This window comes from Carlito syrichta, unplaced genomic scaffold, assembly GCF_000164805.1.
Source record: "Carlito syrichta isolate Samal-C Ts95f unplaced genomic scaffold, Tarsius_syrichta-2.0.1 Scaffold304596, whole genome shotgun sequence".
Lineage (NCBI taxonomy): Eukaryota > Metazoa > Chordata > Mammalia > Primates > Tarsiidae > Carlito > Carlito syrichta.
Genome location: NW_007248692.1, coordinates 1 through 70,755, shown reverse-complemented (window position 1 = coordinate 70,755; position 70,755 = coordinate 1). Strand labels below are relative to the sequence as shown.

Below are 70,755 nucleotides of genomic sequence, written 5' to 3'. Positions count from 1 at the left end.
CGCCCAGCTGATTTTTTGATTTATTGTAGAGATGAGGTCTCGCCTGCCCAGGCGGATCTCAAACCCGCGGGCTCAGGCAATCTACTCACCTCAGCTTCCCAAAGGCGCGGGATTACAGGCAGAGCCACCAAGCCCAGCTGAAACTAATTTTTTAAAAGTTTTTTTCCTCTTCTGCTTTTCTATCTGTAACCATGCTTCCACCAAATAGAATTACTGAATTTTCTGAAACCTACAGGGTGCTATCTTAATTCCCTATCTTTGCTTATACCAGTTTCTCAACCTTGGCACTGCTGGCACTTTGGGCTGCAGAGTTCTTTTTGTGGGGTTAGCATCTCTGGCCTCTATCCACTAGATGCCAGTAGCACCTGCTCCCAGTTTTAACAACCAAAAATGTGTTCAGACATTGCCAAATGCCCCTGAGGATAAGGGGTCAAAATCACCACTGATTGAAAACTACTATTTATAAACATGTTGCCGTAGTGAAAGAATGCAAACTTTGGCATCAAATGCATGTGAGCTTGAACTTTGGTTCTCTGGGGGTGGACATTTGCATTTTGGGGCCACTCAGCATCCACATTCCCTTTCTGAAAGTATCCCATTTTCTTTTGGTGGGAACAACTTTTTTTGGTCCCATTGTATGTAGACTTGACAAGACTCTAAGCATTGGAGTTCCACTCCTCTTCAGTGTGGATCTGAGCTCAGTCAATCCCATACTTTCTCCTAGCACTTATACCATCTCCAGCAGAGTGATGTCAGGAATGGCAAAAAAAAGGATGCGGTGGCTCAAGTCTGTAATCCCAGCAGTTTGCAAGCCTGAGGTGAGGGGCTTGCCTGAGCCCACAGGTTTGAGAACAGCCTGGGCCACTTGGTGAGACCTCATCTCTATAATGAATCAGAAAAATTAGCCAGGCATTGTACCGCACGCCTGTAGTTCCAGCTACTTGGAAGGCTGAGGTGGAAGGATCACTGGAGTCCAGTGGGTCGACACTGGAGTGGCCTTGAGTGTGCCACTGCACTCCAGCCTGGGCGATGGAGTGAGGATCCAACTCAAAAAAAAAGAAAAAAATGTTGGATGGGATAGTTGAATAGGTTGGATGGTTGAGTCATTCCAGTTGCCCTTACATCTGTCCTAATGCCAGTTTCTTTTCTGATTTGGGTTTTTAGATTCCCATTCTCTCTGTATACCAATATCTCTGCCATAAATGACCTTTTTGGCTAAATATGTCAGAGTTGTTTTCTGTTGTTTACCTTCAAAGACACTGTTATTGACTAGCTTTGTGTTTTGAACCTGTCTCGACATATCTCCAAACCTATGTTTCTCTTCTGCAAATTGAAAATAAAAGCTATTTATCTTTCAGATTTGCAAAAGATGTGCTCCCCTTACCTATCCTTCATTAGACTAGGTTTTATGCTAAGTCCTGGAGTTGAACGAGATACCACCTCTGTCCTCATGGGACTCCCTTTCTTCGTCTGACAAGATAAACAGCTGGACCCAGACATCAAAACAGAGGGGGAAAAATGATACTTTGTCAAAACAGTACCAGCAGGAGGTCAAATATCGTTGGTTGAAATTGGCCTTTTGTCCTCAGCAAGCCTCCAAACCACTTCATTTTGTGGTTACTCCTGCTAATGGCCTCCCTCCCTTCTTTTCAGCACAGAATGTGGTGCTGAGAGGGGAGGGAAGGTTTCGGTCAAGGAGCTTTATGCGTTCGTGATTCTCCACTCCCAGCCTAGCCAAAGCTGCTGAAGGGTCTGAGATTCTGCGGTAACTGCTCTGTTAGCTGCAGGAGCAAATAAAATAATCCAGGGTCAGCGTTTTGTTTCTCATCTGACAAACAAGGTCAGGTACTTCTTTGCATAATCCAGTTCCAATAGTTGTGTAACACTAAGAGACAAAGAGGGGAAGGTTTTCCAGAACGGCTGGTGGTTAGGCACAAGGTAGGTTTAAGTGTTCAGTTTTTATTGTAGGACAGGAATGCTCCCCTCATCCTAGGCTTCCCTTCTGCAGAGTGGGGAAAAAGAATCCGTGGTGAAAGGCACTTTTGTACTTCTTGGCTTCATGCACTCAAGTGCCAGGTGCAGAACTTGGTTCCCAGAGGAATCAGAATGTCATTACTGTAGTGGCCAAAAGTTCAATCTGAGAGACCACCAAGAGCCAATTCCGATGAAAGTTCAAGAGGGTCTTTATTTGCAAGCTCAAGCCTGGACCTCTGTCGACAACTGACGCAGCGGAGTATACTCAGAGGCCCTGACTTCCTTAAGCAGGTGCCTTTTATGCTTTTACACAAAGGGAGGAGGAGTTTGGGGGGGGACTTTCCAGTCTTGTTACCATTTAATTGGGTAGTAACCTCTGGGGGTCAGCTTAATCGTGGAGGATTGGCTAGCTTGACTCGGGCTGACCTTGACCCACTAGCTGGGGAAGTTGCAGAGACATTTGGAAACTTTAGGTGATTTTCCCCTGGCACCTGATTGGTTTTTGCTAAGGGGAAAGTGGGTCAAGGGAAGGGGTTGAAGCTTGAACTGGAGCTTTGCAGTTTTTCCCATAACTGAAACTTTCAACAGCTACAGGTTATGTTTTAAAGCAGAAAACTAAAATGGCTGTGCTATTGTCCACAAGCCGATTATATATTTATTGGGTTATAGCATGCTCTTAACCTAAGTTTATGGTATACTCTATTACGGTTCTCTCGTTACCATCAAGGTTTATGACCATTAGTCCTGATTCTTACTGCTTATCAATGCCGCCACAAACTCTGAACACTGAAGCAGATGAAAGAGAAAGCTGTACAAGCAGGTGGCAGACATGGGTGCTCCAGAGATCAGGGCAGCAGTTTGAGGCTCAGGCTGCAAGGACTGTGAAGACTCCTCTGTCTCTTCCCTAGCAATCCTCTGCCAAGTGAGCCCTTTACATGGAAGATAGCCTGTGTCCCCAAACTCCTCTCAATGTACCTTTTGTTTTGAACTCTCCAGGGGTAAATTTTTCAGTCTTTTCTTTATAACAAATAATAGTTAATGTCATTCCAGCGAATGAAACAAGAGGATAATATTTATTAAAGAGCACTGGGTGAGCTGAAATTCTAGGCCCCAGGACAAAACTACTTACCCCTGCTGGGCCGCACCTTCTTTAGTAAGTTGCCAAGCACTAAATATTCTGTTTCCTGTGGATGACTTCCTTTTTTGAAGTGTTTGATGAAATACCGAAAGCTTTCTTCTGGGCAGAGAAAAGTGCGACCTCAGTTACAGATCCCAGATCTTCTGTTGGATATCTATACCCGAATGCTCCAAAACACTGCCAAAATTAACATGCCCCAAGATGATGTCATAACCTTCATCCATACATTTCTCATTTTCATGTTCTCCCTCTCTTGGTGACTGGCACCATATCTGCCTAATTGCCTGTCCAGATACCTGGGAATCATCTTAACCCCTCCCTTTCCTATACACCCCACCCGTTGTAACATTTCACAGATCCACAAAGCCCACATACCTCTCAAAACTGTAACTCAAATGAAAAAGATGAAAAAGATACCTGCACACACATGTTTACTGTGGCATTATTTACAACAGCAAAAACATGGAACCAACCACACTGCCCATCAAAAGAGAATTTTTAAATTGTAGTACATATACATGATGAAATATTACATAGCCATAAGAAAGGGCAAAATTATGAACTTTGCAGCAATTTGGATGGACTTAGAGGCTATAATACTGAGTGATCTATCATAGAAACAAAGAACTGAGTATCACATATTCCCACTCATAAGTGGACCTTGAACAACAATTGTAATACTATAAGAAAGGGATTGGCAGTAGTGGGCAACTGCCAGGGGAGGCGGGGCACACCTCATCAACAAGGTACCTGCATAATGAACATTTGTATACCTAACCCTGAATTATACCTCACATATTAATAAAAAAAGAAAAGCTGTCATCTGCTTCTTATCCCTACAGTCACTCCCTTATTTCGGGACTGTATTGTCCTGGGACTTCTAGTGAAAGGAGAAAGAACTTAGACCTCAAATAATACAAATATACCCAAAGTTACTTTCCATAATACCTCATCTCCAAATCCTAGTCTCTTCCCCAAGGTGAATTCCCCAACGTGAATACTGACTATTGTTAGGAGTTTGATGTCTAGCTTTCTATAATGTTTCTGTGCATTTTCAGATATACCAATTATATACAAAGATATATAATTTATTCACATAAATATTCTATATAAAATACTCTGCATTTAAAAATCTTACCCAACAAATGCCTTGAAGGAATTTCCATGTCAGCCTAATTGTACACCTATTTTTTAATCTGTATAAATTCTAGCATAGCGAACATCTGTTCTTTGGCTAGTGCCTTGAATTTCCCTCAGGAAATCACCTCCCCCACTATTCAGCCACCTTATCTCTTCCCTTCAGAAGTGGGACTATGGTCCATTTTAGGCCAATCTGTGTCACAAGAATGATCCAGGGGTGGACATGTGCCCCAATCTGGGCTAATGAAAATCATTGCTGAGACTTTTGCTGGTTGCTAAACTGAAGGTTTCCCAGGTCTTGTGCTGACATCATGGCTACAACCTGCAATCTGGAGCACTGTGGGAGACATTTCCATTACTTGCAACAGTCTTCTTCAGTGAGTACCCCAGGACTTGGTTTTATCCTGTAATCGGATTCTGTGTCTTCCATATTTTAAGGAATCTTTATAATTTCCAGCTCAGAGAGAACACTACCTTTGGCTTTCCCAGTCTGTTTTAGAATTTTTAAAAATAACTCTGTCACTTCTCTTGGTATCTTGCACATTGCCTTTAATTATCTATTTACTTGTCTGTCTCTGGACTGGACTCTTTACAGACAGACAATAACTAATTATCTGTCTGTCTGGTATTTGGTTGTCATTCATAAATGTTTACTGCATTACTAACTAAATAAAAAGTTGACCTTGCATTCACCTCCCTGGATGGGTTCAGGGGATTCTAATGCTTTTTAAAGCACAAAGTTTTAGCCGGGCTCGGTGGCTCAGCCTGTAGTCCTGAGCCTTTGGGAGGCTGAGGTGAGTGGATTGACTGAGCCCGCGGGTTTGAGACCCACCTGGGCAGCAAGACCTCATCTCTACAATAAATCAAAAAATCAGCCGGGCGTGGTAGCGCATGCCTGTAGTTCCGGCTACTTGGAAGGCTGAGGCGGAAGGATGGCCGGAGCCCAGCAGGTCAAGGCTGCGGTGGCCAGGAGTGGCCACTGCACTCCAGTCTGGGCGACAGAGTGAGACTCAAAAATAAAAATAAATAAAAATTAAAAATAAAAAAATAAAGTACAAAGTTTTTTACTCTCTTGTGGTGGATTAAACTATTGTTTAGCAAATATTTACTCTCCTAAGAGAATTCCGCAAGGTAAGTATATTACTACTCCCTTGACTTTTAACCTTAGCCATGGGACTTTCCTGGGCCAATGGGACGTTAATGGACAAAATGTGAGTGGAGACTGGTCTATGCCTGGGTGGTAAGGTTTGCCATCTCACATGCCTGTTTTTTTCAGTGAGAAGAACCTGCCTCAGGTAGATGCTGTTTCAAAGACGATGAGAGACACATTGAGTAGATCTAGATCCAGTTACCAGCTTGAAACCTAGATAAGCTGAGCTCCAGTTTATCTGCCCCTGGGTGAGTGAGAAGATACTTATTGTCCGACACTGAAACTTGGGGAGGGGATGTGGCATTGTGATGTGGTATTATAAGAGCAATATCAACTGAAACACACCAGGGTACTTGTTATGAATGAGGTTTATGAGCCCCACCCAGGACCAAATAACTGATAATCCCTAGGATGTTTTTAGATATTTGTATTTCAGCAAGTTCTTCAGGAGTTTCTTATGTTCACTGCTGGGCTACAGATAACATTTGTTATCATGATATTTTTGGTGACATAGAGCAATAGGCTAGGTTAGCACCCAGAGAGCTACTATAAACAGACAAACAAATAACAAAGAAACAAGAATGTTCAGAGAGATTTGGGCTGTGAAGGATCCAGGAAACAAGGTTTTCTCACAACATCATTTATTGAGAAGAGTGAGAACTGAGAAATATAAAAGCATCTTGAGGTGATTTATAAATGTACTACTGCTAGAAACTTGCCTTTTCATGCAGGTACCCAGTTAATACAATTTGCTTAAATTTGAATAAGCTAAATTATTTGGCCTTTAGAATACCAATGGAAATACAATATTAATTAAATGTGTATTTATTAAGCACTTCTAAATACTAGGAATTCTGGAGAATGCTGGAAAAATCTAATGTGTCTAAGACAGTGTTTGTCTTAGTTTGTTTTCTGCTGCTATAATAGAATATCACAGACTGAGTAATTTATAAATGATGAAAGTTTATTTGGTTCATGATTCTAGAGACTGGGAAGTCCAAGAACATAGCATCACCATCTGGGGCAGGCCATCCCATGGTGGAAGTGTGGAAGGGCAAGAGAGCACATGAGACAGAAAAGTTAGAACCAAACTTACCCCTTTATCACAAGCCCACTCCTATAATAATTAAGCCAATTCTGTGATAACAACATTAATTCATTCATAAGGGCAGAGCCCTAATGACCTAATAACTCCTTAAAAGTTCCACCCCCAATATTGTTACATTGGCAGTTAAGTTTTAGCAAAAGTTTTGAAGGGGTCATTCAAACCATGGCCATGTCATTACCCAAAGAACTTCCAGTCTAGTTAGTCATGTTCCCTCTATGTGCATGGGGTTTTCAGTGTTTCTAAGAAAATGGATGATGCTGTCTTTGCTTCTCAAATGATTGCAAGGGATGACATTATCATAACTTTTCTGATCATTTGTTTTCTTTGAAACCCAGCTTGATTTTTGTCTCATGGAGGTCATTCTATAAAGCAGATGGCAAGACAAAGTCATTTATATCTTCAACTCTGAATTCACCTTAGCACTATTGTGCCAGCATCCTTCTTTACTGTTTTACATCCTGCCAGATTTCACCACTCAGCTCCCATGCAGGAGGCCAAGGCTCCTGAACTCACGTTCTGCAGTTCCATTCAATGTGCTAGCTCTACCTGGGCAGAAGCACAGAAAATGAACAAAAAACAATGTCATGGAGCACTATTATAACCACTCTTTCAGATCGTGAAATTCATGCCTCAAGAAAGCATTTTCAGTAGCAGACAAAAGACAATTCAGTATTAGACAAATAAGAGATTGCAATTTGTAAGGAGTCTTACTCTGTGATAAATATGCTTTGGGAACAAGTATTGATTTGTTGTTTGTTCATCTGAAGTTTATCTGCTAACCTTGGAGAATGAGTTACTGAAGGAATTTTGGTCACTGACAAGAGAGAGCACATGATGCACTTGCTTTTTTCCTAACAGTATAACATCAGGTACTTTGAAAACTGCTCAGTAACTTTTTTCACATTACTCTTCCAAACCAAGGCTTTGTCCTGTGGGGATTAGCTTCAAAAAAAAGCTAAATTCATATCATAGTAATATCATCCTTGTCATCTTGTATGAACAATTTTTAATGGCATCAAATGTTGCAAAATGCAAGCATTTGTGGAAAAGAATTGTGACTTTAATATGTTATTTTCTATCTAGGATACCGTAAAAATATTTAACAATTATTAAATACAGGAACAGAAACAGAAAGTTTATGAACTGAGCATCTTTGTAATTCTAGTGCCCTGATAAGTTGGTACCACTGGCAGATCTTAGAGTGTTATTTTTTATCACTGTGAAGCTCTATCACTGAGCATTCAAGAACTGCCAACAATAACCCAAATGTCATGACTTAAGGAAGCTTGCATCATTGCTTTTGGATGATGGTCTGGAGTTGGAATCATCGTGGCCATTTCTTTTCTTTTCTTTTTGAGTTGGAGTCTCGCTCTGTCACCCAGGTTGGAGTGCAGTGGCATGCTCATGGCCACCATAGCATCGGCCTGCTGGGCTCAGGTGATCCTTCTGCCTCAGCCTTCCAAGTAACTAGAACCACAGGTGCGCACCACCATGTCCGGCTAATTTTTTATTTATTGTGGAGACGAGGTCTTGCCAAGTTGTCCAAGCTGGTCTTGAACCCCTGGGCTCAGGCGATCCTCTTGCCTCTGCCTCCCAAAGTGCTGGCATTACAGGAATGAATCACCATGCAAGGCCATGGTTTCTGAGGCAGGTGCTATTGGTTCCAATTATGTTAATTTTATGTATCAACTGAGTTAAGGGATGCTGGTAAAACATTGTTACTGTATGTGTCTGTGAGAGTGTTTCTGGGCGAGATAAGCATTTGAGTTGGTGAACTGCATAAAGCAGATGGCCCTCTCATATGTGGTTAGACACTCAATCTGTTGAGGGCCTGAATAGGACACAATGGCTGAGGAAAAAGTGAATTTACTCTCTTTGCTTGAGCTGACACATCCATCTTCTTCTGCCCTCAGACACTGGGGATCCTGGTTCTCAGGATTTCAGATTTAGACTAGAATTTTTACCATCAGCCCCATGATTCTCAGGTCTTTGGACTTGGGTTGAATTACACCACTGGCTTTCCTGGTTCTTCAGCATGCAGATGACAGGTTATAGGGCTTCTTGGCCTCCATAACCACATGAGCCAATTCCTATAATAAATTTGGGTTCTGTTTTTCTGGAAAACCTTGACTAATACTGATTTGGGAACTGAGAGTGGCTCTAAAGGGGCAAAATTTAAAGAATGAGTTTTCTGCCAAGGGAGGGTGGGGTCGGGATTGGCAGTAGTGGGAAACTGCCAGGAGAGGGGGGTACACCTCATCAACAGGGGTACCTGCATAATGAATATTTGTGTACCTAACCCTGAATTGTACCCCACACTTTTAAAATTAAAAAAAATTTTAAAAAAAGAATGAGTTTTCTGAATTTGTTCTGGGGTTTCTAGGATTTGTTCTTATAATCCAAGTAGATTGCAAGATGCTAATGACTCTATTTCCAGCAGTAAAGAGAGCACTGGTAGCCCACAGCATAAACCATTTATAAAGATATGAAAAAATATCTACAATCATACTCCTAATCAACAACCTGTAAGGAACAAGGAGCTCAGTGATTCTGAATATGACACTTCACAATTTTTGAAAAATAAAGGAATATAATGATACTGATTAGTTGCTCCAAAGTCACTGGACATAAAGGTGAAAGAAAAGGATGAGCTCAGGAATTCAAATTCCCAGCTCTAGTGCTGCCTAAGTGACCTTAGAATTTTTATGTGTACTCTGAAAGACAGCCTTATCTCTTCAGTCACAGGGCTGAAATTGCTGAAAATCAAACACAGAACCTTATCCTGCAATTGGCTGAATTACAACAGAAGCTGAATTCCCAGCCTTGCAAGGTGTCTTCTATTACTATTAAAGTGAAGGCATTGATTGGGAAAGAACAAAATCCTATAAGTTGGGATGGGGAAGTGGGGAACATCGAGCCCCTAAATTCTGATAAGTCTGCTTTGTCGGTAGAAGAGGTCACCTCAACCCTTGTAGAAGTGGCCTCCTCAGGCCCAATGATAATGGCCTCCTTACTCATAGAGATATGAACTTTTCCACCTCTATCTGACAGGTTTAACCCTGTATTGCCTAAGGAGACTGTAATGACCTCTCCTAATACAGTTGCTATGCCAGACAATGCTGATTCGCCTCAGGACTGACCCACCACCCCTCCCTCTTTACTTCTGGACCTCTACTTACACCCAAGTCCCAGCAGGCCCATAAAGGTGAGGTATAAAGTGTGACCTGTGAGGAAGTGTGCTATACTCTGAAAGAGCTACTTGAGTTTTCTAATTTATACAAGCAGAAGTGCAGTGAACATGTGTGGGGATGGACATTAAGGGTGTGGAATAATAATTGAAGTAACATAAAGTTGGATTAGTCTAAATTTATTGATATGAGCTCATGAAGCTGAGATGCTGCATTTAATGTTGCAGTACCAGAAAGTTAGAATGGGCTGTAACAGTTTGCTTGCTTGGTTGACTGAAACATGGATCAAAAGATGACCTACTGTGAGCAAATTGGAAATGCCCAAATTCCCTTGGCTTAATGTAGAGGAAAAGATGTAAAAGCTTAGGAGGATTGGGATATTAGAGCAGATTTGTCACTTAAGAGCTACTCACCCACACTGATAGGGTTCAGAAGACGTAGCTTTCACCAATCCTTTGAGAAGTTTGTGAGGGTGGCCCCAGCATCCTTGAAGAGCTCTATGATCTCTTTTCTCTTTAGGCCAGACCTTGCAGTGGGAATTCAACCACTCAATTAAAAAACCTCAACACAATGAGAGGAATTAGATTTTGGGGTGGCATGGGCCAAGTGGCTACACTCAACTGTTAAAGGCAAGGCAGACATAGTTATCGTAATGCACAGGAGAGACAAAGCAGCAATCACAGACCTGTGCTATTAGTTGGTTAATCATGGTGTTCCTAGAGGTGAAATAGATAGGAAAACTACTAAGTCCTTACTTAATCTGTATAAATAGAAGAATTCTGAGTCACGTGAACTAAAGGCTCACTCAAATTTTAAAAACAGAAAGTCACAACCCCTTTACCAATTCCTGGACTTGTGCTAGTTTATAGACCCAGAACTCCTTGAGTGAAAGGGAGGCTGAGTCTCCTTAAAGAAGGACCCCAGTACACTTTTGAAAATTTATATCATATCAATTCTATAGCTTTATGCCACCGTTCTCTTAATGTTTTACCCAGTCTTTCCTAAAGGAGTATATGGCTTTTTACCAGGGTAACTGCATTGAGGAAAAAGAAATAATCAGATCTTTTGGGGACTACCGGACACTTGTTCTGAACTGACACTGATTCTAGGAGACCCAAAATGTCACTGTGGCCCTCCAGTAAGATTAGTGGCTTATGGAAGTCAGAAGATCAATGAAATTTTACTTCAGGCCCATCTCACAGTGTGTCCAGTAGGTCCCGGACCAATCCTGTAGTTATTTCTTCAATTTTAGAATGCTTAATTGAAAGAGATATATTTATCAGCTTACAGAATCCTACTATTGGTTCCCTAACCTGTGGAGTGAGGTTTATTATGGTGGGAAAGCTCAACTGAAAGCCATTAGGACTGCTTCCATCCAGGAAAATAGTAAATCAAAAGCAATGCCACATCCCTGGAGGGACTGCAGAGATTAGTGCCACGACTCAGGACTCAAAAAAGGCAGGGGCAATGATTCCCATCACACTCCCACTTAAACTCTCCTGTTTGGCTTGGGCAGAAGAGATGGATCTTCAAAAATGAAAGTGGGCTATTGTAAGCTTAACTGAGCGGTGATTCCAATATTCCAGTCACAGCTGCTATGCCCCATGTGGTTTCATTGCTTGAGCAAATTAACACTTCTTCTGGTGTCTGGCATGCAACTATTGAGACCTATTGATCTGGAAATGCCTTTTTTTCCATCCCTGTCCATAAGGTTCATCAGAAGTTTCATCAGTTTGTTTTCAGTTGGCAAGTTCAGCAATATACCTTCATTTCTTACCTCAGGAGTGCATCAATTCTATAGCTCTATGCAACAGTTCAGTTCGCAAGGATCTTGATTGCCTTTTCCTCACCCAAGTTATTACACTGGTTCATTACATTGATGACATTAGGCTGATTGGATCTAGTGAGTGAGAAATAGCAACTACTCTAGACTTATTGGTAAGACATTTGTGTGTCAGAGGGTGGGAAATGGATCTTACTGAACTTCAGGGGACTTTTCTCCCTCAGTGAAATTTCTGGGGGTCCAGCCAGAGGTGTGGAGCATGTCAAGATATCCCTTCTAAGGTGAAGGGTATCCTTCTAAGGCATCCGGCCCCTCCCACAACCAAGAAAGAGGCACCTAGTGGATATCTTTGGGTTTTAGAAGCAACATGTGGCTGGGCTCGGTGGCTCAGCCTATAATCCCAGCACTTTGGGAGGCTGAGGCGAGAGGATTGCCTGAGCCCACAGGTTCGAGACCAGCCCGGGCAATTTGGCGAGACCTCATCTCTACAATAAATCAAAAAATTAGCCGGGCGTGGTAGCGTGTGCCTGTAATCCCAGCTACTTGGAAGGCTGAGGTGGAAGGATTGCTTGAGCCCAGCAGGTCAAGGGTGTGGTGGCCATGAGTGTGTCACTGCATTCCAGCCTGGGCAACAAAGTGAGACTCCAACTCAAAACAAAACAAAACAAAAAAATAAGTCCTGCTTTCTTAAAAAAAAAAAAAAAAGAAGCAACATGTTCCTCATGTGGGTATGTTACTCTAGCTCATTTACTGAGTGACATCAAAAGCTGCTAGCTTTGAATGGCCCAGAACAAGAGAAGACTCAGCAACAAGTCCAGGCTGCTGTGCCAGCTACTCTGCCACTTGAACCATCATCACATGCAGATCCCATGGTGCTTGAAGTGTCAGTGTTAGATATCCCTGTCCTATCCATATGGAGCCTTTGGCAGGCTCCTATAAATGAATCACAGCAGAGGCGCTAAGGGTTTTGGAGTAAGACTGTAAGCTATTGTCAGATTATAGACGTTTCTCTCCTGTATCTGGCTTCTTTCTTCCCCCCCCTGCAAGGAGCAGCCTCTGGCCAAAGCTGGTGGTGTCTGAAAGATACACATATTCCCAAGAATTAGTCCGGATGCAGGTGGCCCCTCCCACAACCAAGAAAGAGGCACCTAGTGGACATCTTTGGGTCTTAGAAGCAACATGTGGTCGGGCTCGGTGGCTCAGCTTATAATCCCAGCACTTTGGGAGGCCGAGGCGAGAGGATTGCCTGAGCCACGGGTTTGAGACCAGCCCGGGCAATTTGGTGAGACCTCATCTCTACAATAAATCAAAAATCAGCCGGGCGTGGTAGCGCGTGCCTGTAGTACCGGCTTCTTGGAAGGCTGAGGCGGAAGGATCGCCAGAGCCCAGCAGGTTGAGGCTGCGGTGGCCGGGAGCGTGCCACTGCACTCCAGTCTGGGCAGCAGAGTGAGACTCCAATTCAAAAAAAAAAAAAAAGAAAGAAAGAAATCATGAGGTGCAGGTGATCAAGCAATGTAGGCATTGCTCTTAATCATTGTAAACACTGTATAGCAATTTGAATAATTAACTTGCTTGATTATGAAACTGCTTTCTGTGCTGTTCCAAGGTGTGGATTTTTCACTGATGAGCCACCATTAGTACTGTAAGTTCTAGTAAACCAATGTCTTTCCCTGATGAAACTCCAGGTGACTTCTTTGGACTAGGTAAACATTACACCTAAGCCCTCTCAGATGTGGGGCTACTGCATTACAAAGGCTCTGCCATCATCCACAGATAACTACTTTCCTTTGGTGTAACCACCTTTGGCCTGTTACTGGACCTTAGAAGTGGCTGAGTGTATAACCATGGGCCACCAAGTTACTATTCAACCAGAGCTGCCTATCACAAACTGGGTGTTACCTGACTCATCAAGCCACAAAGTCAGGCTTTCACAGCAACACTCCATGTTTAAATGGCAGGCTATATATGTATGTGATTGACCTCAAGTAGACCTGAGAGCACAAGGGAGCTATATGAAGAAATGGCCTAAATACCTATGATTACCCTTCCTGCTATACTGCCTTCTCTTTCCTAGCCTTCACCTATGGTCTCACGGGGAATAATCTATGAGCAGTTGACAGAGGAAGTGATGACTCAGCCTTGTTACTCCCTAACTGGTTTCTTATGTTAGCAGCTCAGCAAAATCAATAACGATGCAGCTATTGGCGTAAAGAAAGAGGTTAATGTCACAAAGCAGCTGAACAAGGGCAGGAAATATTTTTCAGTTTTGGGGGCTGAGCCCTCAACCTATGAGATATGACCTTCTCTCCAGGCAGATAGTTGTTGGAGTTAAATTGTAGGACACCCAGTTGGTGTCCACTGCAGAATTGATTGCCTGCTTGGTGGTGGGAAGAATGCCTTCCCTCCCTGCATTTGACCACAGAAGCCTTAAAATATAGCAGAGTTGTAAGCAGAAACTCACCCTTCATGTCAAAGTCAGTTATTAACCACTGGATAATTCATCTGTAATTGCAGGTTGGAAGAGGATGTGAGTCTAATGTTGTGCTAGTGCATTTAGGTAATAACAGAGCAATAGCAGACTTTCAGAGATGAATATAATAATAATAATAATAATAACCGCTGTTTATTACTCATCACAGGCACGATGCTAGACATTTTATTCAAAGACTTTTCACGACATAACTATGATCACCCAGTTACCAGAGCACAGACCCCATTCAAGTGTGAGTCTTCCAAGGCTTTGCTCTTTACAGCCACAAAATCAGTTAAAAGATGATGGCAAACTAGTACTGTGGCTGAAGTGCCTCCGTCTGAGTGAAAGATCAGTCTTTTCCTTTTCAAAACAATTAAGGTAATCATCATTTCCATCTCAAGTTTTTTCCTTATTCCAAGCACTTTAAGTCATTTTCTTTTGTGTTTCAATTTAATATACCACCTGTTCACTTGAAGAAATGCTTTTAGCTCAGCTACTAAAAGCAAGACTGTATTAATTCAACATTAGCACTTTTTGAAGTCAAGTATAATCTAGAAGTGGCAGACAGTGAAATCTTCAGATATAATTACCTCTAGCTTCTTCCTGGAACTCATTTGCCTAGAATATTTACACACCTCAGCAGGTTTCCTTCTCCCCACAGCTGGAGTGCTAGGTTTTAGGCTTGTACTCCAGCTTCCTTTGAGATACGGAGGGCTCCTGGAAATGTATTTACTAACTGGTAGCATGTCTCAGAGAAAGGCGTATATGTGTATCCTGTCTTAAGAACAACAGCAAGGTGTCTTGGTAATGAAGTTTCACAGGCAGGGAGATGGCAGGGCCTTGTGTATTTGACTACCTTCTCCCCCATCACAAATGCTGCCTGGAGATTCATAAACTTTTTCCTCTAATGGAGGCAATGTCCTTCCTATTAAATATGTGTCCCTTCACACGCGCTCTGGAGGTCTCTCTTTGACGTTCTCTCCCTTCTTCTCTCTCCTGTCAGTACATTCTCTTTTTTCAGTACACATATTGCTCCTATAATTCCTCTTGAAACACATACATCCCCCTCCCTTGCTTCCAAATCAGCAACTTTCTGACTTCATTTCTCCTCTTCACAGCAAAGCTTGTTGGAAGAGTTATTTGTACTTGGTGTCTTTACTTCTTTACTTCTCCTTACTCTTTCTGTCAGGCTTCTACTCTCACTTGTCCACTGAAACTGCTCCTGCTAAATCGCTAATGACCTATACCTGTGTCAGTAACCCTACAAATGACAGACGCTTTTCTGTCCTTGTCACATTTGGCCTCTTAGTCTCATTTCATACTAAACACTTTCCTGCCTTCTCAGAACTTTCCTTCTCTTCACTTTTTATTTTTGTTGTTGTTGTAGAGACAGATCCTGGCTATATTGCTCAGGCTGGTCTCAAACTCCTAGACATAAACAATCCTTCCACCTTGGCTTCCCAAATGCTGGGATTACAGGCTTGAGCCACTGCACCCAGGCCTTTTTCTTACTTCTATGTAGCATTGTGCTAGTAAACCAGGTCAAGGTAGGGGTAGAGAGAGAGACCTGATTTTTGACATTTTCCAGTTTTCAAAGTGTAAATACTTCCATCATGGCCATCATCAAGTTCCCAGTGGTTTAGCAACGGCTTGCATGCCACTGCAGCCGTAACTGGAAACTTTCACCATTACCAGTGAAAGTCAGGGTGGTGGTCCTGTTGCTTGCTGCACAGAAAGCCAATCACTGAGACAATGAGTATGGCCAAGGAAAAAGGCTTTTAATTGGGGGATATCAGTCAAGGGGAACAGGAAGTCAGTCTCAAATCCAGCTCCCCAAACAATTGAAATTGGGGGTTTATGTAGTGGAAGAAGGAATGGAAAACAACAATTAGAGAGAGTTAATGAAACAATCATATTGGGTGAGGGATCTGGCGTCTCATTGACTGGATGAGGTTCAGTCCTTTGCCTGAAGGTCAGTCTCCTGAGGAAGGAACTCAGACAAGGCAAATGTAAGTCTTAAGTTTTAAGACTGGGAGGGTCAATTTCTATGTTTATTTCAAAAACCCCATAAATGTTCGTTTTTATGGGGAAATTGGGCCAGTATCATCACCTCTTGCCACACCTACCTCTTCTTGTTTTTTTTTTTATTGGTCTTTTCTTCTTTAGCAAAACTCTAAGTGTTGATGTTCTTTGGGACTTGGATCTGAACCCACCTTTTCCCTTTCTTTCTTCATAGGTGATCTCAATTATTCACATAACTTTCATTTCTTTTTTAAAAATTTAAATTGTATTTATTTTTACAATAGGCAGTAACTTTAAAAGTTAAAACCATTTAACAATACTTTGAGATCTGGGCATGGTGGCTTATGCCTATAATCCCAGCACTTTGGGAGACTGAGGCAGAAAGATTGCTTGAGCCTAACAGTGTGAGACTAGCCTGAGTAACACAGCAAGACCTCAAATTTCTTAAAACAACAACAAAAAAATTAGGCATAGTCGTGTGCACCTGTAGTCTCAGCTATCCAGGAGGCTAAGTTAAGAGGATCACTGGAACCCAGGAGGTGGAGGCTGTAGTGAGCTATGAGTGTGTCATTGCACTCTAGTCTGGGCAACAGCGTGAGACCTCAACTCAAAAACAAAAAACAAACAAACAAAAAATACTTTGAGATGTCTCATGTGTACTCCTCATGTGTCCCCCCTCCACCCATTTACCCTTCAGGTAAGCACATTTATTAGTTCTTCATGCATTCTTCCAGTGCATTCTTTTATAAATGAAAATGTAGAAGCTGGGCTTGGTGACTCAGCCTGTAATCCCACGCCTTTGGGAGGCGGAGGTGAGTGAATTGCCTGAGCCCGTGGGTTCGAGACCCGCCTGGGCAACTTGGTGAGACCTCATCTCTACAACAAATAAAAAATTAGCCGAGCATGGTAGCATGCACCTGTAGTTTCAGCTACTTGGAAGGCTGAGGCGGAAGGATCGCCGGAGCACAGCAGGTCGAGGCTGCGGTGGCCGGGAGTGGCCACTGCACTCCAGTTTGGGCAACAGAGTGAGACTCCAACTCAAAAAAAAAAAAAGAAAAAAAAAAAAAAGAAAATGTAGAGATATGCATGGATATATGTGTGAGCTTATGTGTGTATTCATATTGTTCTCCTTTCTTGTATAAAAGGCAGATCCATAAACACCATTCTGTATCTTGCTTTTTCTGCTCCACTGTATGTGCTAGAAATCTTTCTGTATCAGTATAAAAATATCCACATGATTTTAAAACACCACCCATGTGCTGATTACTACCATATTTATATCTCTATGACAGACTTCTTTTCTGAACTTCAGACTTTTCTGACTGTTCACTTGACCCTTCATAACTCAAAGACATCTCAAACTTACCATGCCCAAAACAAAACACTCGCTTTCACCTCCTGTGGTGGATGCTATTTTCTTGGTCATTACCAAGGTCAGGGCATCCTTTCCTCAGCTGCTGTGATTGCTGACTGCTAATGGCTCATAGCTGCCCCTTCTCTGGAGAATTGCCTTCAGCTGAAGTGACCAACCTTCCCCTGGAAGTCTTCCTCACAGCCAGTGACTGATTAATACTGGTCTCCTTGTCTTAATAAAGTACAGACAGCTCTGTGTTCCATTCTCTCTCCTTCCCTATCCAGATTCCCTCACTCTCTTCATGCTTTTACTGGAGAGAGTTCCCTAAAAAAATCTATGAGTACCCAAAGCCACTAGAGAACTGAACCTAAGACTCCCCCTTCTGTTCTCCCCATCTCAGTCATGTTGTTTCCATTTACCTGTTTGTACAGACCAGAAACTTGGATGTCATCCTTGATCCCTCTCTTTCCCTTGTCTACCCTGTCCAAGCCATCAGCAAATCCTATTGAGTCTACCTCAAATATATCTTGAATCTATAGATTTAATTTCTCAGTTGTGTCCCCAACCCATTCATTTCTCTTCTTCTGAGGCAACCAGTGCTGTTTCCTGTTGTATGATTTTTGGCGCACCAATTCTCCCATTTCTGACACCAACTAAGTATCCAAAAATTCAATTCGGTTTTGACGCTAACTACCCAGAGTTAGTGCAGACCCTACAGGTTAAGGCTATATCACAAGACTTTTCTCACTTTAGAGACTGGTAGCAAGTCCAGGCTTACCAGGCTACTAGTACTTCTTTCCAAATTTGCGAAGTTAGAGCTTTCCACAACCCCTTCCCTTTTCCCCTTAGGCTTGATAGTTCACTAGAATGACTCACTGAACTCAGGAAAATGCTTTACTTAGGAAACTGTTTTATTATAAACAACACGAGGGGAACCTGTAATTATTTTTTGTGGGGCAGGCCCCTTGTAGTACAGGCTTCCCTCCCTAAGTAAGTGTTCTAGGAACCCATCAACATCTGTCTACCAGCTAGCATTGTTGTGAGAGGCTGCATTCAGTTTCATTGAATTTTCCTGGAGATTCTTTCAATGTGTTTGCCCATTTCATGATGGGTGATTTACACAAACAACTTGCCCACGCCACATTGAGTGTTCTGCAGTTTTTGACCCAAAATGTCATGACCTGGTGCCCTACCCTCCTTATTCACCAGATCTCGTCCCAAGAGGCTTTTTTTGTTGTTGTTGTTTTCCTGTATGATAAAAGTCCTCAAAGGGACACGGGTTGCTGATGTGGAAGAGGTGAAACAAAAAATGGCAGAAGCACTGTAAGGCATCAAAACTGATGAGCTCAAAAACTGTTTTGAGCAGTGGAAAAAGTGTCTCGATAAGTGTATTGCACCAGAGTACTTTGAAGGTGACTGATGTTTAAACATATAAGAATAGATACACCTAGCCGGGCTCGGTGGCTCAGCCCGTAATCCCGCGCCTTTGGGAGGCTGAGGTGAGTGAATTGCCTGAGCCCGCGGGTTCGAGACCCGCCTGGGCAGCGAGACCTCATCTCTACAATAAATAAAAAAATCAGCCGGGCGTGGTAGCGCATGCCTGTAATTCCGGCTACTCGGAAGGCTGAGGCGGAAGGATCGCTGGAGCCCAGCAGGCGAGGCTGCGGTGGCCGGGAGTGGCCACTGCACTCCAGTCTGGGCGACTGAGTGAGACTCCAACTCAAAAAAAAAAGGAAAAAAAGAATAGATACACCTTAAAAAATAAATAAATTCTGGTTTCTTTTGGGTCCCCCCAATACAATTCAGGAACAGCCAATGGGAGAGAGGCCTAGGGCAAATCATAGATAGGGGTATGCAGAGCTTTTCTGCCCTTCTTGGACATGCCACATCCCTGCACATCAATATGTTCACCAATCTGAAAGTTCTCAAAACCTCATTGTTCAAGAGTTTTTATGGAAGTTTCATGACATAGGCATGATTGATTAAATCATTGGCCTTTGGTAATTGAACTCAATCTCCAGCACCTTTCTCCTTTCTGGAACTTGGGGATGGGACTGAAAGTGTTCACCCTCATCATCTGCTATCTTTCTTGCAACCAGTTTCTATCCTGAAGGTGTGTCTAGGGGGCCCCACCCTGAATGAGCTCATTAGACTTAGGTACATTTGAAAGGGGCTTGTTAAAACTAACAAAAACCACCGGGCTCGGTGGCTCAGCCTGTAATCCTGCGCCTTTGGGAGGCTGAGGTGAGTGGATTGCCTGAGCCTGCGGATTCAAGACCCGCCTGGGTAGCGAGACCTCATCTCTACAATAAATCAAAAAATCAGCCAGGTGTGGTAGCACATGCCTGTAATTCCGGCTACTTGGAAGGCTGAGGTGGAAGGATCGCTGGAGCCCAGCAGGTCGAGGCTGCGGTGGCCGGGAGTGGCCACTGCACTCCGGTCTCATTCATGGAACTTTAAGGACATTCATACTAATAGAATAATGTTTGTCTTAGAGAGCAGCCCATTTCAAAACACAAAGCACATTCTCATTCTTTTTTATTGGCTTCATTCCATTATATGGAAGTATCATAATGTATATAGCTAGCTCCAACTGATTAATATGGAGACTATTTCCAATATTTTGTTATTATTAAGAAATAATAATAAAATCTTAATCCCCCCTCCAACCAACTGAAAAGACCCTGTCTTGGCCAAGAAGACCTCAGAGAAATCTTAAAAACTGCGTTCCTGGTCTTGACAGGACAGGAGGTCAGACACACCATGTTATACCCTCTCCTTTCACTAACCTCCATTAGACTTTCTTTCCTAAGAGTTAAACAGAAACCAGATCTTTTGAAAGACTTGCTCCATCATTGATTTCAACCAACTGCCTGACACTGCAGCTGGACTCTCCTTCCCTTTGGGGGTTTCAACTCAACTGACTAGCATTCTTTCCTAATAAGAGATTACTGACCACAGACTGGTTCTGGCTGGTCCATTGAGGCTGTGCAAAGGGGGCGTCTGTGTCCTTTTTTTCACTTTTTGACATATAAACCCTAATTTTACTGCAATTAAATGTTCGGTCTCCACCCCACAGTGAATATGGGATGTGGGTAACATGCATGTTTGCTTGCTACACGTGCATGTGTCCCTCCTTCATGAATATTTGTAGCTGCTTTCATAACCTGTTGAATATGTGTACTTAGCTCACCCGGTCAGCATAAATTCTTGTCTCACTCTTTCTCCTCTGAAGTGCCTGCTTTCATTTCTTGCTGGAGGCTACATTTCCCAGCCTGCAAGGTGGCCAGGCTGCAGGTTGCAAGTTGCAGTCTGCAACTTTTTATAAGAAATAAAGCTCTTATTTTTAAATTTATAAATCTCATTATTTTAAGTCGATGTTAGGAACAATTGGAAGTAGCATTGCAGTGCCAATTATTCTCCACAATGTTGTATCAACTTATATGCCTTCTGAGAATACCTGGGAGTGCCTATTTCCCTATATTGTTACCATTAAAATATATATTAAACTTGTGAATCACTGGCAATCTGGTAAGTACAATTTTTATTTGTATTTCTTTTATTGTAAGTGAGGTTGAACATATTTTCCATATTTTGAGAGCCATTTGTATTTTTGAGAGCTATCTATATTTGTGTTACATTTTCTATAATCAGGCCATTATGTACTTTGCCCATTTTGTCATTGGGTGTTTGGTCTTTTTCTTATTGATTTGTAGGAGATCTTTATATATTAGGAAAACTGTCAACCTGACTATATTACTATGAAAATCTCCTAATTAGTTTCCCAACTCTTCTCTTTTTTACATTCAAGCTATAACTAGCCTAATGGCCAATGTGATCTTCATAAAACAGAAATGAGATTACTTCGTTATTTTCAATGGCTTACTATTGCTTCAAGAATAAAATACTAAACTTTTGCTATGACCACCAAAGCTATGCATAACCTCATGCCAGTTTATCTCTAAAGATTAATTTTTTCTTGTTCTTGCTTTTCTACCTTAATCCAGCTATAGGAGTATTCTTTTACTTCCTCCAAAGTATCAGGGACTCTGCATTCTTTTTTATTTATTTAGTTTTTGAGTTGGAGTCTCACTCTGTTGCCCAGTCCGGAGTGCAGTGGCACACTCACGGCCACTCCAGCATCGACCTGCTGGATCCAGCAATCCTTCCGCCTCAGCCTTCCAAGTAGCTGGAACTACAGGCGCATGCTACTGCACCTGGCTAATTTGTAAAAATTTTATTGTAGAGACAAGGTGTTGCCAAGTTGCCCAGGGTGGTCTCGAACCTGCAGGCTCAGGTAATTCACTCGCCTCAGTCTCCTAAAGTGCTGGGATTACAGGCTGAGCCACCGAGCCTGGCCTGCATTCTGTTGAATATTTATTTTTCCAGCCCCTCCACATGACCAACTTCTTTTCATCCTTTAAGTCTCACATGAAATTCCATCTTCCAAGAAAAGCCATCTGGGTCCATCTGCACTTTCCCTATAGGACTTGGGACAAGGGATACTGACACATGTAGGCTGATGCTCACCAGATGGGTGTCCACATACAGTGGCCGTATTATAGGAGATTAACCAATTTTATAATATCACAGAAATCAGTGAAGAAAGCTATATAGGAAGACATCTGTTCATGACAATAAAAAGAGGTATCCATGCAAGAAACACATTCCCTCATAGCCATACTTTCAATTTTTCTTCAATGCTCTCAGCATCCTTTTGTTTCTTTGCCCAGCTTCAGAAACAGGGACTGCTGCTTCCATATCCAATCAATAGCAACTATCAATTTCTTTTTTAAAAAACATAGAACCCTAATTTTTTGAGGGGGTGGGGTGGAGAGAAGGCATGAGCACAGATGCACAACTGAATATCCCTGTATTTCTTGCAGATGAGGTAGCCCTGGGACTTAGATCTGCCCAGTGAGATATTATTAGAAATCACTGTGGGAGCTCCAGGGAGCAAGTAGGTGGGTTGGCATGTGCCCTTATGCACTGTGACCTTTCCTTTCTTTCTTCCTGAAATGTAGACACTACAGTAAAGATAGAGCCTGAGGGGACCATGAAGGACAGATCGTGAGAATCACAAACACCTCAGCCTTGACATCCTTGAACAAAGGACTCACAACTGCCAACTATCTACCTCCAGATTTCTCATTACTCATTGAGACACATAAAATTTCTATTTTATTTAAGTCATTGTTCTTTGGGTTTTTGCTGCTTGTAGCTAACGTAATCCCTAGCTCCCCCCACAATAGGGAAAAGTGGTAAGAAAAAAATCTATGTAGGGAGATATATTCACACTACAATAAAAAGAAATATGTGCACACACACAAAAATCTCTTTGCTCTACTTCCAGATTGTTCTGAGCACAATCTACCAAAGAGCCACCAGCCTTCGTGTGAATACTGCACATGAGTTTTGAGGACAGAGCTGTAGTACTCATGTGCTAGCAGATTCCCCTCTGGTGAGGAGGCTTGGGTCCTGATGGGGTTACTGGAAGTTCAAAACAACTGTATCCACAGCAGTGAATGAACCAAGCCAGAGAGTCAGGCACAGAGTGTGTATAAAGGGCTAAGAGTTAGAGCTGGATAAGCAGTTCTAATTGGGTGCAAAGCACAGACAGCCTGAAGCAGGGATTAGGAGCAATGGTGTAGAGACAAGAGTTTGGAGAGCTGGAGAAGATGCAAACATAGAACTTTCGCTAACAGTGGTCTATCACCAGCAACCGAGCTGTGTCTTTGCCTGCTACTGAGATTGTGGTCTGAACCAGCAGGAATCCAGATGGAAGAGACAGAGGAAATGTACTTTTTATCATAAAGAACCCACAAAATTCATCAACCCATTTATCTATCATCTATCCATCCATCCATCCATCCATCCATCCATCCATCCATCCATCCACCAAAAATTTACTGAGCTTTTGTGCTGTGGAGAGCATCCCTCTGTGACTTTTCACTGTCTTAGTGACCCATTATATTAGCCATCGGGAAAGATGATTGTGGTAATGGTGGCAAATAATGATCAAATTTGAAAATTATAACCGGGTTGGTAACCACTTGAAAAAATTCTGACACAGCCACCATCCCATTCCAATGTTGAACATCTGTATTCTCAGAGATAAGTCAGCTACAGCCCAGCCTGCTCATTTCTAAAATTAATTAGTACCTCACAGGCTTAGTTTGGTTTCCTGGAACACAGAGTCCATGGCAAGGTTAAAAGGTAATTCTTTATTGGAAGGTGCAATCTAAGGGCAGTGAGAGTGAGAGAAGGGGAATTAAAACAGGGAAGGGTTGGAAGCAGATACCAAGTCAACTATGTCATCACAAAGTTTGAAGAGACACAGCAGATTGCTTGACCACATGAGATATTGAAGGGGTCCAGCCCCTTCGCCAGGTCGTGAGATCTCCTGAAGGAGAGACGGATAGGCGAAGGACGAAAATCTTATACTTGGACACCTGTTTCCTGAACAGATGACATCCTTTATTAGTTAACAGAAAGTTTTTATAGCATTTGTAAAAGGGGCAAGACAAAGAAAATTCCTTCATGTACATGTACTTTAAAAGTTACCACCATCTGGCGGTCTTTAGAAGAAACGAATAAGCCAAAAACACTATCTACTTTCAGTTAATGAGTCTTTATCATAAAGCCAAAAATGTTTCAAGAAAGTTCCCAGGTGCACAGTTCTTCATGTAGCAGTTTTTATCTTCTTTTGGGCTTTTAAGACCTTCAAAGTTTTGTAATCGCCTTTCTTGTCCAGGTGTCTTCGTTACTTTTCTCTTATCTTGCAGTGTTTATTTCTAAAGAAAACTCAAAAGAAGCTTTTAATAATGTTTCCCAAGCCCCCAAAGTTGCTTTCTGTCTTTAGCTAAGTTATCATAAAAGTGTCTGATTAGTATATTATGAGTTCAGTGAAAACCCACTCTATAAATGTTAACTTAGAGTTTTAACTATTGAATTAAGTAAAAACCTTAACGATTAATCTTTATCCTAAGTCAGTGAAAACAGTGTTATAAATCACCTACATAACTCCTAGATAAGTGTTAGAACTTATAATGAATTCATAATGAACTTACTATAAACTTGTGCTTCTAAAAAACCTTATGTCTAAACACTAAACTGCATAATTCTAAATCAAATAAGGAGTGAATATACTAACATCATTTTTTATTCAAGCAATATCTAGTAACTTATAACCAAGTGAAAGAAAGCATTCTTGATGTGCTTCAGAGTTTAACCCTTGCATATATTAGAAAAGGCCAAGCGACATAGTGGGAAAATGGGAAAATGAACCATGACATTCTCAGGTTAGGTGTGAGTACTTCGCATAAACATGCCATTTTCTTCTTCCACGACTGCACAGAATTTCTTCGGCAGTACCAAACAGCAAAGGTGGAAGACAGAAGGGCCTCAGCTTCCTGGGCTCGCCCTGTGGCCCAGGGTCTTCAGCCCACCGGGACCTGGTCAGTCATGTGGACCTCCAAGGCTGGCTCCCAACAAAAAGGTTTAACCACAGAAGAAATTTTGAAATACTTTAAAAAATTACTTCTAGGTCGGGCATGGTGGCTCATGCCTGTAATCCCAGCACTTTGGGAGGCGGAGGTGAGAGGATTGCCTGAACCCAGGGGTTTGAGACCATCCTGGCCAACTTGGTGAGACCTCACCTTTACAAAAATTTTTTTAAAAAAACTAGCTGGTTGTGGTGTCATGCACCTATAGTTCCAGCTACTTGGAAACCTGAGGCAGAAGGATCACCTGAGCCTAGCAACTCTAGACTGTGATGGCTGTGAGACTCTTATGCAAAAAAACAACAAACAAACAAACAAAAAAAACTTACTTCTAAAATACTATCTTGTTTTGAGTATCCATCACTTAAAAAAAAATTCATAAACAATACAAGAAGAAAAGGCACCTTCTGATCCAAATTCTAGCTGACTTTCAAAGATTAGATATTATTCAGTCTATTCCAGACCATATAAAAAGATGAGATCCCTACCAATTCATTTCACTTGTTTTTTATTTTGTTTATGGTATTTTTTTTTTTTTTTTTTGAGTTCGAGTCTCACTCTGTCGCCCAGACTGGAGGACAGTGGCCACTCCCGGCCACCGCAGCCTCGCCTACTGGGCTCCAGTGATCCTTCCGCCTCAGCCTTCCGAGTAGCTGGAATTATAGGCATGTGCTACCACGCCCGGCTGATTTTTTGATTTATTGTAGAGATGAAGTCTCACTGCCCAGGCGGGTCTCAAACCCTTGGGCTCAGGCAATCCACTCACCTCAGCCTCCCAAAGGCGCGGGATTACAGGCTGAGCCACCGAGCCTGGCTTGTTTATGGTATTTTTGATTTATTCAATTTTTACATTGTGATATGGTCAGCTTCATCCATCTTTTCTCTTATGCTTTTTTTTAAAGCAGAGATTTAGTGGGCATTTTGTAGAACCATAAAGCAAAAAAGTTCAGAGTAGAAATGTGAAAGATATAGGAAAAGTGACATAAGAGAAAAAATGATGAGCCTTGATATTCTTGCTGTCGGAATAAACTCTGTCTTATCATGCCTAGTTTTTCGTGTAACTGTTCTAGCCTTAATGATAATGAGTGATTTGGGGATAGGTTTTCCAGGTTGACAAGGAGGTGGAGTAGAAAAATATCTTTGAAGTACTCTTGATAAACAGATTTGATGTATTAATAAACCTAATTTAACTTAATGTATATCAAAGGATTTGTATTTTTTGTCCCTGTTCTGTCCCCACCCAAAGAGCCCACTTATCCTGCTTCCCTGACTCGATAAAGATGCTGTAGCCGGGACATGAGCGAGAAGAGGGGAGATACTGCTGTGGGTCTCTAAGTGGCAGCTCCTTTCTGGGCTGACTGGGGAAAGGGAAGACTCAGAGACACAGCACACACACAGGGTCTGCCTTTTATTCCCAGGGGGTCCCAGAAAAGTGATTAAAGTCCGAGACTCTCTTGCACCTTGCTCTAGTGTGAGAGTCGAGAAGAAGAATCTTAGCAAGGCAGATGAAGGCAGAGAGGGCCTAAGTCAGTTCTCTTGAGTCTGCCATAGCCCAGAGCGGCCAGAGTGCACCCACTCTTGTCTGAGACAGGCACAGAAATATCATAAAGAGGGCTGGCAGCTCAGGAGATGCTTCGTATTGGGAAGCAGTGGCCCTAGATCAGATGTCAGCACCGACCTCGCATCAAAGGCCAGATGGGAACTCATTCGCCTCCGTGGATGCCAGCAGGGATAGATGCTGACATTTAGCGACTCCTGGGAGCAAGGACACAGCAGACGATGCCAACATGGACAGATGACCACCCAGGACCAGATGAGCCCCCTCCATGTCCAGATGTTCTGTCAGTCGCCCCCCACCTCCCCAGGGCAAAGCAGGAAAGGAGGAAAACCAAACGGGCAGAGTTCACCTGGAATTGACGTGTTTCCAGTTCTGCCATCAAGTAGAATGAGGGCTTGAGATGGAAATTAGAGCCAGCCATGGAAAATGCAGATTTTTTACATTTTTTTGCATACTTGAGTTGTGGCCAGAAATGTCACAACTGCTGCAAAGGTAAGGCTGAATGGAAACATGAGGAAAGGCCTTTGATAAAAGCATGACCAGATACGTTTTCCACTCTGGGAAAAAAAAAAAAAAAAGATTCAGCTTTTTGAATTTGCACACAGAAGGAGAGCAGTAAGATTATTTTCTCTTTGCTATGTAGGTGGAAATTTTGGTGACCCTTGCAGCCACTGACAGAAAAAATGTAGCAGAATGGCAATGTGTCACTCAACAGACTATCTTGAAGCTCTAGAAAGCACCATCTGTAGTTTGCATTTCAGATCCATAGTAATACAGTGAATCTACAGGGGAAATAGGCATTTGTACATGTCTCGAACTCCTGGCCTCAAGCCATCCTCCTGCTTCAGCCTCCCAAGTAGGTTGGATTACAGAAGCACCTCACCATGCCCAGCCCATATACCTGCACATTGCTTTCTTTTCTTTTTTTCTTTCTTTCTTTCCCTTTTTCTCTCCCTCTTTCTTTCCTTCTTTCTCCTTCCTTCCTTCCCTCCTTCCTTGGCTCAAACAATCCTCCATCCTCAACTTCCCAAAGTGGTGGGATTATAGGTGTTTGCCATCTGTACATTTCTAATGATCTGGTGTCCTCACCTCTGCTCAGAGATATAGATAACTAAGCTCAACAGTGTATAAGGCAGCCGGTTGTGGTGGCTCATGCCTATAGTCTCAGCATTTTGGGAGGCTGAGACAGAAGTTTGTGAGCAACATAGCAAGACTTCCTCTCTACAAAAAAAAAAAAGTCAAACAAACAAACAAACAAACAGTATATAAAGTTTAGAAATGGAGAAGAGGAAGGAGTGATCACATTCGTATGCCAAAGCAGGCATATTCATTAAAAGCAGAGGTTCTCTGACTGCCTATTAGACTCATATGTTACAAAAATGTTAAGCCTGGGGCATCCCTCCCCCATCTCCAGGGTTCTGGTTTAATCATTCTGAACTGGTTTGCAATTATGAGAAGCTAGAGAACCAGGGAAGATAGGAAACTTGACTTCACATTGCAGGAAACTTGAATCTTCCTTTGAAATACACTGCTAGTTGACCCCTTATATTAATAACAGATCTCCCAGTTTTTAGTTGGGTGCATAGTCATTTAAAATGGAGACTGTGGCCGAGCATGGTGGCTCAAGCCTGTAACCCCAGCACTTTGGGAGGCCAAGGTGAGGGAATTGCCTGAGCCTATGGGTTCAAGAACAGCCTGGGCAACTTGGCGAGACCTCATCTCTACAACAAATAAAAAAAAAAAGCCGGTGTGGTAGCGTGGTGCCTGTAGTTCCAGCTACTTGGAAGGCTGAGGCAGAAGGATCGCTGGAGCCCAGTGGGGTGATGCTGGGGCGGCTGTGAGTGTGCCACTGCACTCCAGCCTGGGTGACTCCAACTCAAAAAAATAAAAAATAAAATTAAGACTGTATTTCCCAGTGCCTTTTGCAATGAGGACTGGTCGTTTGATTAAGTTAGCTTGCCTCTTCTTTCTTTTTTTACTGAGAATTTAGGGTGTATTTGACTACAAATAGCAGAAATATCCCGCTCATGATGGTTTAACAATATGGGCTCATTTTTCTCCTATAGCAATAGGTCTGGAGGCTGGCAGATGCTGCCACACCATCATCAATGGAGAAGGATGGTGAGGTGGTGGAATGATGGTGGGGGGATGTGAGGAGAGAGAGAGAGAGAGAGAGAGAGAGAGAGAACAAAGATATTGTCCAGTCCCAGCCTTGTCCTACTTTTCCCTTCTGCCATTCTTAGCAGAGTAGCTTCTCACATCGTGGTACAAAACAGAACAGTTGTCACAACTCCAAGCATCACTTTCTTGTTTAAGCTAGGAAGAAGACTAGAAGGTTGGCTCCAGCTGTATCTGTCCCTTTTATTTTAAGGAAAGCAAAAGCTCTCCTAGAATTCCCCTTAGGAGACTTTCACATATATCTCGTTGGCTAGAACCATGAGCAGTAGTTCTAGCCCCAAGCCACAGAATAGGTGCAAATGAATATTTAAGTTGTCTAGTCGCACTGGAAAGAGCCAGGAGGGAAGGGACTAGGAATGGATGTTGGATTAACCAGCCAACAACGGCCATCAGACTCACCTGTGTCTACCCAGTCATCAGCATTTCTGCTCATTTTGCTTAGTGGAGTAGCTTTTGAATCTCCACAGCCACTTCCCTCATTCCAAATCACATTCATCTATAGCCTCCACTTTTGCAAAACATCTCCAATGTGGAGATTTGTTGTGTACATTTGCTGACATATTTGAGAATACTTAATTCTACTATGAAAGACAAAACAGGATAGATACAACTCATGAGAAATATGCAGCATTGACCAGTGAGTAAACAGAGTTTATGAGATATGGGCAAAACTTACAGGATATTAAGTATAAGTAATGATGAAATTAGTAGCACACGAGAGAGCTAGAATTTTCAAGTCGTGTTAAATAGCACCGCATTAACCCATGGGACATGACAAGGATACCTAGAATAAATAGAACGTATGGTGTAACAACCAAGAGAGTTGCTTACCGACAGAAAGGGACGATTATGCTGTCAGTGGGCCACTCAGTGATCACACCCAGTATGATTATAATTCCCTTCCAGTCCTGCATGTGCTCTGATCCCCAAGAGTTTTAGTTAGGACCTGTAGCTGTTTAGCAGGCTATTTGGAAACGACAGTTGTGGTCAGGTGTATTTATTCTGTATTCCCCCAACAGAGCAAATGTGTGTCTTTGGGCATCTTCTGTCAGTGAGCCCCTTGTTCAAACCTCAACTCTGGTCCTCACAACCACACCATCATCAATGATGAGAGGTGGTGGGGAGAGAGAGAAAGAGAGAGAGAGAGAGAGAGAAAGGAAGAGGGGGTGGAGGGGGGAGAGAGAACATGAACAAGACTCAGGGAATATGTTCCTTTCACCTGCTTGCACCCTATCCTAAGAGTGTTAACACTGTCTGTTTCTTCCTCTTTGCTTCTCACTGTGTGTTTTGAACTGATTTAATGAGTTATGTGGTTTGACCATTAATTTACAAAGAGTTCATTTGCTCGGTGCGTATGTTCCACGGCATAGGCTGTTCCTGGTTGAATACTTGGAGGCTACATTGTATCAAGGTCATTTCCCACATAGCAGGTTCTGCTGCCTTTGTCACCTCAGTGCACCCTCCACACGCTGCCCTGAAAGACGTCTTTTAAAACTACAGAGCGGCCGGGTTTGGTGGCTCAGCCTGTAATCCCAGCACTTTGGGAAGCTGAGGCGAATGGATTGCCTGAGCCCACGGGTTCGAGACCAGCCTGGGCAACTTGGTGAGACCTCGTCTCTACAAATATCAAGAAATTAGACCACGCCTGTAGTTCTGGCTACTTGGAAGGTTGAGGTGGAAGGATCACTGGAGCCCAGCCGGTCGACACTGGGGTGGCTGTGAGTGTGCCATGGAACTGTAGCCTGGGGGACAGAGTGAGACTCCAGCTCAACCAAACAAACAAACAAACCAAACTGCAGCGCTGATCAGGGTTAACCCCTGTTTCAAACCTTTCAGCATCTCACCGTTGCAATGAGGTACATCAATCTCTCCAGCATGGTGTTGCAGGTTGGGCTCATTGAGAAGCACTCTGAGGTGCAGATTAGCACATAGACAAATATTAGGGAGTGTTCTTTGGAGCCTTTCTCTCCCCCAACCCTCCTACCCCTACCAGATATTGGGTGTATGTTGTCCCTGGGAAGTGGTGTGACCTTGGGGGAGGCAGCTCTCTGCAGCTGAGGGCGATTCCTGGGGAGTCGCAGCTCTGGAATGAGCACTTCAGTCCTGCAGGGGCTCTGGGCAGCATGACACAGTCCTGCAAGACTTTACAAGACTGGCCATTGCCATTCTCTCCGTCTTATCTTTTGCTTTTTCCTTCATGAAATGCAAATCTGGCTGGGTGCGGTTACTTATGCCTGTAACCCCAGCACTTTGGGAGGAGGCTGAGGTGGGAGGATCAAAAATAAAAATAACGAGCCCAGCATGGTTGCGCACACCCGAGGCGGAAGGGTTGCCTGAGTCCAGGAGGTTGAGGCTATGGTGAGTTGTGATTATGACACTGCAATCCAGCCTGGGCAACAGAATGAGACCCCAAACGGAGGAAAGGAAAAAAAAAAAGAAGGCAAGTCTACTCAGAACTGGTTGCCATTGTCCAAGCTGACCATGCCCTTCCTCCTGACTGCCTTGTACTTGTTGCTTCTCCTGCTCGGATGTCCTCTGCCCACTGCTTGCACCCCATCGTGCTGATTCAGACCCACAGCTTCCTGGATCACACCTCTCGCTCAAGCCACCCAGTCCATCTGCAGAGTAGGCTGACCCTGCTCCAATTCCCTCCCTCGCTCCACGGCTCTCCACTGGCTGGCTGGCTTGAGGGCAGAATGGGCCGAAGCCCTGCATGAGGTGCAGATGATAAATGCTGGGACAGGAGGATGCCACAGGCAAATTGTGCTCCACATTCCAAAATGTCTTCTCCCTCTGCACATCTCCCTTCCCTTCTGCCCCGCCCCACCACCCCAACGCCAGTAACGAAAAACCTGGAATCATTTTGCAGTAGGAGACAGCACACTGAAGTTTTAAATTGTGCTTTAAAATATTAATAGCAGGCTGAATCGAAAAACACATAGGGAACATTTTGAAGATGCCCTGCAGCTGGATTTGTTTTATGCTAGAGCCATTTTGCTGCCTGGCTGCTTCCTGCCGAAAGCACAGAGGATGTGTTGAAATGCTGCCACTGTAAACAAGACTAGATCAGGCAGAAGCCTCTCTCTCACACCCATAGACCTACCTTGTAAATTGCTGGCAGCAGTGCTGTTTGACAGGCACAGTGCTAGGAAGTGAGTGACTTCAGAACTAAGAATCGAAGGGGAGGGAGTTCACAACACAAGCTTGCAAGATGGTAGTCCTGGAAAGGACTTTAGAAATCATCTGGTCCAGCTCCCATAATTTATAATTGAGGAAACTGAGGCATGAAAGGTTCAACCATTTATCCCAGGCAGCCTAGGCAACATAGTGAGACCACGTCTCTATAAAGTACAAAAAAATTAGGCAGGCAGGGTGGTGCACACCTGTAGTCCCAGTACTTGGGAGGCTGAGGTGGGAGAATCACCTGGGTCCAGGAGGTCGAGGCTGTGGTGAGCTATGGTCATGCCACTGTACTCCAGCTTGGGTGACAGAGTGATGCAAAATAATAATAACAATAATAATAATAATTATTATTATTTATCCTAGATCACACAGCTTATGAATGGCAGCCTGAACTAAAACCCAGATTTCTTGACTCCTAGTCAAATCTTTTTTCTGCTGTATTGCACTCAAGTTCATTACTTCACATTAATATTTTTGCCACTGTACATTTTACATGTAATTCCCACAATCAAATTAAGTATAATATCTAATTGCATATGGAGTGGCTATTGGTTCCATCATTGGGAGGAACAGTTAACAAATTCACTAATTGGACTGTTGTGTTCATTTCTCTTCTCAAGGCTAATTACTTGTTTAATTAAGGCATTTTGCCTTGATCATAAATGCCATCACATAAAATATTTGATGAATTTGACTGCTGTGTGGATCCAACATATGTATGAAGTGCTTTCATTAGAATTTATGAAAACTAAACAACTAATTAGCTTTGAGACGTTTAAAGTTTAAAGAGGAGCAAATTCATGCATTCTAGAATGCATTCTTTATTTTATGCATTAGTTCACACATGTATGAAAAATCATTAGGGAGTTGAATTATTTAAGGAAAACACAAGTTACTATTTCCTTATTATTTTCTTGGTAAAGCCTCTGACATGCCAGTGAGTTAAAGTAATCTGTTTGGCATTTAATACTTCTTTGTGTTCCTATGACACCTTTTCCTCCCTGCAGCTCAAAGTGCTTAATACATATCAACTCAGTAATCCTCACTACAGTACAACCAGGGAGAGTAGATGGCAAATATAATCCTCTTGATACAGAGAGCTGAGAGTCGGCTTGGAAAATCCAACATGCAATTGACTTGCATGTTAAATGCATTATCAGAGTATTTGTGTACTGGGTTGAAATTGTTGTCCAACCTATATGTAGCTAGTTGTTTGCTTTTGGGCATCCTTTCGATTGAGAAAAGAGGAAATACCAATAGCAATACAGCATATTGTTTTGCTTAAAAACATCAAATTTCAAATGACAAAGATGAACATATGCTTAATTTTCTTAGGACTTCCTTGACAGTAGTCAAAATAGCAGCAGAAGGATTGGATATTTAGAATTAACAAACCACCAATAACAATCATGACTGTAACATACTGAGCTTCTGTTCTGCATCAGTCTTAGTGCTGAGTATTTTATAAATGCTTCTCTAATCCTCAAGATGGACATAATTACTCTTCTTTTACACATCAGGAAGATGCAGTTATAAGGATTAGCTGTGGCACTAGTTCAGGGAACTCCAGGCCAGATTCCCTATCCAGAAGCATTCCTTCCCCTTCTCTCCATTTCTCTGCCACACATCACCCCCCCCCCCATTTATTCATGCAACAAATGTTTACTGAGCACATTCTGATTTCTGCCCTCATGACGCTTACCTTCTAGGTCGAAGCCCGCATTTCCACAGGGAAGTGGTGAGAAACAAACAGGTGTAAGCAGATACACCTGGGCAAAGAAAACCAAAGGCATAGATAGAGAGATTTGCCTCACCAAATGTTGAGCCCAGAGTTGGAAAGTGTCGCACTCTTCACATTTTCCCCTTAATGATTGCATCTGGGTCACTTTGTATAAGCCCAGACCCAAGCATGTCACTGTGGGAAGGAGAAGTAGTATAGTTTATAACAAATGGCATGGCTATTAGCCGGTAAAGCAAATCGTGGAAGTATAGGGAATGCTCAGGGCTCAAGTGAAATAGTCCAACCCATACTGAGTCCCCAGGTAGGTAGAAGCTTATCCAGTCTGTTCAGTGTGTTCCCTATCTCCGGACCTAGTCCACAAACTGCTCTCTTAGTAAAATTATGATGACTCTGGTGCCCTCCTGAAGCCTTGTAGTGAGTTGAGTCCTCTCTCCCCCAAATCCAAGTCTACTTGGAATATCCGGATGCGATCTTATTTGGAAATAGGGTCGTTGCAGATAATCAAGGTTAAAATTGTGATAGGAGACAGAAAAGGATGCACAGAGACACACAGAAAAGAAAGTCATGGGAAGACAGAGGGAGAGATCAGAGTGTTGCAGCCACATGCCATGGAACACCGGAGACACCAGAACCTGGAAGAAGAAGAAGAAAAAAAAATTCCCTGTAGAGGCTTCAGAGGAAGCAAAGCCCTACCAACACCTTGGTTTTGGAATTGTGGCCTCCTCCGCAAGTGACAAAGAATACATTTCTGATTTTGTTGTTGTTGTTCTTTTGTTTTTGTTTTGTCTTGCTTTTGAGACAGGATCTTACTCTGTCACCCAGGCTGGAGTGCCATGGTATGATCATGACTCACCTCGGTCTCCACCTCCTGGATTCAGGTGATCCTTCCGCCTCAGCCTCCTAAGTGGTTGGCACTGCAGGTACAAGCCACCATGCCTGTCTAATTTTTTAATTTTTTTGTAAAGATGAGGTCTTACTATGTTGCTCAAAGTAGTCTCAAACTCCTGGGCTCAAGTATTCCTCCTGCCTTGGCCCCCAGAGTGTTGGAATTACAGGCGTGAGCCAATGCTCCCAGTCAATTTCTGGTGTTTTAAGCCAGCGTATTTGGGGCAATTTGTGATGGGAGCCCTGGGAAACTAACACAGGCCCTTTTTCTCTTTTGACCCCTCCCTTAATGTCCAATGGTTCTCTTGGTCCCTAATCCCCTTCCCCACCCCGGCTCATGTTGATATGAAGGCAGAATTTTTATTGCGAGAAGGGTTTAAGCAGCCATTTGGTTGGAAGGCAACCCTTGGGCACCTGCTTTGAGATTACACAAATGTACTATTTCTTCTAATAGTGGTGGTGTTAGGGACAGGTGAGAGTATAGAGACCTCTAGTCACTCCCACCCAAACACACTCCACCCTTGCCATGGGGGGCTATTTTTCAGAGTAATTAATGGTGGGGCTGTTCAGAGTAATTAACCCTCCTCCTCCAGGAGATGGCAACTCATTCATTTTCTTCTCCCTGTCTCTAGAACACCCATCCCACACCCACCTACCCTTTCAAGAGCAGCACTCGGGGGTTCTCTTTCAGGAACACTCCCTTCAATTCTATCTTAGGAATTATTGTTAAGGCCCTTGAGTAGGAAAGATTTCTGCCTGCCCAGCTCCCCAGTGATTGGAAAATGACTGTGATATGTCACCAAGGCAGGCCTGGCTCCAGTCTCCACCTATGCTTTATAATCTTACAGAAGTCCTGTCTTTCTTTCATTAAATAAGAAATACTGTACATTCTGGTGGCTTTTGCTATTTATACCTGCTTCTGTCAATAGCCAATCTCCAATTACAGTTAATACACTCAGTTTTCAACCCACACCTGGGTGGCAGAACTTCTTCTCTCTTAGCATTTATTCCAAGCCCTTCGTAGCCTGACTTGTTCTGCCTCTAAAACTTTCACAAAATCCTCTCTTCCAACTTGTTTGTTCAACCACTCTCACTACAATTATTCTCCAATTTATCAGCTCTTCTATCTGTTGAAGAAAACTTTCCACACAATTTTGCTACAAGTTTGTGTCAATGTTTCTTGCTGCAGGTAGGTTCCCTCTAACATGGAGAGACACAGTGAGATTCACTCTTGACAGGGTCACTTTACAGGCAGAGAATGGTTTTTAAAAAATTGCTTTTTTTTTAGCCGGGCTCGGTGGCTCAGCCTGTAATCCCGCGCCTTTGGGAGGCTGAGGTGAGTGGATTGCCTGAGCCCGCGGGTTCGAGACCCGCCTGGGCAGTGAGACCTCATACAATAAATCAAAAAATCAGCCGGGCGTGATAGTGCATTTCTGTAATTCCGGCTACTTGGAAGGTTGAGGCGGAAGGATCACCAGAGCCCAGCAGGTCGAGGCTGCGGTGGGCAGGAGCGGCCATTGCACTCCAGTCTGGGCGACAGAGTGAGACTCCAACTCAAAAAAAAAAAAAAAAATTGCTTTTTAATCTAGGCAGGGAAAGAAAATAATGCATGGCTAAAGGGCTATCGATTCTTTTCTTTCAGGTGGGTGAGTAGGTAACTGGTTTTCCAAGCCAGTCTTATTTTTATTAAGGTTTATTAAGGCTTTATTAAGGTAAATTTACCTAAGCATTTAATCAGAGATGCTAATTTCTTCCCAGAAGAAGGCTGAGAATTCAATTATCCAAAAATGCTTTGTCCCAGACCAAGTTTGAGACAACTTCTCTTTTACATCTCATACCACACCTACCCTCCTGCTCTGACCAAAAGCTCTCCTTTCAGTTTGCTTGTTCAACGACTTCCATTACAGCCATTTTCTTTTTCTTTTGGGTGAGGATGAGGTTGGATTCTCACTCTGTCACCCATGCTGGAGTACAGTGGGACCAATCACAGCTCACCACAGCTCCGACCTCCTGGGCTCTGGCTATCCTTCTGCCAGTCTCCCAAGTAACTGGGACTACAGGTGCGCGCCACCATGCCTGGCTGATTTTTTAAATTTTTTTTGTAGAGATGGAGTCTCACTATATTGCCTACGCTGGTCTTGAATTCCTGGATTCAAGCTAGCCTCCTGCCCTGTCCTACCAAAGTGCTGGGATTACAGGTTTGAGCCACCACACCTGGCTTGTAGCCATTTTCAAAGTCAGCTGGATCTCTAATTTTTGACTCCTCTGTTTTCTCACAAAATAATCTTGAAATATTTATCTGTAAAACCAATAATAGCCTGTAATAGCTTGCTTAACATAAATAACTCCATTTTGTAACAGCTTCCCCATTTTAGCTGTTCATACCCAGAGATGACCCCCCTGCATAACTTTCCCATAATCACAAGTTGTAACCTTCCCATAATCACAAGCCCACAATCTTGTTCCCCCTCGGTGCTTGGAAACTCCCTAATCACAAATTCCATAGCTCTCTGTACCCTTGTGCAACCAAAATCAAATGTTCTGCCAAAGATGTAATCATAACTGTACAGCTTTTGTGTTTCTGCCTTTATAAACCCCTTGCTTACTCTGTTTGGGGTCGAGAGCTCTTTGTGACACTAGCCTGCTCTTAACTGCCGGCTAATAAAGGACTCAAATTTGACTCTCTGTGAGTTGGCAACTCCTTTCTCACAGTCCGGCTATAACAATCTAACATTTATTAGTACTTAATATGCAAAAACCCCAGTATATGTATGATTAAATATTCACAACCACCCTATGAGATAATTATTATTACCCTCATTGTACAGACAAAGAAACTGAGACACCAAGTGGTTAAATAATTTATCCAGAGCTACACAGCTAATAAGAGGTGGGCAGTCTTGCTCCAGACTGTACTCGTAACCATAATCTTACACTATCTCTCTATAGGGCCAATCTATCTATCAGTCTTAGTTCGTTCATACAGCTATAACAAAATAACTCAGACTGGGTAATTTTCTAAGCAACAGAAATTTATTTCTCATAATTTTGGAGGCTAGGAAATCCAAGATCAAGGCATCAGTAGGTTCAGTGTCTGGTGAATACTCAGTCTGCTTCCAAGATGGTGCCTTGAATACTTTAACCTTTAGAGGGGACAAATGCAGTGTCCTCATGTGGTGGAAGGGATGAAAAGGCGAAAGGGCCTAGCTAGCTCCTTCCAGCCATGTATAAGGTTGCTAATTCCATTCATGATGGCTCTGCCCTCATGATTTAATCACCTCCTAAAGGCCATACCTCTTAATACTATCACATTGGTGATTAAGTGACTACGCATGAACTTTGGAATGCATTCAGACTATAGCAAAATGTAATCTCTCTTTTCTTCAATATCCATCAATATCCACCTTAGATATGCAGGTCCATCATTTCAACAACCCTGTTGGCAAAACTCTATATTTCTTTTCTCCTTTGCATGATGCCCTCAGGACCAAACCCCAACACTGAGCTTAGGGTTAGGATGAATCCAAACATGCACATATTCAGTACTTTAGTCCAAACAGAAGGAAGTTGCAAAAAAAGGCCAAACAAATGGGTGGACTGCCTCCACTCCACAGCTATGATCACCAGCCTCCAATTGGCCTTCCATACTGCCTAGCAATCGCATTCTACCCTGTGGTCTACTCATTCTCCCATCCTCCATAATGGTGATTTTGACTATTTCTACTCTTCCCCCAAACCCTTCCTCTTCTGTACACAACTACGTTTTCATGTCGTCTCAGCCTCCTCCTTTACAGAGCAATTAGGAGTCATTAAACTCAACTACCTTGTCTTCCTATATATAAGAATGGAATGGCAAGGAACAGTCCTAAACTTTTAAATCCCTGCTAATTGAAACAATTTCCATGTTGACCAACTCCAGTAGACAATGACCTAATGTATCTTAATTGTCTTTTGCTGATCAGGAGGTTTCTCACATCATCTACGGATCTCAGTTGGAGGGCAGGGTAGTAGAATGTCCAGGGAACTCCAGAGAGGAAATTACTTTTATATTTGACAGTCAGTCAAAGAATGTTTGACAAAGAGGCCCAAATCATGTTTAAGAATTAGAAGTTCTAGCAGTAAGATGTCACAGATAAAAATATAAGAAGTGTGTGTATGCAGTGCCATTTTAAGTGTGGACTTTTAGTGGATCCCTGTTCTTTGTATTTGCCAGAGCTAAACTGGGTGGGTAGGGCAACTCTGGATGATGACAATTCCAGCATTCATGATTAGTCCAGGCCTAGCAAAAAAGATGCTGTCTTAGGTCACTTGGTCTACTCTAACAAAATACCATAAACCGGAGAGCTCATGAATAGCACCTATTTATTTCCCACAGTTCTGTAGGTTGAGAAATCCAAGATCAAGGCAACAGCAGATTCAGTATCTGGTGAAGCCCATTCCTCATAGATGGTAACATCTAGCTGTGTCTTCATGTGGTGGAAGAGGCAAATAAGCTCCTCGGGCCTCTTTTATAAGGGACAAATCCCTTACAAGATCTCTACCCTCATGACTGAATTACCTCCTAAAGGTTCCACCTCTTAATACTATTACATTAGAGATTAGGTTTCAACCTATTAATTTTGGGGGAGACACAAATATTCAGACCATAGCAGATGCTGATCTGACACCCTGTCACTGTGGTTCCACCCCTAGACAGCACCATTTCCTCAAGGTCCTGGCTGGCTCTAACCTTAATCTAAATCCTTTTCTTACTCCATTGCAAGATTCCAGTTTATTTTGGGTGCTAAGGGGTGATTGTTAGGAAGGTACCATTCACTCTTCATATAAATTTCCTGTCCATATTGGTATCAAAGAGGGCATATCCTCACCAAAGTGAAACATTAGCTTTCTGAGATCTTTTCGAGGTGAGTTTAGGGGGTCCTCCATCCATGCTGTCTGCAGGGGGCACTCACTCTTAAACCTACTTTTTGAAATTGTAGATACAGCGTCTTACTATGTTGCCTAGGCTGGTCTCCAACTCCTGGCCTCAAGCAACCCTCCTGCCTTAGCCTCCTAAAGTGCTGGGATTATAGGCATGAACCACTGTGCCTGGCCATTAAACCTATTTTTTATTGGAGCCATCATAACTCTTCACAATCCTCTGTCATTTATTTCTCTTAAAGACATTCTCTTCCATGTTCAATCTACATTTCAAATTCCTTCTAGCATCTGCTCTGTTGTTTCCACCCTAGCCCATGCCACCTGCAGATAACTGTAGCTTTTGGTGTCTGGTAACACCCAGAATGGATCACGTGCCTCTCTATTTCCACCCCAGCCCGACCATTTGGGGTCCCCAAATGACTGGACTCTAATTGTGTCCTTTTGTGAGCTCTGAAATATTTCCCAGGAATCATCCTTCCTTCTTCAGATGTCGTCCAAAGTGTAAAAAATCATTATGAGTGGGGGGTCTAACCCCTTTGTTAGCAGCGTGGCCTTGCCTTGGCATCTCCCACAGGAAGGCTCAGGGCACCAGTGGGAAAGCCACAGCACACTTTGTCTGGTATTACTAGACCAGGTGAGGTCACACAGAATAGATTCTATTCAACAGAGGAAAAGATTCACTCGCCTTTATTCCTTAATTAATGTTGGCACCAATTCCTAACCTTCTCGAGGGGAAAACTGTCCTCACTAATGGAGCCTGTTAAAATGCTAGCAGGAAATTTGCCATCCCTCCATAGGAGCAAGTCTCCATTTTTGTATCTAAAGCATGTGTTAAGTTTTCAAATGAAGCACCTTTTTCTTAGGAAATAAAACTGCCTTTGTTCTCTGGGCTTTGTTGTATTGCTTCTATTACACATGCATCTGGGCCTGGGGACCATAAAAAAGATTTTGGTTTAGATAAAAAAGGCAGAAGACAAACTAATCTGTATTAGGAATGTCTCATGACGCCAGGAGCATAATTGTTATAGTGATACATAGATTGAACAGTAATTAATCGATGAAATGAGTATGCTCCCAAGGAAAAGGACAGAAGGCAATTTTCAGGTGTAGGAGGGCAGGGAAGTACTTGTTGGCAGATGGGAAATATATGGGGCCTGATTTCTGATTCAGGAATTCATGGTAATTTTGAAGTATAGGAGGGCAGAGAAAAAGTTGTTTCCAAAACAAAATATGCCACATCATCTGATTTTTAGTTAGTGGTTCCCAAAGTATGGGTCATGGCACACAAGCATCATCTGGCACCTTATTGGAAATGCACATTCTCAGGCTCCATCTTGGATCTCTACCAGAAACTGGGGGTGGAACCCAGCAATCTGCAGTTCCACAAACCCTATGGGTGATTCTGATGCATGCTAACATTTAAGAACTACTGGATGTGGCAAGAATATCTAACTCAGGATACCTGTTGCTGGAGAATTCTGGGGTGAGAATAGCAATGATCAAAGCATGTTTCAAGTGGGGAAATTGATCCCACCCATGTCTCTCACCCAGCCAAAGCTGTGAAGAAATTCTGGGAATAGAGGCCCAGGAGACCCTGCTGATTCCTTTAGAATTCAAAGAAGGACTTCAGAGCTGAGCTGCTAAACACTTAGTAGCCAGATTAATTAGTCTCTAGGAATTTCCTGTAAGAGTTGGAAGGGCTGAGTTGGAAACTAGCATCCAATGGCCCTGGTGAAGCAGGGGAGAAAGGACCCACAGGGCTGCTGAAGTCCCACAAAAGCCCTTCTTCTTCCAGAAGGACTGAGGCAGGCTTGTCTCTATGTATCAGGCTGTGAAAGCCATTCCTTTACTGTGATGGGAACAGGGCTCAAGAGAGTTTCTCTTCCAGCAAGAAGCTGAGGAAAAAACAGAATGACTGCCAAATTCACTGCAGCCCAGCTCCATAGACCAGCAGCCTATCTGCTTGCCTACCAGCCTCAGCTTTCCCTCCACGGAGGTCTTCCTTCTCAGTGGAGGGGCCTGCTGTGATAGATTATTCCACACTGATTGTGGGGAGACCACTGCTGGACACAGAATCTGAAGTCCATGAAAGTTTGAGCCTTTCATTTTAATGTCTTGGGGCTGGATTAGATGGTCTCTAATGTCCATTTCAGATTCTGATGTTTTTCTACTGATTATTTTCTCACGGTCAGGAGCTTCATGCCAGTGAGAAACACAGTTGGAGTTCTAAGACCTAGCGTCTCTCCCTTTCCCAAACTCAGTAGCTCAGCAACTGCCCCTGTCAGGTGTCATACTTTAGCTAGATCAGTTTCTCAGAACTGCCCATTTTTGGGGTCAGTGGTATCTTCCCTGAACTCCCTCATTCATGCCTGCATTCGTGTATTCGCAAGAGCTTACTGCACATTGACTTTCTACTGTGCTGGAATCCTTGGGCTCCAGGAGCGTTGGGAGAGCTAAGGCAAAGATTAGCCATGCACCTTCTTACTGCTGCATCTTTACATCTGTGTGTATGTGTGTGTGTGTGTGTGTGTGTGTGTGTGTGTGTGTGTTTGTGTATACATATAATGCACATGTCTGCTTTAAACACTATTATACTTTATCCACTCCTACATTTTTCCTTACCCAGATAGGCTGTGAAATCTGTAATGCAGGTATCGCATTTTACTCATCCTGGTGTCCCTACACCTCACACCTGCTTTGTGTGTAGCACAGCCTCAGTAACATAGAATTGAAGTGCACTTATTTAAATATTTTTAATACAATTTTTCAGCATAAAGACAATGTGAAAGTCAATTTCTTCAGGCTTATCCACCATATTTGTTTTTAATTTAGAACAATTTTCCTAGAAGAGGACAATAAATATGAGTGCAGTTGTTCAACCCAGAGAAAGAAGACCACATTAGATTATGAAAAATAACCCAGAGGAATTCGGAGCATCATCCTCAAAAGAAACACACGTCTTGAGCCGATACAAATGTGCAATAAGTCATTTGTGGGCTAGATTGCTTTTACATATTTCAACAGTAGTATGGATTATACCGTCTGGGGGAGGGGAGCAAAGATAAAAATGTTTGGGGCCCGATAATTTTTGTTATTATTTACAGTCAGCACATGTGCATTTATAAAATCTGATTAAAGACTTTGTGTTCTCTGAGGCTTCATTGATGGAGTATGTAGAAAAGAAACATACACAGAAAAGTGAAAACCAGGAAGGAAATTTAATATTATTTACTCTCTATCAGCAGAGGTTAGTGTCTCAAGCTAAGGGTTGTTCATCTCTAGTTTGCTAACTAGTTCATAATTTGACTTCCTTTAGGTCACAGCACCTTTACAAACTGTCAGTTGAGCATAGAGACCAAGCTTGCTACTGCATGAAGGCATACATGAAAAGAGTTATTTACAGGACATGCTTCTAAGGCACTATTGGGCCAGAGAGAGCATGTGAAAAGCCTCACAGTGAATTGCTGCCTGTCACAGCCTTTGGAAATGTTAAGTGCCACACAAGCGCCCAGCAGGGGTCTTGCTAACATTGTTTCATCGTGCTACCAAATAACTATGGAACTATCTTGCCATTCCGCTACTGAGTTTAATATACCATTTGCATTTACAGTGCAAACGTGTTATTAAAGGCAGGATATTTTTGCAAGTGCAAACATCTTCTGTCTCCCAGCTCCTGTAGTGACACAGTATCTAGGAACCTGCTGTTCAACCACCTGTGCATACTGATTAATGTGAGCACCGTCTTCCTCCCATCAGCAGATTTCTTTCTTTGGTTGTAATATTGCCCCTACCTCATCTAAGATGACCAGCTTCAGCAAAAGCACAGGATTAGGCACCAAGATCCCAGGACAGGTGCGTGGCACAGCTTTGCCTGACCTGGAAAGGATCAGCCCCCATAAGGCTGTGCTTCTTCCTCTTGATAATAAGACCTTTAGGCCGGGTGCAGTGGCTCAGGACTGTAATTCTAGCACTTTGGGAGGCCAAGGTGAGCCGACTGCCTGAGACCACCGTTCGAGAACAGTCTGGGCAACTTGGCGAGACCTCACCTCTACAATAAATCAAAAAATTAGCCAGGCATGGTAGCTCACGCCTGTAGTTCTGGTTACTTGGAAGGCTGAGGCAGAAGGATGGCCGGAGCCCAGCAGGTCGACGCTGGAGTGGCCGTGAGCGTGCCATGCACTCCAGCCTGGGTGACAGAATGAAACTCCAACTCAAAACAAAAACAAAAAAAACCACCTCTAGGTAAAGCTATTTTTGGTTTTCATCCTTGGGGGGCATGGAACATTCAATTTCCTCATTTTAGCATGCATTTATACAACCCCCAGAACTTTCTTTCTCGGGACTGTATCATTACAAGTGCCTATTGAGTGAATGAAATTCTTGGGCATGCAAGTTTAGTTTAAGAGCATTCTGATGTGGAAACAGGAAATATTAAGAGCAGATCTCCTGGATGAGCTAAACAAAAATAGACCAGAATGTCTCTTTCTATTGTCATCTAATTTATGCACTCCTCTGCCATTGTGTTTAGCAGGAAGAAAGAACTAGACAAGAGAGAGGAGGAGGGGGGAAAAGTCAAGAGGATAAAGATTGGACAAAGGAAAAGAAGAGCACTATTGGGCCAGAGAGAGCATGTGAAAGGCACTATTGGGCCAGAGAGAGCACGTGAAAAGACTCACAGTGAATTGCTGCCTGTCACAGCCTTCAGAAATGTTAAGTGCCACACAAGTGCCCAGCGGGGATCTTGCTAACATTGTTTCATCGTGCTACCAAATAACTATGGAACTATCTTGCCATTCTGCTACTGAGTTTAATATACCATTTGCATTTACAGTGCAAACGGGTTATTAAAGGCAGGATATTTTTGCAAGTGCAAACATCTTCTGTCTCCCCGCTCCTGTAGACTGGCCTGGGAAAGCCACACTTAAGGCCACACAGAGTGTTCTAACTAATGCAGAAGAGTAGTGATTACATGCAGGAACAACCGTGAGTCTGGCACCCTTTCCAAGCAGGAAAAAAGAGGCGGACTAAATGAATCTAATCTACATTTAACCTCAGCTGCCCTGAGTTGTCACAGAACGGTTCTAGTTCCTCTGAAGACTACTAGGGCACTTGGAGACACTCTGGAAGGAGCATGGAATTTTCAGCAATTGGGATGAAGAAACTAGATTAAAGGAGGGAAGGTAAAACTGGTTCCTTGAAAAGGAGGCAGAGAACACACTTCGGTGTGAAGGGCATGAAAGATAGAAACTTGTTCAGGAGAGAGAACTGGTTACTGGGGAAAGGTGGGGGCTGGACTTGGTCAAAACCATGGGGATTTAGCAGAAGCTTTTTTGTTTTTTTCTTTTTAGTCAGGGTCTTACTCTGTTGTCCAGGCTGGAGTGCAGTGACACAATCACAACTCACTGCAGCCCCGACCTCCTGGGCTCAGGCAATCCTTCCACCGCAGCCTCCCAAATAGCTGGACTACAGGTGCACAACCATGCCTGGCTAATTTTTGATTTTTTTTTTTTTGGTAGAGACAGGGTTTCACTATGTTGCCCAGGCTGGTCTTGAACTCCTGGACTCAAGCGATCCTCCTGCCTGGGCCTCCCAAATTGCTGGGATTACAGGCATGAGCCACTGCACCTGGCCCAGAAGTTTCTTCTTTATAAGCAAACTTTAAATCTGAAAGAGTGATTGTTGAAGGTTCATTATTGATCAGAGGGAAATATAGGTTCTGTAGGAGGAAGGAAAATCATTAATTTAGCGAGTTAGCAAAAATAAAACAAGTAGAAAAAGAATAAATGAAGTTAGTAAATTCAGAGATAAAATATATAGATCACCAAAACCTCACAGAGCTCCCAGGTAAGAAACTTATTCCTCCCATGGACTTGGTTCAATTCAGTAAGGAGCACATTTTTCCTTACTGAACCACATCATTGCCTATTTACTTGGTCACTTCTTCCCTCTTCATCAACATTGCCTGGAAGAACACTTGGACCAAGGAATAGAAGAAGCTCCCTTTCTTGGTGTCTTATGTAAATGAACCTATCATTGGAGCAACGCAGGCTACCTGTTGCTTAGACTGCTGTCTCTCTTTCTGCTTCCATCAGCCAAAAGGTTGGGTTCACCCAAAAGCTGGCATGGCAATGACATGGAGAATCCAGGGCGAAGACATATTTTGTGGGCCAAACAATATGTGTCACAGAGGCCAGTCAGTGGCTGGAACTCAGCCCTCCAGAGGGGATGCCTAGGCCATGCCCAACATGGCTGCTGCTGGGCTAGGGTCTGAAAAATAGACTGAAATTCTTAGGCCAAGTGGAGGAGAACTGTTAAGAGTTTAGCCAGAACTGAACACTGTTTAGGAGAAGGTGGCAGTCTGAAAATAGGAAAAAAATTGAGAGTGTCAAGTGACGGGTAAACACTGTGAGCACGAAAAACTGCAAAAGTAAGGGTGAATGAGACCGAATCAAGCCATGAGAGAGAATGAGGTGTTGGTAAGTCAAAGATTGGCTTGGGAGGAAGAATCCCAGGGACACTGAGCTCTAGATGCAATCTTTCTCCTCAACTAGTAGGCCATTAGCCTTGTGTTGAAAAGGCAAAATATGTTATTGTAGTGAAGGTTTTGTTGTTTTTTTTAATAATGCCTGTCAATCCTCATTCATTTGTGTGAGCTCCTTTGTTTTCCTTGGGAAGCCCGAGGCTGGGTATCTTCTATTTGCTCCTCCAGTCTCAACTGTGCCTTTTCTACACATTTTCTAAACCTTGGAAGCCAAATTATACAAATTGTATCAATGAATCCCCTTGTTCTCTAACTTCTGGTTGGCTTTGACCAATGGATTGTGCTGGAAGGTGCCTGGGAAGAAAGTGGGATCAGCAAATTTGTCCCCCTCCCATTCTGACTTCTCTGCCAGGACCTTTGGGGTTGGCTATAGCAACCTGCTTAAAATTATAGTTCCCATCAGAAGGCTCACCCTCTACACTGGCCTTCTCTGGACTCCTATGACCACTCTCTTCCCTTGTTCTCTTATGCCTCAGGATGGTAACAGCCCCTTCACTGATGCTAACCCTAGCACACTACACCACTATGGCTGTATTCTCTTATCATGCCCTTGCCTTTTAAAATAGTCTCTTTATTAAACTCTCTTCAGGTTATCCCGTTTGAGCCCGCCATCTGTCTCCTGCTGGACCCCTGATAGATACACACCTTCATCTAGATCAGATGGAGCTGATGCCACTCCCAGCTACATGAACAGGTAAATCACTCAGGTTGGACAGAGCACTGTACCCCTGGCCACAATAACACGATCAAGTATGTGACCCAATCAGAGCCAGTAAGTCTAAATGAGGGATACTTACGGAAACTGTTAAGATGGGAGGCTCTAACTAGTTTCTCAAGAAAACAAGGTGCGAGTATTGGACTGTTGGCAGCGATCATGCAGCCACGAGGGGGCGGTGTGCCTGAGAGAAGGGTCAGCATTCCGAGGAAAGCCCAGCTGGAAACGGGAGAGAGCCTGAGTCCTGATGGCTGTGTTTGAGCCCACGGATAAGCTGGACTGACCCAGTGCAGCTGAGCTCTGTGACCTGATCAATTCACATGGATTCAAAATCCATTTTTAAAAATGTTTCATCTATTTTGGGTTGGATTTTCTGTCACTTACATCTGCAGGTGCCCTGACTGATGGACCTTTGGAGGAAAATCCCTGTCCTTTGAGGAAGGAGGGCAACAGGCTAGGTAGCTAGGTGGAGGGTGCTGAAGACTGATGGTGAGACAGAGAAGCAGGGCTGGCTGGGCCAAAGCTAGAATGGAGGGGCAGCTGCAGAAGGGGCAGGGTGGGCAGCAGCTGGACCACAGAATGGGGCAGCTTCCATGATGAAGGCAGCCCGTGGTGATAAAATAATCAAGAAGCCGGAATCTGCAGTGGTTCTATTGGTTAGTGCTCTTGGTTGCAAATCAAACAGAAATCAAACTGAAAATATCTTAAGCAACACAGGGCTATTTTCACAACAGAAAGTCAGGAGGTAGGCCGTTCTAAGTTTAGTTAATTCAGTGGCATGAATTAAGGATGCATGTGGCCTCCCTATTTCTATCCCATCATCCACAGTTTGGGTTTTCATCCTCAGGCTTGTCTCACATGACTGCAAATGGCTACCATACCTCCAGGCCTCACATCTTTATGCAACTCCTTTCAAGTCGAGAAGGGAACTGGGCATGACGGTTCATGCCTGTAATCCCAGCACTTTGGGAAGCCGAGGCAAGAGGACTGCTTGAGCACAGGAGTTTGAGATCAACATGGACAAGTTAGTGAGACCAAAAAAATGTTTAAATTAGCCAGGTGTGGTGGTGACACCTACAGTCCCAGCTACTTGGGAGACTGAGGGAGAAGGACTGTCTGAGTCCAGGAGGGCAAGGCTGTGGTGAGCTGTGATCATGCCACTGCACTCCAGCCTGGGTGACAGAGTGATCCCCAACTCCAAAAAAAAAAAGAAAGAAAAGAAAAGAAAAGGAAGGGAAGGCTCTCCTTTTTGTCAGAGAACAACCTCTTAGCAGACTTCTTCCTATGTCTGTGACTAACTTTACACTACAATAGCTTCGAGTTGAGTAGTTGTGACAAAAGCTATCTAGACCACTAAGCTGGAAATATTTACAGAATATTTAAATAATATTCTAAGGAAATTTACAGAAAAAGTTCACCAAACCCTGGCCTAGACCGATCAATAGCTACCCCAGGGTCACCTTCCCTGAACATGGAGTAGAGGGAACCCTATCCAACAAAAGTGTGGTCCTTCTAGCAAAGACAAAGGTGAAAGGAAATAACTTTTATTGGACAGACATGCCCACCCTGAGTGGGGCTGGCAGTGGTGGGATTGGATCGGCCATGGGCATGGCTGCTGCCATGTTGGAGAAGAAGCCCAAGGAGGTGCTTGTTTGAGGAGGATTAGCTGTGTTACAGCCTGACTGCGTTAGGTTTGCTGCCCAGAAAAACCAAGACTAGTGCAGTTGTTAACAGTAGAGAAAGTTTAACATCACAAAGCAGAAAGCAGCTGAGCAAAGAGGATGGGAGACATTTCTTAAATCCACCTCCTAGAGTTTTAAGCTAGGATGTTTTAAGGAGTAATTTGGTGGACAGGGGCTAGGGAATGGGTGCAGCAGATTGGTTGAGGATGAAATCATAGGGAGGTATTGGCACTGTCTTTATGCACAGAGCCAGTTTCTGGGAGGGGGCATCACAGAACGGTAGAGCCAGCTCCTTGGCATGTATCCCAGGGCCAGCTGGGGCCATGGGTCCATCAGAGTGTAAAGACTGAAAAACATCTCAAACACCATTCTTAGGTTTTATAACAGATGCTATCTATAAAGGAAGTTTCATGACCATTGGCTACTGACCCCTGGGCAGTAAGCTATTACAGGATAAGTTATGCAGAAAGTGAGTTCACCAGGGATGAAAACTACTCTCTCCCTTTGGCCTATCAAACTTCAGGATGCCATCAAGATCTGTGTGACCTCGGGTTCATTGTTTAAGGGAAAGTATGTTTATCAGCCTCTCAAGCAGCTTCCCCCTGTTCCTGCAGGGGTCAGGACATGAAGACAATCAATTGTTCACTATTGAAGTGAAAGCAAGCTTAGAAACAACAGATTTGTTAATTTCTAACCATAGCTGAAACTTTGTGGAGCTGGGGTGTCCTCTACAGCTTTTACCTTGTGGCCCTATGCTAATTTGACATAGGTGGTTTCAGTTGCAGGCTCTAGGCAGTGGTCATTGCTAATACCACTTCCTGTCTGTTCAGAGGGCTTTCAGGAAGAAGCAGAACACGTGTTTGTAGCTCAGAATGGCCCCTAGAGTATCACAGAAAGGGAAGGAAACTGTGGGTTTCACCCTCTAGATTTTGCTAACGAGACAACCATTCAACAGGAGGTTAAATGGGGTTGGAATTCAGGAAAAGTCCAACTGAAGGGGCCTTGAGGCAAATGTCTCTTTGACTATAAAATCAGACCCTTGGTTTTTCTTTCCCACTGACTGGTGAATTTATGTTTAATTTAATTTATTTTGCCAATATTAAAAAAATCCTTAATATTTAAAGTTTCTTTCCACACATCATACCGTCAGCACAATACTTTAGCTATAAAAGGATTTATTAATAAAGTTTCTTTTCATTCTATAAAGAGAAGGGGAGTTGATGCCTTTTAGATACACAAAGACCAAAAAAAGAAATCTATGTCCTCAGCAACATAACCACACTAGTTCATGTAATCAAGCAGCATTTACTGAGTATCTACTGTACATTAGACACTATGGGATGGTCCCTGGGGAATCAAAGAAGACACAGTCGCTGCCCTAAGGATGTTCCCTGGCCTAGATTGGGAAACAGAAACACCAACTCGAACCACTTAACCCTTAACCCCACCTCTGCTTTCTGTCCTGCCTTTAAGCAGAGATCATCCAGCATCCCTAATCTGCCCCCTGGGTTTAGCTGATTCCAAAGAAAAACCTGGCTGGGCACGGTGGCTCATGACTGTAATTCTAGCACTTTGGGAAGCTCAATTGGGAGGAGCACATGAGGCCAGGAGTTCAAGACCAGCCTGAGAAACACAGAGAGACCCTGTCTCTACAAAAAATTAAAAAAATTAGTCAGGTGTGGTGGTACATGTTTGCAGTTCCAGCTACTCAGGAGGTGAGGCAGGAGGATTGCTTAGGCCAAAAGTTGTAGGCTGTGGTTACTTATGATTGCACCACTGTACTCCAGCCTGGATGACAGAGCAAGACCATGAGACCATGTTGAGAGAGAGAGAGAGAGAGAGAGAGAGAGACCAAGGAATGGCCCAGGAGCAATTCCTGATAGATTAGAGGGACATCTTTAGGGGTGTGTCTAGGGAATCAGTTCTTGTCCAGCCTAGGTCTGTCTTCCTTCAGCCACGTGAGGATTTTATTCTTAGAGCAACAAATCCACTAAAAGAAAGGAAGATTACAAACACCTGCCTTGACATTCTTCTTGCTATCTGATTTCATCGGGAAAAGAAAAGAAGAAAAGAGCCTGTGGTGAAAACAGCTCCAAAGAATAAAATAAGCCAGAACCTGCAGCTCCTTACAGTGAATTTGAATGTGCAAAGGTTCTCATAGAATCTCACATTTCTTAGAGGATTTTTTCCCTCTCTCTTTACACTTTGGAACAAAGATTTTTATTCAAAAACAGCAGACTGATTTTTTTGTTCAATATATTTCAAATATTACATTTTTAAAAGTCATGTTTAGTAGATTATTCGGGTCAATGAAATATATTTATTTGATCCCTATTTCATGTTTATTTAAGTCATTCTGATATTTATGTCATGTTAAAGAGCAAATCTTCTCAGTCTTGAGGTATGGAAGAGAAATATAAAGACTCTATGGCCATCATGAAATGATGATTTCTGCACTTCATATCATGTAAATTGCCAGTAGAAATTGTATCTCTACAATGAAAATCTCTTTTTGTGTTTTTGATAGTAGTCTATTGATTAGCAATATTTATTGAGAACTTCACAGTGAGCTGAGCCTGGGTTTGGCTTCTAAGAGTGATACCAGGCCTACTTCATGATTCCTCATCTGCCCAGGCACCATGATCTCATCATAGTAGGTGCTAAATAAATGTCTGTTGTTAAATAAAATGGAGATGGCTTCTGCATACTGCCCCTTGCTGAGACAGCACAAAAGAGAAAAAATCAGGACATTCACTTGGAAGCTTGATGGACAGATTGCAGGGTACATAGCAGAGATGAGGAACAGCCACATGGAATCAGTTAGCTGATCCTACAGCACACGCCTGAAACCACTTTATCTGAGGCCACCTTGCCTGAAAATACCTCACCTGAAGCCATGTCTCTGGAAGCCACCTCGCAGAAAGCCATGTACCTAGAAACCACCACACAGAAAACCATGTATCCAGAAGCCATCTGGCAGGAAGCTACCTCACCTGAGGCCACTTCATCAGAAGGCATGTCTCCAGAAGCCATGTCAGCAGAGGCCATCTCACCTGTAGAATGGTCTATCCCATGATATAAAGCTATACACCCAGCTACTCTAGTGACAAAGTCAGAAAGCAAAGTAGACATTGAGTCCTGTATTTTCTTGAAAATAGTTTCAGGCTGTGTTGTACATTTTATAATGGACTTTATTTGGTATAAGAGAGTTCATGTTGCCTCTCTGGCAGTCATATCTCCACAATCCACCTCACATAAAGCCTCCTAGACGGGAGCTGTGTCTGTAGAAGACACCTCTCCTGCAGCATTCTCTCCATTATAACATATTGTGCTTTTCTCAAAAAAGAAAGTGATGTCTTCTTCAAATATTGAGAGGTTGTTTTCAGTCAGGAACTCTACAAGAGCAACCTGTAACACAAAAAGACAAACGCTATAAAATACAAATGACATAACATAAAATATAACTATGTCAACTGAAGAGGGGTGCTCTCTTCAGTTGACATAGTTATGAATCATATTTCATATATGAATCTCGGAGCTAACAGAAACATGACATTCATAATTCTGAGAAAAATTCAGAGTTGTTATACAAATATAGAAAATTTTTTTGTAAGAAACCACTATAATACTTTCAATAGCATTGGAACATAAATAGTAAAATATTTATCAACTAAAGTTATAAATTGAAGCCCACATGAATAACTATAATTTTTTTATATCAATGGACACATTTTAAAAAGTAGTATAATTTTGATATAACCCACATAGATACTTGAGATGACTATATGAATCCCTCCAGTTACAATGTATAAAGCACCCAGTAGGCAAAAACTTGTGAAATTCACTTCTTAAGTGAAGTATCTTAAACTTAGGAAGCAGAGAATCTCTGTGGGTCTTTTGTGAAGAAAGGAAGGAGCTGAAAAATGGCAGTAAAATCCCATGCATTGGGGAGAGCCTGGTCTCAGGAATACTCTCTGGATGAGCTTGGCAAAATGATGTGATTGTGCTGGAGATACTGTAGCTCTGGTAGAAGATTGTGGAGTCATTTAAACTCACTCAGTTAGCAGAGATGAAGCGTGGCAAGCATTTCTGGGGATGCCAATTGTCACAATGGACAAAGAAAGGTTATCTATGTGGTGCCAGGGGTGCTCACATGACCTCAACCACCTGTGAAGTGTCAGTTATGACCAAATAGAGGGCCATGGTCACCACTGCCATGGTTCAGCTGAGGAAACTGTGGCTTGGAATGTTTGTGTGCCATTGGTGTAACCACATCCTTCAATGGGGAGACCAAAAGTTGAATTCCATGGCTCATGCTCCAAAGCCCAGGTCCTTTCTATCTTATCACACTACTTCTTATCTCAATATGCTTTAGACAATCTAGTGTGCTACTGCCTAAATGGGAAAGGAGAAGTGACTCACTGCTCCCCATTTCCTGCTTAACAACCTTCATTCTCATTACCAACCACCCTTCCCAGGACAGGATAAATGACTCTGCCACTCCAGAAGTGTAATTGATGTGTACACCTTTAAAAAATGCTTCCTCAGAATTAACATCCTGAAATTTCCTATTTAATGTGGGGATTCTTCTCCCTAGGATGTAAAAATAAGAGATCTCATTACCTGTTTTGTAAGCTTTTTTTCTATTTCAGAGCTGCAGGAAGTAGGTGGCCCAAGAATGCTGGGGGCAATGCAAACTGCTAGGTTGTACGCAGTCATCTGATTGAAGACTTTTGTTTGATGTACAGTACTCCTATCAGGCATCTCAGGAGTAGAGCCTTGCTTTTTGGAAGCTGGTCAAAGAGTCTATATAAAGTAAAATGCAATCCTAAAGCAAGTAATTTTACTGAGCAAGTTGCAAATACAGAGAATGCAAACAACAGAGTACTTTTTACGTATACCATGTACACAATGCAATTAATATACAAAACAATAAATAAATATGTCTTAAACTATTTCCCTGAAACCAGTGCAAAGTGTTTAACACGGAAGGAAATTGTTATTATCAAATAGAACATTAAAATACCCTGTAACATTTTAGAATGTGTTAAAAAAGTTATTAATGATATTGATGATATTGAAGTTATCATTTGAAAGGGCTCACTTCCTTTTTAATGTAGCAATATATGAATGCTGCCTCTTGAAAAAGTGAAAATCATACCAATAGATTGGTCCTCCATTTTTTTTTCTTGGACCAATCGGTTTCATCTCCTATCAATGGCATATATTCAGAATGTGTACAATGGTCAAGAATTTCATATTAATAAAATGAAGAGAAAAAATTGAATTTAATGACCATACTAAGGCATATATCTATTTTTAAACTGGCCTCCATGTGTGACCAAATGAGACCCTTTGGCATTGGTCATTATTTCAGTCAATAGTGCTATAAAATATAGGCTAATTTGTTTTAAATTTAGGATGGTTACATTTTTTAGCTATGACCAAAGTAATTATTGCATCATTACCTCTGGATTGCAGTTGTTTTCTCCTCCTTGTCCCGCTGATCAATCACATCAAGCCATTTATCATGGACTTTTGTCGGAAATATATTTCCTGGGATGTTGCGAATAAAATCCTTTCAGGGATTAAAAAACATACTCTTATTGTCAATATATACCAGATAAAAACATTTCATTAGGAAATTTACTTTAGGTTCTCTGTTCTTCGTAGCTTCCCAAACTGCGACCTACAAAGTGCTTGACTCCAAGGTTTCCTGACTTGCACACTCAGAAGCAAGTGCTTGGGTTTTCTCCAACTTCAACTAAAAGAAAAAAGCAGAGTCTAGGCAGTGGTGGGAATGAAGATAAAGTCTTCTTCTAGGGTCTGAAACTTCTTTTTTATGTACATTTTAGCAAAATAGTACAAATTGACAAGGTCTACTGATAAATCATGCTCAAACCTATTACTTTTTGCAATGAAAAAAAAAGTGTACATTTTGTTTGTTTACTGAGACACAGTGCCTTTAATTTCTAGCAGGAAAACTTGGGAAACAATGGAACTACATGCACTTTGTGAGGGAAGACTGAGTCATCTGATTTGGGCTGTGTATGCTTTTTGGGAGAAAGCTCTCACAATAGGTTAACTTGTCGTTTCTTTGAACTGTATACAACTTCAACACTTTGAAATTAATACCTTGCTGTATATATATCCATACCCGCAATGAGTAACTACATGTTACTACTTATAACCCCTGGGTTGAAACATATACATTCTCCTCAAAAGAAAGCCTAATCCAAATTTAGACACATCACAACTTCAGGCCTCTGCATATCATTGCTAGAGGCATATTGCAAATGTAAAATTCCTAAGTGGTGGTCTGAAAAATGTGTCACTTTGCATGACTGATGAACAAGATTTAATATCATAAAATCTGGTCTATTAGGATTGATGAAGCTTCCTGTGTATGTGTGTGTGTGTGTGTGTATGTGTCTGTGCATGCATGCAAGAATGAGGGAAAGTTGTCACATCACCTTTCTAGCTACAATGGCACACCATTGTTTCCATTGGTGTCACTAAACAGTTAAAAACTTAATAGTAACTAGTTCAGGAATTGCCTGTAGGCCACGATCATATAATCCAGTAAGTGTTCACAGTCTCCTGATTGAGCTGTTAGGCATGGTCTGGAGTACTAGGATAGAAATGTACAGGCAATAACAGAGTCTCTGTCCTCTTATACCTTCCTGGAATATGACGTCACTTGTGGTCACGTCCTATACCTGCTCATGGTAGTTCTAGCTGTACATTGCTTCCTATGAAGTGGTCCCTATGTGTGCGGAAGGAGGAAGCACTCCAGCTCTCGTAGACTCAGGGGGTCTTGCAGGGACCAGGTTTGGGAACATCTTTGTCTGATGTTTTTATTTGCACACCTAAGTTTGTATCACTATGGTCCAAGCAGAGTAGTGGTCTACTGTCAGCCATTACTAAAATGTTGCTATTTATCATATGAATGAACATTAATGGGGGATAAGGAAAAACCAAGTGTCACTGAGATTCTAAGATAATTCTCCCCAGTTTCCTGGACTCTAGGCTACAGATTCCTTTTTGGGACTGGGTGTAAAGCCAGAACTTGACCCAAGCAGAATATACCAATGGGTACTTTCTGTTGGACCACTACTTACAGACAACTCAAATGCAAATTCCATGTAGTCCAGATAACATATTCATTTCTGGTTTAGGCCAACTCTCCAGTTTTTGGCATGGGATTATCAAGGTCAATATTGTAAACTCTACAGACCAGTAACTCCAAGGCTTCCTGGAAAATTAAATCTACTGGATGCGTGTAACTTACAAAGGGCAACACCCAACTTTTTATTTGCAAACACAGTGCATAACACTATTGCCTGAGCATAGTAGTGGTCCACTATTAGCCATTACTAAATGTTGCCTGTCTTCATACGGCTGAACACTAATTGGGTATAAGGAAAGACCAAGCACCACTGAGATTCTAAGATAACTTTAAGAACGTCTTTGGGTCATTACAACAATATCATATTTTGGTTCAGAGCTGTTAACAAGCACCAATATCGAATGGACAAAATTCTCTGTGGTCTTATTTGCCTTTGTTCAAATATATCTGGACAATTGTGATTTCTTTGTATTAGTTCAAAACTTCAATTGGGATTGATCTGAATAAATCAATTGCATTTTCAGAATTTCAAACTAATGTTGGCTGCCGCATCCCTTTTAAAAGTCAGGTATCTAAGAGGCTTATGGCAGGAGCAGGTTACTGTGTTAACTAGAACTGGGTGGTGGAATAAGCCACAGAAATCTTAAACAAAGGAACCCCAATGTCGTAAAGGTGAAACACCAATGCTGGAGTCATTCCTATACCACTTTTAAAGTAAGGACATTAAGAGACTAGGGAAGGAATGATGATGAAATGAATGGAACCGTTGGTCACCCCTATGAGTGGTTTTTGGTTCATCGTAAGGCAAATATTTACTTACTATAGTACACGTCAATAACTATTTTCAAAGTTTAATAAGAATTTGGAGATGCTGTCCTCATGAGGAGGCAGTGGGACATCAACAAATGTAGGATACTTAATTTGGTAAACATTCTGTATGTGTATCTTAAAATGTATTTTATTATTATTACTAATTATTATTATTGTGCATAGAATGTTCAGGAGTGAAGATAGATAGGGTGGTATGTGATGACAAAGGAAAGTCTACCTGACGTACGGGGTTTCCATTTGTTTCCCCGAAAGCCAGGTTTATTGAGAGGACAGAAAAGCTCACAGAGTGGGAAGGGACCCGAGGGGGTGTCCTCATTTGGGACTTTTTAACAACCAAGGGAAACAATTTCCTTACATTTTGACTTTGTACTGTGTTTTTAGCTTCTTTGATTCTGAATCTATTATGCCTATAATTACTGTACTATACCAATCCTGCAGCATCAGCGTTATGCCCTGTGTAGATGATGCTAGAACTCTACCTACCTTTAAGACAGATGCCACCACAAGAGCAGACTCATTGTCCAAGTCCACTACAGCTCCAGAATTCAGCTTATCCTTGAGAACTCTACATGACTTCAGAGTGGCAGATTTTCCAAAGATGCCCTTTGTGAGTGGCCATTTTGATTCACAAATGAAAGCATATCCTGCAAGGAAGAAAAAGGAAGAAAAGTACATGGCACTTCCTATTCACAAGCCTGGAGGACAAGCTTGCCCCAGTTTTGAACAAGAGAGCTGCAGTATGTGGGTTAAAATGCCAGAGCTAAAGAATGGAATCATTTTACATTCACTGGCATCGCTGTATTTTCTCATCATTGATCCATTCCATATGCATACACATATGCATTCTAAATCAGATTTTCCTTTCCCATGAATTTACACTTTGAAATGATGCTTCTCTGTGTTAAGGAATCTGTTGAGGCGACCTCTCCCACTTCCAATCCTTCTCTGATTAATCTCCAATATGGATTCTCTTCCCCAAGTATGGAGATCATTTCACTATGCTCATTTTCCACTTATTTCCTCCCTTGTAAGGGATTATATGCCCCCCTTCCTACTTCCTGATTCTCTATGTTCTATGAAAACTAGGCTGAAGACCTATCTCCTCCCTGAAGTCTTCTCTGATTACGTTTTTCTTCTCAGCAGTGTTTTGTGTGTTTTTGCTTCTGCTTCATCTTCATGCCCTCTGTTTGTAGTGTGACAAGACAGTAAGTGTTATAGTCAGGGAGCTCAGGAATTTTTATCTACTGTGTGGCTTATTTGCTGCATTACTTTGGGCACACTATACAACTTTGTTAAAACTTTTTTAAGAATGAATTTGTGGAGTAGAGATAACGATAATCTGCCATCCCCTAAAAATGTTGGGAAAGATGCAAGGTCTGGGGTAATGTCCAGCATGTACCTGAAATTATACATTCCTTCACAGTGGACATAAAATTCCCTATAGCTAGTATAGTGCTTGGTGAGATATGAGACACTTAATGTTACCATTGACAATTTTGTGCAGTCACTTGAAATAACACAGGCCAAACTCTGAGGCTTTAATTTAATAGAGTCTGTTAAGATAAAAAGGTATGCCCAAAGATAAATTTTTATGTTTAATACTTGAAATAAAAATCAAATACATGTGAGATATTTTGAACTGTAAGCTTGAGTAGTCTCATAACAACATGTAAGCAAAGGAGACTCGACACTTGTGTAGAGTTCAAGGAAGAAGCTGACGGGAGAATGTGAGGGGAGGTGATTCACAGAGATTCATGCACTCAGAGCCTATTCTGATTCATGCGAGGAAGAACATGGGTGTGTTTGCTGAAATCAGTATTTTTCCCTCTTGTGTTTCTTTTATGATCTTGCAATACCTAAGTCAGATTTTCATTACTCAAAATAACATTGACAAATCTCTGCCAAACTAGGGGTTGTCTAATGATTTCTCCATTTATGAGTGCAATATGAACGAGACCACTCCACCCTTCCAAGTATGATCTCATTAAGAGGGCTACGGAAGATCAGAATGAGACATACTAGAATAGGGGTTGGCAGGTTGTCACAAATGTCACTGAGAGGAACACCAAAGAGCTGTTTTGGCTTTGAGGCTGGTGGAGTCTCTTCACTCTGAACGCTGAGATGCCCAGTGCCCAGTTTATCATCGACCATCTTCTTGCCACTGTTGGACTGCTGAACAAAGGCCCAGTTCATCATGGGCCATCTCCTCTTAACCACCTTCTGATCTGATTCTGTAAAAAGTGAGATTATTAAATGTAGTCGTTGAATTGACTTAACTTTCTTTCTACTTCAGTAAGTCTCCTGCAAACGAAGGAGTTCTCCTCCGAGAGCACATTCAAAGTCCAATTTGATCATAAGTTCCACAAAGGTACCCAATTAACATACTCAGCTATGTAGTACTGTGTGGTAAAAGTGAAAGTACTTTTCCACAAATAATACCCACAAAAACATATATACAAAAGGACAACCACTTGGAGAGGATTAATATGCATGACAAAGTCCATAAGACACATGAACTAACTTACGTGATTAGACATGTGAACACATATTTGCATCTTTGAAAGTTTTTAATTGGAGCTTCATATGTAGGGAACTTACTGTATTTTCATTTTACAGTATGTTTGTTGCAATGGCCAGAAAAGAGAGAATCTGAATCACGTGTTGTGCAGAATTACCCATATTATGTCATTAGCTAATTGTATTCTTGTAGTATTAATATGTTCTTCCGGCCCATATTCAGTCAGTTGAAGTAAAACCTACAGACTTGGACAGACATATATCCCATTCTTCCAGAAGAAACTCTTCCTCAACAATGTTGTGCTTAACATCTAGCTGTACAAGTTTACTGATGCTAAGAATGATAGTGGATTCAAGTGTCATATACCATTTTTAGAGCTAAAGGTACTCAAATGTGGTGGTGCACCAGTTATTACAGGTATTCAGGAGACTGAGGTGAGGGGACCCAAAGATACCAGAAGATCAGAAATGCAATAAGTTGAATCTAACAGAGTTTAGTAATTATTCAATTTTATAGTAAGTCTCCTGACACTCAGTTTTCCTGTTTGTCTTTTTGGAGTGCCCAAACATGATCAGCTCTCTTCCATCAAAGGGACTTTCAGAATATAGCCCACCTGCCCTCACTTTTTAGTCAATCTTGGGCTCTTTCCTCCTGAAGGCTGCAGCTATCAGGCAGCTTCATGGATGACTTGACTCACTGTCTCCAGTCAGTCCTTGGTTGTAATAGGAAGATCCCAGGTGTGTTCATTCCCTGTGACTCAGATGTGATTTTTAACTGTGCAACAGCCTTGTCAAAGAAATGCTAAAGAAGAGCTTTTCAAATAAAAATTAATTATCTATAAAAATCTGAGTTCAAAGTTTCTACTGCTCTGCTATGAGTATTTGAATATTTCCTTTAATAATAACCTACTTATATCAAATTCTGAAAAAGTCAATAGAGGAACTGAGTTGGGGAAAGATAAACAGGTGAGCAATTTCTAACAAAGGATTCTTAAACTACTCATCTACTTGGCTTCTCTGAGATGTTGAGTGCATCACTAAGTACACTCACATGGGGCAATGCTCATTGTGCTGGATCAGATGACAAGACGGGCTCCTTGTGCTCCTTAGTTGAACAAGTTACTCAAAACACTGAAGTTCTCTTTGCTCCACTCTAACATGAATGATGGTATGTACACCTCACTTAGGTGAGTAACATAATGTACTACTCACCAAAAAGAATTGTTTACAGCAGTCCTGGTAACTAACTCAGATGGCCTTGTGCAGCCTAGACATCACTATCCTCCCCACAAAACAGATACCACCCCTAATACAGGTGAGATAGGATTTGAACTGTAATCTTGAGTAGTCTCAGGTAACCAGGTAAGCAAAGAGGACTTCACACTTGTGAAGAGTTCAAAGAAGAAGCTAAAGAGAGAATGTGAGGGGAGGTGAAGCCACAGGTATTCATCCACACAGTAGATGTGAGCAAGTGTATGTGAGTCTTTGCTGAAACCAGTCAGAGTATTTCTCCCTCTTGTGTTTGTCTTATGATCCTGTAATACCTCAATCAGATTTTCATTCTTTGAAATAACATTGACAAATCTCTGCCAAACTAGGGGTTGTCTAATGGTTTCTCCATTTAGGGGAGAGATTTGTATGAGACCACTCAACCCCCTAGAGTTCTCTCTCCTTAAGAGGGCTATGGAAGACCAAAATGAGACCTACTAGAACAGAGGTTGGTAGGTTGTCATTTTCACAGGTATCACTAAGAGGGACACCAAAGAGCTGTACTGGCTTTGGGGCCTGTGAAGCCTCTTCACTCTGAAGGCTGAGACTCCCAGTGAAAAAAGGCACAGGTCGTCATCGACCATATCTCCTTGATTCTGTAAAAAGTGAGATTATAATGTAGTCATTGAATTGACTTAACTTTATTTCCACTTCAATAAGCTTCCTGCAAATAATGAGTTCTCTTCTGAGAGCACATTGTAATTCCAATTTGTTCATAAGTCCAACAAAGTTAGCCTAGGTACTCAAATAATATAATTGGCTATATGGTCCCGTACAGTAAAAATTATAGTACTTTTCACACAAATAATACATCAAGAAAACAAACATACAGAAGCACAACAACTTGGAGAGGATTAATATGCACTACAATGTACATCAGACATGTGAACTAAGTCATGTGCTTGGATATGTAAACAAATATTTGTATCTTTTAAAGTTTGCAACTTGAAGCTTCATATGTAGGGCACTTACTGTATTTCCTTTTTACAGTACATTTGTTGCAATGCCAAGAAGAGACAGAAACTGAATCACCTGCTGTGTAGAATTGCCCACATTATGACATTGACTAATTGCATCCTATTATTAATGTGTTCTTCTCACCCATATCCTGAAGGCTGAAGTTAAACCTACAGGCTTGGACAGACGTATATTCCACTTTTCAGCAGAAATCCATCCTCAACAGTGTTATCTACCACCTGTTGCATTCTATCATGAGGTACTTAACATCTAGCTGTACAAGTCTCCCAATTCTAAGAATGATAGTGGGTTCTGGTGTCATATACCATTTGCAGAGCTAAAAATATTAAATGTTCAGCACTGCACATCAGTAATTCCAGGTATTCAGGAGGTTGAGGTGAGGGGACCCATTGAGACCAGGAGATCAGGACTGCAGTAAGCTAAATCAAACAGAGTTTATTAATTATTCAATATCATAGTAAGTTCCTGCCATTAGGATTTTCTGTTTGTTTTCTGGAGTGCCCAACCATGGTTAGCTCTCTCCCATCAAAGCAGTCTTCAGAATACAGACCACCTTGCCTCACTTTTCAGTCAACCTCGGGCTCCTTCCTTCCAGAGGCTGCAGCTCTCAGGCAGTTCCATGGATGACTTGACTCCACTGTCTCCAGTAAGTCCTGGGTTGTATGGTAAGATACCAGGTGTGTTTGTTCCCTGTGACACACTGTCAAGCTACCCAGATTTGATAAATTTTTAACTATGCAACAGCCTTGCCAAAGGAAGGCAAAAGAAGAGCTTTTGGAGGAAAAATTAATCATCAATAAAGAATTTGAGGTCAAAGTTTCTACTGCTCTGCTATGAGTATTTGAATATTTCCTTTAATAATCTTCTTATTCCAAATCTTGAAAAAGTCAGTTGAGGAGTTTAGTTTCAGAAAGATAAACAGGTGAGCAATATTTAACCAAGGATTTTTAAACTACTATCCACTTGGTATCTCTAAGATGTTGAGTGCATCACCAAGAACACTCACATAGGACCAATGCTCATTGTGCTGGAACAGATGACAAGAAGGGCTCCTGGTTCTCTTTAGTTAGACAAGTTACTCAAAACTCTTTGAGCTTCACTTTCTTCCACTCTAACATGAATGATGCTGCCGACACCTCATTGAAGTGAGTGATATAATGTACTACTCAGCAAAAAGAAATGTTCATTCCAGTATTGTTAAAGTAATTATCCCTCACTTAGGGGGCCTAAGGCAGTCTACACATCAGTCTCCTCCCCTCAAAACAGGTCCCACACCTATCCCTCACTTGATTTAGCAGCCTTCAGAAGTATGCACTCATACTAACATTTTTTAAATGGAGATAAGGAGATAAGGAAGAAAGCAAACACATTCTTAAAACCAGCAGAATATTCTGTATGCCAGCATGTCCAAGTGTGCCATATAGTGCACGTCAAGAGATAGGTTAAGAAACTATACATTGCCTGGTGTCCCTACTCTTAACAAGATTTTGCTTCTAACCTGTCCAAATCTATTCAATTATCTAGCTTCAATAGGAGAATATCATTAAGAAGAAAAGTCTGTCCCATGATATAAGCTATATACTCAGCTACTCTAATACAAAGTCAGAGAGCAAAGTCAACACTGAGTCCTGTGCTTTCTTAAAAATAGTTTCAGGTTTAGCTGCACATTTTCTAATGTACATTATATGGTATAAGGCTTCATGTTGCTTTTCTAAACAATGAAATGTTATTATAAATAATATGGGGTGATTTAGCAAACTACCTTTATTGAAATTACCCTTTTGAAAACAACCTGGAAATGATCGCCTGACGCTACATGGCCTGAAGACATCTGACCTGAGGCCGTGACTCTGGAAGCCAACTCACTGTAAGCCATGAACCCAGAAGCAACCTCACTGGAAACCGTGTATCCAGAAGCCACCTGGCAGGAAGCCACCTTGCCTGAGGCCACTTCATTGGAAGCCATGACTCCAGAAGCCACATCAGCAGAGGGCACCTCTCCTGTAGCCTTCTCTCCAATACAAATCACTGACCTCATCTCAAACAGGAACGTGATGTCTTCTCCTACATTGGAGAGGCAGTTTTCAATCATGAGTTGGACCTGAGAAAAATGTAAGACAAAAGAATAAATATGGGGTGCTCTCTCCAGTTGGCATTGTTATAAATCATATGTCATATATGAATCTTGGGTCTAACAGAAACATGACACTCATAATTCAGAGAAAATTCAGAGTTGCTATGCAAATAAATGAAGAGTTTTGTAAGAAACCACTATAATACTTCCAAGAGTATTTGGAACATAAATACTAAAATGCCTACCAGACTAAAGTTATAATTCGTAGCCCACTTTAGTAGCTAAAATTTCTTTATATCAATGAACACATCTTTAAAAATAGTACAATTTTCACATAACCCACATAGGATGCTTGAGATTAACTGAATATGCTCCAGTTACAATGTGTGAAATACATTTCACCAATAGGTGAAAACCTGTAAAGTTCAATTCTTAAGTGAAGTATGTTAAACTTGGGAAGCAGAGAATCTCTGTGGGTCGTCTGTGAAGAAAGGGGGTGTCTGCAAAGAAAACGTCTGCCTCCTTAACTGCCAAAAAGTCCCTTGCATAGGGGAGGTCCTGGCCTCAAGAGGGCTCCCTGGATGGCTCCCTGAAGAGAAAAATGGAACTTAATGACAATACCAAGGAAAATATCTATTTTAAAACTAGCCACCAAATGTGATGAAATGTGACCCTTTGGCATTGGTCATTATTTCAGTCAATAACGCTATAAAACACAGGCTGATTTGTTTTTGAATAGGATGCTTACATTTTTGAGCTATGACCCAAGTAATTATTGCATAATTACCTCTGGATTGCAGTTGTTTTCTCCTCCTTGTCCCTCTGATCAATCACACCAGGCCATTTACCAGGGATACTGGTCAGAAGTGTGCTTCTTGGGATATTGCACAAGAGATCCTTTCATGGAATAAAAAACATATTTTTTGTAAATATATACTGGAGAAAAATATTGCATTGCAAAATTTACTTTAGATTCCCTGTCCTTCATAGTCACCCAAACTGTGACCTACACAGAGCTGGACTACAAGGCTTACTGACTTGCACACCCAGAAGCAAGTGCTTAGATTTTCTCCAACTCTAACTAGAAGCATAAAAGGAGAGTCTGGGCAATGGTGGGAATGAAGATAAAGTCTTCTCCTAGAGTCTGAAACGTCTTCTTTATGGACATTTTAGCAAAATAGCACAAACTGACAAGGTCTGCTGATAAATCATACTTAAAAGTACACATTTTGCTTGTTTTTGAGACACAGTGCTTTTGATTTCTAGCAATGAAACTTTCTAAACAAAGGAACTAAATGCTTAGGTGCACAAATGGCAATGGAGCACTGGGCTCTCTGCTTGGTCTGTGTGTGCTTGTTGGGAGAAAGCTCTTACAACAGCTTTGAACTTAATAAGTTGTTGAATATATACTCAGACCCACAATGAATAACCATATGTTACTCCTAATAACCCCTGGTTTGGAACATAACATCCTCCACAAAAGGAAGCCTAATGCAAATTTAGACATATGGCAAATTCAGGCCTCTGAGTATCAGTGTTAGAGTCAGGCAAATGTAAAATTCCTAAGTTGTGGCCTGGAAAATGTGTCACTTTCCATGACTGATGAACAAGTCTTAATATCTTAATATTTGGTATGTTATAATTGATGGTGTGTGTGTGTGTGTGTGTGTGTGTGTGTGTGTGTGTCTGTGCACGAATGCAAGAATGAGGGAAATTGTCACATCAACTTTCTAGCCACAAAGGCACATCATGCTTCCACTTGAGTCACTAAACAACCAAAAACTTTATAGTAACTCGTTCAGGAATGGCCTGTAGGCCATGATCATGATTATTATCCAGTAGGTGTTCATACAGTCTCATGATTGAGCCAGTAGGCATGGTCTGGAGTAGTAGGATTGAGGAGTGCAGGTCATGAACAGAGCCTCAGGCCTCTTGTACCCTTCAGGAACATGACCTCTACTATGGTCATGTTCTATACCCACTCATGGAAATTCACGTTGTTCACTGCTTCCTATGGAGTGGTCCCTATGTGTGCAGAAAGAAGCACTCCGCTCTGGTTGACTCAGGAGGTCTTGCAGGGGCCATGGTTTGGCACCATCTTTGCATACCTAGTGTGTATCATATGGTCCAAGCATAGTAGTGGTGCACTGGCAGCTATTACTGAAATGTTGCTATTTATCATATCTCTGAACATTAATGGGGGATAAGGAAAGACCAATTGTCACTGAGTCTAAGATAATTCTCTCTAGTTTTCTAAACCCTGGGTACAGATTCTTTTGGTGGGGCTGGATAATAAAACCAGAACATGACCCAAGCAGAGTATGCCAATAGGTATTTTCTATTTGGTGTCTGCTTACAGACAGTTCAATGGCAAACTCAATGTGGTCCAAATCACATATTCATTTCTGGTTTACACCCACTCTCTAGATATTTGGCATAGGATTATCAAGGCCAGAATTGTAAACTATGCAAATGGATATCTCCAAGTCTTGCTGGAAAATTCAATCTACTGGATGTGTGCATCTTAAAAAGGACAACACCCAACTTCTCACTTGCATACCCAGTGCAAATCATTATGGCCAGAGCATAGTAGTGTTCCACTAGAAGTCATTAATGAAATGTTGCTATTTTTCATATTCTGAACATAAATAGGACATAAAAAAAAACCCCAAGTGTCACTTTGATAGTGATACCTTTTAAAAGATAATTTAAAGAACTTCTTTGGGTCATTACAACCTTCCCATATTTTGGTTCAGAGCTGTTAACAAGCACCAACATAGAATGGATCAAACTCTCTGTTCTCCTATTTGCCTTTGTTTAAATACACCTGGATAATTGTGATTTCTCTGTATCAGTTCAAAACTTCAATTGTGATTGATCTGTATAAATCAATCGCACTTTCAGAATTTCAAACTAATGTTGGCTGCTGCACCCCTTTTCAAAGTCAGGTGTCTAAAGGCTTGTGGTAGGAGCTAGTTACTCTGTTAACTACACACTTGGTGGTGGGTTAAGTTTCACAAGTCTTAAACAAGGAACCCCAGTGTCCTAAAGGTGAAACACCAATGATGGAGTCATTCCTACAGCACTTTTGAAGTAAGGACATTAAGAGACGGGGGAAGGAATAAGGCGGAAATGAATGGAGCTGTTGGTGGCCCCTTTGAGTGACTTTTGATTCTCTACTCACTATGTGCTGGTCTATAACTATTTTCAAATGTTTAGTAAGAATTTTCTTTTGTTGCTGCTGTCTCGTTAGGAGGTGGTGGCACATCAACAAATGCAGGATACTTGATGTGGTAAACACTCTGTATGTGTATCTTAATATGTATTTTCTTAATATTATTCTTGTGCGTAGACTGTTCAGGAGTGCATATGGAGAAGGTGGTATGTGCTGACAAAGGAAAGACTAACTTATGGCATTTTTAACAATGAAGGAAAACAATTTCTATACATTTTGACATTGTGATTGTTTTTCAGCTTCTCAGATTGTGAATCTATTATGCTTATAATAACTATAATATACCAATCATGGAGCATCAGAGTTATGCCATGTATGTATGATGATAGAACTCTACCTACCTTTAAGACAGATGTTTCCTCAAGAAGAGATTCATTGTCCAAGGCCACTACAGCTTCAGAATTTTGTTTATCCTTGTGAGTTCTGTGTGATCTTATAATGGCCGATTTTCCAAAGAAACCCTTGGTGAGTGGCCCGTTTCGACTCACAAGCGGAAGCATATCCTGTGGGGAAGAAAGGGAAGAAAAGCACATGGCGCTTCCTATTCACGAGCCTGAAGGAAAAACTTGCTTCAGTTCTGAACGTGGGAGCTCTAGTACATGTATCATTATGCCAGAGCTAAAGAATGGAATCATTTTACATTTATTGGCATAGCTACATTTTCCCCTCATTGATCCAATCTATATTCATACACTTATGCATTCTAAATCAGATTTTCCATTCCCACTAATTTACTCTTTGAAATGACACTTTTCTGTGTCAAGGAATCTGTTGAGGCAGATTATCCTGCTGATTATTCCCAAATATGGATTCTCTTCCCTAAGTCTAGAGAACTTTTCACCATGCTCATTTTCCACCACTTGTCTCTTCCCCTGTATGTGACAAAATGTCCCATTCCTGCTTCTTGATTTCATAGGTTCTATGAAAACTAGGTTGAAGACCTATCTCCTTCCTGAAGTCTTCTCTGATTATATTTTTTTTCTTGGCAGTTTTTTCTTTGCTTTTGCCCCATTCTGTATGCCCTCTGCTTGTAATGTGACAAGATAATAAGCCGTATAACCAGAGAACTCAGAGATTGGTATTTAGCACGTAGCTTATTTGCCGTGTGATCTTAGGGCACAATATACAACTTTATTCAAGCTTTTTAAAAAAAGAATTTGTGAATTAGGGACAATGATAATCACAGCCACCGCCTAAATTTTTTGGGAAAGAAGCAAGGTCTGTGGTCGTATCTAGCATGTGCCTGAAATGATACTTTCCTTCACATCAGGTATAAAATTCCCTATATCTAGTATAGTGTTTGACGAGATATGAGACACTCAATGTTACCACTGATTATTTAGTGCATTCACTTGAAATAACACAGGCCAATCTCTGAGGCTTTAATTTGATACAGCCTGTTAATATAAGAGGGTGAATATATGCCAAGATAAATTTCTAGGCTAAAATACTTCAAATATACATAAAACACACGTGAGATACTTTGAACCGTAAGCATCAGTAGTCTCAAGTCAATGTGTCGGCAAAGGAGATTCGGCACTTGTGTGGAGCTCAAGGAAGAAGCCCAAGGGAGAATGTGGGGGGAGGGGAAGCCACAGAGACTCATCACACAGAGGCTGTTCTGATTCCTGTGTTGTCCTTGCCAACTCTTCACTCGACATCGTCCTCCATGACACCTATTATGTAGTAGCACACTTTCACTATGTCCTGTCCATAGGTGCAGTCTTTGCAATTATAGGAGGCTTTGTCCACTGATTCCCCTTATTTTCAGGATTTACCCTTCATTCAACATGAGCCAAAATCCATTTCGCAATTATATTTATAGGAGTAAATCTAACCTTTTTTCCTCAACATTTCCTCGGACTATCTGGCATACCCCGTCGATACTCAGACTACCCAGATGCATACACTATATGAAACACCATTTCTTCCATAGGCTCATTTATCTCTCTAACCGCAGTTATACTAATAGTCTTTATAATTTGAGAAGCCTTCGCTTCAAAGCGAGAGGTATTAGCAGTTGAACTACCTGCCACAAACCTTGAATGACTTCACGGCTGCCCCCCACCTTATCACACATTTGAAGAACCTACCTACGTAAAAGCGTAATCTATTACAAGAAAGGAAGGAATTGAACCCTCTAAAAATTGGTTTCAAGCCAACTCCATAACCATTATGTCTTTCTTCATGATAAAGTACTAGTAAAACTATTACATAACTTTGTCAAAGTTAAATTACAGGTTAAACTCCTGTGTATTTTTATGACACATCCTCTCCAGCTGGGCTTCCAAGATGCTACCTCCCCTATTATAGAAGAATTACTTCACTTTCATGATCATACCCTAATAATCGTTTTTCTAATTAGCTCATTAGTACTCTACATCATCACTCTAATACTAACAACCAAACTAACCCACACAAGCACAATAGATGCTCAAGAAGTAGAAACAGTGTGGACCATTCTACCCGCTATTATCCTTATCTTAATCGCTCTCCCTTCCCTACGAATCCTCTACATAATAGACGAAATCAATAACCCACTTTTAACTGTCAAAACCATAGGACATCAATGATATTGAAGTTATGAATATACAGACTATGAAGATCTAAATTTTGACTCCTATATAGTCCCTACAACAGACCTCAAACCAGGAGAACTTCGATTACTAGAAGTTGATAACCGCGTAGTTCTACCCATAGAAGTACCGATTCGAATATTAATCTCATCAGAAGATGTCCTTCATTCATGAGCTGTACCCTCCCTAGGCTTAAAAACTGATGCCATTCCCGGACGCCTCAACCAAACTACACTCACATCAACCCGACCAGGTCTCTATTATGGTCAGTGTTCAGAAATTTGTGGATCAAACCACAGCTTTATACCTATTGTCCTAGAACTAGTGCCATTAAAATATTTCGAGGATTGATCGGCATCAATAACTTAATTAACACTGTGAAGCTCACATAGCATTAACCTTTTAAGTTAAAGATCGAAAGAATTGAACCTTTCCACAGTGAAATGCCCCAACTAAATACATCAACATGATTTACTACTATTTTAGCCATAACACTAACTCTTTTCATTTTATTTCAACTAAATATTTCAAAACTAGCATACCCCTTTAACCTAAGCTTAGCAGATATTAAATTACAAACACTTAAATCCCCTTGAGAACTAAAATGAACGAAAATCTATTTGCCTCTTTCATTACCCCTACAATAATAGGCCTACCAGTAGTAGTACTAATTATTATATTCCCAATTATCCTATTTCCAACCTCAGCCCGTCTAATCAACAACCGATTTATCTCCCTACAACGATGGTTAGTTCAACTAGTACTTAAACAAATAATGTCTACACACAATAATAAAGGCCGAACCTGGTCCCTAATATTAATCTCCCTAATTTTATTTATCGGATCCACAAACCTATTAGGACTACTACCCCACTCCTTCACACCAACTACCCAGTTATCAATAAATTTAGGTATAGCAATTCCTCTATGAGCAGGAGCAGTAATTACCGGCTTCCGCCACAAAACCAAAGCATCCTTGGCCCACTTTCTCCCACAAGGAACCCCCTTCCCCCTGATTCCGATATTGATTATCATCGAAACAATCAGCCTCTTTATTCAACCAATAGCTCTAGCCGTACGACTGACCGCCAATATTACAGCAGGTCACTTGCTCATACACTTAATTGGAGGAGCTACTCTAGTCCTATCATCAATTAGCACCATTGCGGCATCAACAACATTTATTATTCTTATATTACTAACAATTCTAGAACTAGCTGTAGCCCTTATTCAAGCCTATGTTTTTACACTTCTAGTAAGCCTTTATTTACATGATAACACATAATGACCCACCAAACACATGCCTATCACATAGTAAACCCCAGCCCCTGACCACTAACCGGAGCTCTCTCAGCTCTCCTCATAACATCAGGTCTTATTATATGATTCCACTTCAACTCCCTTATACTCCTAATTTTAGGTCTTACTACAAATACACTAACGATATATCAGTGATGGCGCGATATTATTCGAGAAGGAGCCTTTCAAGGCCATCATACATCAATTGTACAAAAAGGTCTTCGATATGGTATAATTCTATTTATCATCTCAGAAGTATTCTTCTTCGCAGGCTTCTTCTGAGCCTTTTACCAGTCTAGCACCAACTCCCGAACTAGGAGGCTGCTGACCCCCGACAGGTATTTATCCTCTAAATCCTATAGAAGTGCCTCTACTAAACACATCCGTCTTACTGGCCTCAGGCGTTTCCATTACATGAGCCCACCATAGCCTGCTAGAGGGTAGTCGTAAACAAATACTTCAAGCCCTATCAATTACTATTATATTAGGCATTTACTTTACCCTGCTTCAAATATCAGAATACTTTGAAACATCCTTTACCATCTCCGATAGTGTCTACAGGTCAACTTTCTTTATGGCTACAGGCTTTCACGGACTCCACGTTATCATTGG

The 70,755-nt window shown here is 41.9% G+C and overlaps 1 long non-coding RNA gene across 2 annotated transcripts; it reads right to left on the bottom strand.

Moving 5' to 3' along the window:
- Window positions 1–51,408: 51,408 nt before the first annotated feature.
- Window positions 51,409–58,437, bottom strand: LOC103262678. Of its 2 annotated transcripts, none has more exons than XR_504451.1 (5): window positions 58,215–58,437; window positions 56,679–56,839; window positions 53,704–53,999; window positions 52,859–53,041; window positions 51,409–51,643 (listed from the first exon to the last, which is right to left on the bottom strand). It is a non-coding gene; the product is annotated as an uncharacterized LOC103262678 (long non-coding RNA). The 2 variants fall into 2 exon arrangements; XR_504450.1 differs by having other exon boundaries at window positions 53,704–53,813.
- Window positions 58,438–70,755: the final 12,318 nt, after the last annotated feature.